A 72,089-nucleotide genomic window follows, 5' to 3' on the forward strand; every position below is an offset into this window, starting at 1 on the left:
ATGTTTCCAATTTCTTATTTCCCATTGCAAAGCTGATTGAGTCAGCAGCAGCTTGCCACTTGCATTCCAGGTGGCGTGATATGTCTCCTTGTGCACTAACTCATATAGGTCATTAATATGCTAAATAAGTTGTAGCCAATTGGCTCCCATGGTGACAGCTCCAAAAGCTTCATGAATAATCAATGGAGCACCTGGAGGCATGAAATTTTCATACAAAGAGTTTCTAGAGTTTTGCATTAAGCTCTGAGCAGGGACAGACAAGTGATAGACATGACTGGCACTTTGAGGAGTTTCAAAAATAAGAAGTGTTATTTTAAAAGAAAATAGAAATCGTATTAAAATAAGAACGAATCTGAAACTCCATCTCCTGGAGCATTTCTGAGAAAGGTGTCTGAATTGATTCCCTTGCCATCTTTAGGACAGAAGCATGTTTCAGAGTCGGTGAGGGGCGAGTGGGAATACTTCAGCTACTCTATATTGTCTGCAGTAAACATCACAGAACGGTAAGGATTCACTGATAAAATTAAATGGTTCCATCTTTAGAAAATTAATAAATGGTTACTGTTTTACCTACTTTCTCTGCAAAAATTGATAACCCTATAGATTTTAGGAGTAAAAATCACGTGACCTGAATGACACTGGCAAGCATTATAAGCAAGATGTCAGCTCACCCTCTTAAAAGCAGGTGTCTTTCTGATATTGTTCCCTTTTTAAGTACGAATGTATTATCTCATAGGCCCTTTCAGACAACTTCATTACTGAAACAAGCAGACCACAGGCAGGAGACGCTTCACTATTTGATAGAGCAGACCAGGAAGTTAGTTAAGCTTCCCCTAGAGACTGCGCAGATGACAGGTGTGGTCCTGCCTCATGCTTTCCCCAAATAAGCCTGTGCCTCACATGTTCCTAGCGCTGGGGCAGAAGAAACTGGAGATGTGCTGGCGAGTCAGTATGTCTATAATGATAGTTGTAAGAAGTAAGGCAGCTCCAGTATTTCCTCTTCCACATGGGGCTGTTGGGTACCAGAGGTTCTCTTGCAAAAGCCTCGTGCTGGAGGAGCTGTGGGACCCTGCCTCTTCAGAGCTTTGCCCTACTCTCCAGTTCTTTGTTGTGAGCATTGACTTCTCATGTAGATGCACTGGGAGGAGCAAAGTGCCAGTACTTCATCTCTGCTCGACATAATTTTCACACAACTGCTGAGAAGACAGCAATGGCCCCAGCCGCTGCTTCTGGCATTACTACAGGCAGTTTTCCAATCCCTTCCTACAGAGCCTACAAATTAAATGTACTTCAGTCTCAGCTATGTTTAGGATGTTTCAGATGGGATCCTTGGGAAAATATTGGTGCTCTTTGACATCCATTCTGATATAATGTCAGTCTGGGTCATCAGTAAAAGGGTTGGAGAGTTCAGGCTGCACAAACACCATGAACATCATCATGAAGACCTCATGTACCAAGAGATTTGCTGGTGAGGAGAATGTACAGATGTTGGAGCTAATCAAAACTGGCACAGCTAGTGTTGGCTGCATAACAGAAATCTCCTTTTTTCTGCCTTGAACATTTCTATAAGCAGGAAAAAGAGTATATATTACCAACATGGTTCCACATAAGCAGAAGGCAGCCCTTACTTTGGGATTACTAGAGTCTATCCTCACCAGAACATCACAAAACTTGCTAAAATCTTTCTTTGCTGTTTGTTTTATTTGTTTTAGCTGTGACATACTGTGAGGGTATAATACTAGAGAGGCAACCTATAGGGTTACTAGAAGGTAACATGTAACTGGAAGGTGACATGTAAAAACATGTAATGAGTTTCAACAGTTGTTTCCACCCACCACCCACTGCCTGCTCAGGCCCCCCCCCCCCCCCGTAAGGTTTAACTGAATGGTCTACAGAGCTCTTGTGCATTTCTGTGCCCACACAGCAGCACTCTGCAACAATTGTGCTGTCTGACATGGGAATGCAGTGACCGGCAAGGGTTGACCTAAGTCAAGCATTAAAAAGGGATGCACAAAAGAAAGTGCAAGGTCCTTTACAAGGTATTAGCAGGTTTTTAATATTTTCTAAAGTAACAGAACTACATATTCTCATTTTTCACTATTAACTTGATAATGAATAACTTACATTATTCTTGCTTTGTACACTGTTGTTCTCTCAAATATGTTGCATTATATGCTCTGGCATACCAAAAAAATATCCCCCCTAAAAAGTGGACACACACTCACATGCACACATACCACTCTACCATACAATTTTCTTTTGAGATCAACATCAGTTAAAAACATTGAAAGTTTCTTGGCAAGTATCTTGGCTTAGACACAAATACCCTGAAGTCTTCTAGCACTTTCATTCACAAAGGAACAAAGCAAGGGGTTTTCCCTTCAGGAGAAACTTAAAACATCCACCATCAGTAATGGCATTGGCCTCTGAGGGAAATGTATCTCTTGTTGGAGGGGAAGTAATTGCTATCAAAGAGCCATAAAGGAAGGAATACTCTTTATAGACTACAATAATTAAAAAAAAATACTTTGACTTCCTTACTCTTGGATGGATGCTCTCTACCAAGACATGTTAGAAAGGTGGCCCTCAACAGCTCGGCTCCATAGGCTGTGAGAGTCCACTCAAGTCCTCCAGAGACAGTGATTACCAAGGCAGAGCCCTCCTGCCAGCTGCTAGACTCTGTTCTGAAGACAGTGAAAGAGTCTGGTGAAAAGTACTAATTTAAATGGTGTCCACACTATCTTATTGCAAAATTTCTCCACACGGCATTGTATGGTACTGTAGATGTACCTTGTGCCTACATCTTAGGTGAAGAGAGCTTGAGGCAGGTGTGGACTGGGCAGGATCACATCACCTTCCACCTGCCTTCACAAAAGGTGTGATTAATATTATGCATCCTCAATGATGAGGTCTCATGAGAGCTAAGGAATATGGCTGATAAGTCACAGGGTCTCTACAACTGTTTTGACTTTGGCCACGATGGAGTTAATTCTCTTCATAGTAGCTTGTATGGCGCGATGTTTTGCATTTGTGACAAAAACAGTGTTGATAACAGAGGGATGCTTTAGATATTGCTGAGCAGTGCTTGCACAGCATCAAGGACTTTTCTGTTTTTCAGGTTGCCCCAGCAGTGAGTAGGCTGGGGGGCACAAGGAGCTGGGAGGTGACACAGCCAGGACAGCTGACCCCAACTGACCCAAGGGATATCCCATACCATATGACATCACACTCAGCATATAAAGTTGGGGGAAGATGCAGGAAGTGAGGGGGACATTCGGAATTACGGCATTTATCTTCCTAAGTCACGGTTATGTGTAACGCAGCCATGCTCTCCTGGAGATGGCTGAACACCTGCCTGCTGATGGGAAGTAGTTAATGAATTCCTTATTTTGCTTTGTTTGCGTGAGTGGCTTTTTGTTTACCTATTAAATCACCTTTTCACACTTCTGCCCTTCTGATTCTCTCCCTTATTCTTCTAGGGGGCAGTCAGTGAGCAGCTGTGTCCACAACATCACCATGTCTCAGGAACGTTGTAGGTGACATTGGAAACCTCATGAGTCTAACGATGGTAGAATTTTTTTTTCCTCCTGGACTGAAGTCCTCAGTTTTCCAGAGATCAGTATAGAGGAGATAATACTTAGAAAGATTTCTTCTCTCACATCTTCCTGCAGGTTTGTCTATGTGGGATTTTCTTTTCTCCAGTTTGCTTGCAGAGTTCTATGCCCCAGATTCATTAAGCTTTGCAGCTCTGTTACCACAACACACATTTTGAATCACACATTGATTGTCTGTTTAAGAAATTAAATGCCACACTAAATATAAATATCTTTCTATTTGAAAATAAAGTGCACAACTTAAAGCAGGGATAATCAATACTTGCAATGACTGATGGAAAATCAGGGAAGTGGTGAAATTCATGTATGGCTTGTTATGGCTTCTGTACACATTAAGGCTTACAAATACGTTACATGGAATAACATCTATAAAGTGTGCTTGCTTCTGTTTAAACTTAAAATCTACACTGTGTGAAAGAATCTTACATGAGATAATTACTAACTGGGATAAAAGCATGACTGACATTTTGAACATGCATTTTTCTAAATTCTGTTAAGAGTCATTTGTAGTATCTAAGCAGCTATAAAACAGATTGGTGGCATCTCTTTTGACATTTTCTGCGTGCAAGTCCTCTGTGCTATACAAACATTGCAACTACTTGTGGTGTTTTAATGCCTTCCTGGATCACAGCTGAAAACTTGTCCTCATCAAAAAGGACAGAAATGCCATTGAATTTTGTTACACCAGAATTTGTTATATATTTGTAAAACCTCCTCTGATCAAATGTTCAGTATAACTCTGAAGATAACTGTGGTGGTAATTAATCTGTCAATTTGACTGGTATTTTTAAAATATATCTGAGTAGAAGAATTATCTTCCACACAAGAACAGCAGAGAATATTAAGTCAGGATCTCCTGTGCTCTGCCAGGTTTGAGTCTTGGAATCGCCTTGGATTACAGAAGGTGCAATTACTGCCTTGTGTACTGGAGCTGGGACTTGGCTGGGTCTGCACTGTGACTCTGCAGCAGGATGAGGGCCAGCCATTCCCACCCAGGAGCCAGGAGGCACTCCAGCAAGTTCACTAGCCTAAATGAGCAGAAGATCAAGGCAGCACAACAGTGTAGAAGTAAACAATATGGATCAACAGTTGTGAAGACTGATGTACCGCCAATGACTTTGTCACTAGGTCTGTGACTCATTTTCCCTGCTATAAATCCCTTTATAAATTGCTTTATCCATTTTAAAGCCCAGAGAGTTTTGGATAAAAAATGTAGAAGAGGTAAAATATTAATCTTTATAGTTTATGTGATGCAGGAATGCTTTTTATCTTGATGGCAAATATGCTGTGTCCACTGGCTTTCACTGTCCCCATTGTTCCTCTTGGATCACTATTTAGACAGAGGCATGTAAGAAAAGAAAGTGTTACAAACCTGTAACTGCTTTGTCTAAATTACATTTTAACTGAATTGAAAGAGAATCTGTCATGAAATAAAACATATCTGGCTGTCACAGGGGGCTTGGCCTGCACAGTCATCATGTTTCATCATGAGGCTACCAAACACCACAGCTAACACATAAGGTTGGAAGAGTTTTTCCCCTTTACATTGAAGACAAGCTTCCCAAGGTGCAAATCAGGGCTTCTGGGGTCTCCCTGTGGCCAAAGGCTTCAGAGATTGCTGTCCACTTCCAGTAAAAGAAATACCCTAGATCCATAGATCTTTTCAGTAATTACTTGGCTGACTTTGTAGGTTCACCTAAGTAAGAAAACCCGCAGGCATATTTTATATTATGAAGGGTAAGACATTACAAAACTGGTGAAACCACATAGTCTCTATTCTCAAGCAGCCTCAAGCCATCAAGCACATCTTAGTTTACCAGGTAGTGTCTAGCTTTGACACGTTTCATTTTGATTAGAACCTCTCCTGACTTGGAGCAGGTTTCTACTTTCAGCTAGCACAATCATTGCTGGGGGTTTAATGTCTGCCAAGTACTGCTTTTGTGAGGTTAGCAAAAAAAAATATTGCATTTTGCATTCATTTGCACATTGTAAAGCATGTTTTCATAGCCATTTCACAGACCCAATCCCATGAACAACTGTGGAATTTCATAGAGCTAACAACTGTGAACCTCATGGCTGTGGAAGGATATGGGGAACAGAGGTGGGATGGGTATTGGTTACTTTGAGGTGGTCACTGTCGGATGTACAAATGCAATGTGCATGTCGACATCTGAGATATGTTTCTTAGGTTCCCTTTAAATTAATGGAAGAAAAATAAATATTTTAAGGAATCAGTTCATTTGATCCACTGTAGGTATACACTTAAGGATGTCAGTCATTAAACAAGGAATTAATTCCTTTCTATTGCCTCAAAAGTGGCTAAGGGTGAATAGATAAGATGTAGAAGTCTAACCTGTAAACATCTACACATGGGGAGATGAATCCTGCATGAAAACTGCAGAGTCCATCACATCTTGTTAATCAAATTCACAGAAAGATCACTGTGAGATGCGGATATTTAGATGATATAAGTACACTATTTACAAGGTGGTTTCAAAACATCATCTTTCTTAATTGCTTAGGTAATCATAGTAATGCTATGTTTTATTGTGATCTTTTCAAACATCACTGTAAATTATTGTGAAGCAATATTTAAGCTCCTCATAGCTATAGCAATTAAGTCAAGTAGAATTCTAAATTATAGAGCTACATTTACAAAAATTGACAAGAATATTCTAGAGCTTTGTCTACAGTACAGGTTATTCCTGGATGTCATCTTATTCAATGACATAAATACTGTTTTGCCACCGTCATGTAAAAAATCTTAGATATGCTTATCTAAGACTAAGTATTGTGTCAGTTGTTTGTTTATCATCATTGACTGTTACAGTAAATGCTATTTAAAGTCTACTAATTCTGGAAAGTATTTAATCTCCTAAGTTTCAAAGGGTAAATAATGTTCAATAAGAGGCATTAGACATCCCTACCCTGTTAGCAACTTCTCTCAGAATCTCTTACTTGATTATTTATTATTTTTTTAATTACATTCGTATCTGAAACGGGAGGAAATGGACTAGATCAGTGGAAGGACACTGTACAATATTGAACTGCTTCGTTTCAGTCTGACAGTTTGCCTGTAGAACTTCAGCACATCCTAGGCTTCAGAAATCAAAGCAATTGCAGCCTGCCATCTGATTTGAGCAAACTACAATCTACATTTGTAATGGTCTTCCATCACTATTCATCTTCAAGACACATGGTAGGTCAGGAAGACAATATTTTTCAATACTGTGTTTTCCAAATTTGGTCCTCTCCCTTATCAGTAATTGTTGCTACCTCTAAGCAGTAGACACAGGTCTGTTGTGCACAAGTTGCTTTTTTTGCACATGGAAATGGAGACCACCACAAACCCCTGTGCAGAAGGCCAGTTTGCTGTCAGCTGCCTGCAGACAGATGGCCCCTCCATTCCCTCACCTTGTTATGAGGAAGAACCGTGTGTCAGCTCTAAATAGACTGGTGCAGTGCATGGCCACAGCTGGAGGAGCCACTGGAAGCAGTTGAGGTTCCAGGAGATGCCCCCCATGCCGGGGCTGGGGGTCTGCTGCACTGGTGTCCAGCCTGGGAGAGCAGCTGTGGGGGCTGTTTCTCAGCCCCACTGCCCGCTCCCCGGCCGCCTGCACATGAATACCTGGTCCTTCAACCTGGGCTTAGCTGCCTTGGATGCATTTCATTACATTTTGTGTGTCAAACAGTGATTTGTTACCTGTAAGAATAACTGGGGCCATTTTGTCAACATTTCCAAAACCTCATATACATTTTTGTCAGATTCTATAGAATCTTCTGTCAGTACGTTATCAATATGTTACCGAGATTACTGTCTCATCCTTCAGTGCAAAATTGTTGCACATTATCATATTGTTGCATGTTCTCCTGACCCAGCTGTGAATTCAGGCCTTCCTCATTTTCTCTCAGGGTTTCCAAAAATGCAGTTATTGCTACCCTATATGATCTGAGTATGCCATGATAACTTGCCTTGTACAATAAAGGATGTTATTAGTCTTGTTTTACAGAGTGAGGAAGCAAGTCATGGAGATTGGAGCACAAGGTTTATAGGAATTTTGGCCTCCAGGGATGGTGAGTTATTTTCCCAGCAGGTTTAGTGTGACATAGAAGAATTCCAGATGTTCAAAGCACAGCTCCTGTTGACTTTAGTTCCAGGTCTGAGAGCACACTAGCCCACAAATCAGGGACCCAGGAGGAATACACAGTTGTGATCACTATGACTTACGGGGTAAAGACTTACAAACATGATGTTTCTCCCATCAAGCTGTCTCAGAGGAGGAGGAAGCTGGGGTGGTGGATCCTTGTCCAGACCAGGACAACCACTACAGCAACAGGTCAGCCAAAAGAAATGGTCAACATGATCTGAACCAGTGATGATACCAGTACCAAAATAAACGCAGCACAGTACCATCAACTGCCACCTTATGCTCAGCTTTCTGGTCAAGGGCTCATTAAGACCACTTGGGAACCAGAGATAGGAAGGGTTTTTTTACCACACCAAACACCTGCTCCCCAGATGATTTGCTTTCCCTGGGGTCTTGCATGTGGCCTTGGCAGACGTGACCCCATCCCTTAGAGGACCCAGCAAGGCAAAATTATTGCGAGGTCTCTGAAACCTTCTTCTTTCTTTGTTCTGTCACGCAACGCCTGCTCTCACCGCAGGCCCTCTCCCCCCTGCTCGTCCCCCAGGACTCTGATCTCAGCATGTATGGCCTCACCTCCTGGGCCTGGCTGGGAAGGGGGAGGATGCTGCCAGGCAGGGGAGGCGGGTCACTGCCTGCTTGCAGCCCTCTGCATCTTTCCTGGCCAGAGAGGAGAGGCCAGTCAGGAAGTGTTGCCCTTGCCATGCCAAAGACGAGCAAGCTGGAGACCACAGTGAAACAGGTCTCGACTCCCACATGGTGAACCAGTTCCACTGAGCGCTGCAAAATGGTTTGAGTTAGAAAAAATAGATAATGTAAAGCTTTTTTTCATCAGCATTTTCCTATCCAGCAATACTTGTATTTCTGTTAGAAGGGGAATATATTCCACCTTTTAATAAAGAAGGCTTATAGCCAGCCTTTTCTCAGCAAGAGCTGTGGGGTGGTACATGTGCATAGCCCCACACTTGTGCAGGGGGAGCCCACGGTAGCACAGAAACATGTTTTGGTCACCATTAAAGCAGCCTGGTTAAGCATGCTGAATGAAGGTATCATTTTCAGAAATATTTGGCTCCAGATCTTAACTGACCTGAAAGTTTTACAGGCTTTTAGGATTTGCAGATATTTGATTTGCCTCTCACAGTGACAGTAAAGGTCACTTTTGTTTTACAAAGATGGCCTCTTTGTCAAATTTTTGAATCATGGTAGTGTAAAAGATGCTCATCAGAGATTTTCAGCATGGAGAACACGATGCATTTCCCCCCAGCCTTGCTCTCAGAAATGACTAAAGTCTGCTGTGATATTCACTCCTCCCTTACCTTGCCCCTTTCCAATAGAACAACCTACTGGAGTTTACCATTCTCTGTGCTTGATGTGAACTCTCAAACAACCCTAAAATAGACATCATTATCCACAGCCATTATATCCAAGGCAGCTTACTCTAGTGATGATTAAGTACCCATTCTCCTTACACCCACAGATACACACCTGCCACTAGTGACTCTTACAAACCGTGCGACATGTTCCTGTGGGCAGCACCATAATTATTTGCCTCAGTTTCCCCTCGTATTGCCTTAGAAAACTTGCCAATATAATCAGTTATGGCTGAGTTGGAAGTCTGCTGATTTGGAAGGAAAGAGCTTGTTAAAGGTTCTTTTAAGAGATCAGGCGCGCTGCACGTGCAGAGTTAGAATTAATGGCATCTGTGCTGAGGTGTGCAGTAGCCGTGATAGCTGTGACAGATGTAACACGGCTGCAGATTACACAGTGTTGCAGTCACCCCACATCACGTGCCTGGGGTGTGTGTCATCCTCAGCAAGCGTTATCTGTAGGGAGAAAAAGAGCTGGTGGTAAGCCTGCCCCAGCAGTCGCGTTGGGCAGGTAGAATTGAGAACCACACCTACGGTAATACAGTTTTCTAGCAAAGTCTAGTTTACATTACAAGGAAGTAAAAACCTCCAACATTTCTTTAATATTTAGCAGTTGCCTTGAACTCCTCTGAGCACAGTGACTTCAGTGATTTTCTGGACTGACAAAGTATATTTAGTCTGGAGCTCATTACAGAGCTGGGCTGTGTCAGAAACAAAGAAGTGGCTTTATGTAAAGACTTGAAAGAAGAGAGGGCAGAGGGTTTGTAAGCCAGCTCAAGAAAGGCATTCAATGCAAAAGGGCCACAGAAGAAGAAGCTGTGGAGACAGTTGCAAGAGAATTTAGCACATAAAAATACGTGCAACGCTACACAGAGCATGTGTATGTAATATTCATAAGACTGTCTTTCAGACGCACTCTTTCTCTAGATTTTGAAGCTGTCTGAAACCTGCAGACTTTCAAACCACTTAAATATAATAAAGCCTGCACTGATTATATCATGATTGCTGACATTTGGTGTCTGTCAGTCTGAAATAACTTTTCCTCCTCGCTATAATTTCCCCTAAAAAGCAAAGCAGAGTCAGTGATTTTCCACAAAGCTTTCTCCAAACAACTCCTGCCTGAATGCCTTGGTGGCTTCTTTCTGAGGTCAAACACTATTGTCCAAAAGCTTTTATTTTCTCCCCACTTTTACTGCATTTGTTTGTCTGGTACTTCTGTGTCTGATGCTTTTGACTGACAAACTGGAGTGCTACCTATGTATAAAAGAATGTTATTAAAAAATCTTAAAAAGATCCTATTAATATTTTATTAGCATTTCTTTTCTTCCTGAGACTGAATGACAGCTTACCCAAGATAGCTGATTTTAATTATTTTTTCAACCTGTATTCCTCTTGTCACTGTCTCTTCCAGCATCAATCCAGTCTGGATGTTTTTCTTTATTATTACCATAAGGCCTCAGCAGCCTATAATTACTCTAAAGAATTTCTTATCTTTTATTTCTGAAGCTTAGATTTTCCCTTTTTTTCATTTTCTTTTTTCTTTTTAAAATATATTTGGGTAAGATCTGTAATTAACCTTGCAGCTGTTGATAGTCTGCTCGATTCTGTAACTATTACACTCCACGTAGCTTCTTTCTGTCCCCACCCCCTCTTTTCCTGCTCAACTGTTCGTGAAGGGCTGGTTACAGTAATGATATTCCTGTCTTCAAAGCCATGAACAAAATGTATACAACAAATTCCTTTGGGGATTGCTTTGCAGAATCCATTTTTAATGCTAAGATGATTAAAAGTCCCACTCTTAATAGCACACAGTGCACATTTCCAGACATTTCCAACTGGCAGCTTCCTAGGATTTGCTGAGGATGGGCAGTGCAGGGGAGATGGCTGTGTGATGGTGTCTGTGTGGCAGCTCTGCTTCCCTAGAAGGGAAGCAGCAGGAGCTGTACACCAGCTTTTGTCTGGGATGAGACCATGCCTGAGCTGACAGAAATCAGATGTAAATAATTGCACAGATTACATGACCACACTGCTTTCCCTGGAAATGAGTCTGTGTCATCCGCTTGAGAGATGGAATTACAGAAACAGGAGAGAAACTGTTCCAGATCTATGATGAAAAATATATAATAAGGCTACTCTCAAGGTACATTTCCTTGTCATTAGATATAAAAGGCTTCTTTCAGAATACTGTATTAGTTTCCCAGAATTATGAGTAGAGCTAAATGCAGATGCAATGTTTCTACGATAATGGCCTTTTCTTATATTTTTACAGAGGTACACCTGCCTCGGGGCAGACTTGTTGACATCACTGTGCTTGTAACATCTCTAAGAGATTTCTTTTTGAAAAGAAGAAAACTACACCCAAACAGAACACGTGAGAAATGTATTTAATGAAGGTATCATCTCAGCATTTTAAGGTTTCAATTTAGCCTTTTGCATGGATGATCAAGAGAAAGTCAGTCCTCCAGTGATGGAGAAACCAGGTAGAGGTTGTTATAGATGTATTTATATCAACAGTACTCTCCTTGAAGGCTTCTACAATGACCTCCACCAGAACATGCAGAGGCCACGTATTTTATGAGTGAAAGATCATTCAGGCCTTTCAAAACCTCAGGTGTGAACTCCTGAGAAGAGATTATGGATTATCAAAGTGGTACATGTCATGATTATAAGCTATCCCCCACAGCACAAGGACAGAACTGAAACTCCTCCACTTGTGTAATTTCTCTTTGTGTAACATACAAAATAAATCAGTATACAGTTATTTGTCTGCAGATTGCTTTCTAACCTTTGGAGCTCATGATAAAAAAAGAGACTTAATATAAAAAACATTCTTACAGGCAGTTGGCGTGGTACTTGCATACTAACCTAATTCATTGTTTCACTAGTTTGGTGTCAATATCTCACCTTCTAAGAATCTGTGGTTAAGGAAAAACAAAGCTGGGAGATACTAGAGCCAGGGGCAAGAGTCCCCTTAATTAACTTTAGCTGTTTAACTGCAGCCAGAGCTGGTGGCCTGGGTTCACCATTCTGCCGGTGGAGAGAAAACAGCCTTTTCAAGGAGCAATTCATCCCATCCTAAGATACATGTCTAAAACAGATAAATGAATTTGCTTCTAAAAATACCTGTCTTTCTCCAAGGATTATTATGTGCATCTTGAATAAGAAGCACAGATTAAACACTTAACTTTTCAGCAGGCAATTTTACATTCGGTGAGCCTTTCCCATGCAACTAAGTGAGAAACAGTGTTGAAATTTAGCTGGCCTGTCTGTACCCAAGTACTCATATCACTGACATGTATATATTTCTGAGAGAAGTCCTGTGAAAAGTGTCCCAAACAGAAAAAGCAAAATAAAAACTACTAAATGTTGAAAAAAAAATAATTTCAAAATTGTTTTAAAAAGCAAACTGAGCAAAATCCAAGAGCTCTGTTTTAAACACAACAGCTCTCTGAGCAGCATTTGCTGTACTCAGCAGTTCATTTCAATACACACGGTCTTTGGGACTATAAAAGAAAAGACTAATATGAAAAATCCCATCATATGTTACGTCTCAACATGTTTCAGGCAGCAAATTCAGTAGTCTGGTACTTCTTCCTTACTGTATCCTAGGAAACAGGCATCGGTTGGAAGTCTAACTGTATTCAGGTTCACGGTAACCCACAGTGGAGATAAAAATTTCCTCTTATTATGGTACAGACATAAGTCTACACTACACTTCATTGCATTTTGCTGCTCTGCTAACAAATCTAGGTGCTGTCTCTTCCTCCCCTTTCGTTCTTTTCCACAAATTTTGTCAAATGCCAGGACATGCTGTGGCAGTCAAAACATCTGAATTCTCTCCTTTAGACTGGACCCATATTGAATGTGAAACCGTGATGTTCGGTCATTGTGTTTTCTGGTATCAGGCAACTCTTCAGAAGTGTGTAGCAATCATGTGTAGTGGACACACAGTGTCCTTAAAACTAAAGGACATTGTTCATGTCAACTAACAAGAACTAACGTCTTAAAGAAAAATGCAACAAGATGAGGAATTCTAAATGGCAACTGGAATGCAATTCTGCCTTGCCAAATTCCTTCCATACTATCCTGGTTATTAGTGCAGGTACCTCTGGCTCTCCTCTCCCTTGCTCCTCCCAATTTGTTATCTGCCCATAAAAGCATTTTTTTCCAATTCAGGCAGGATTCTTTTCTTTATCTGTGCTGAAACACCTTTCCTCTGCAGATCCAAGCTGGTTTTGAGAACAGGTGACATCAAAATTGTCAAAGCTAATGGTTTTGGCATTGTCAAAAAAATCAGATACAGTCAATGAAATTATCAGGTAGCAGGTTGAAAACAAACCAAAGGAAGTACTTTTTCACACAGTATAATCAAATTGTGGAACTCATTGCCAGAGGATGTGGTGAAAGCCCAATGAATAAACTTTTTAAGAAGGAACTAGGCAAATTTATGGAGGACAAGTTCCTTGGTGGCTACTGAATGCAAGGGTGAGATTTGACCTTTCCTTGAGCATGACCGATGACAGCCAACAGAAGCTTCCTGGAGTGGATGGGTTCTTGTTCTGGACTGAGGTGGTCGGTCTTATTTTTCCAGAAAGACCCTAGTGGGTTTAAAGTAGGTGCAGAAAACACCTCATATGTACAATATGTATCAGTTTTATTCCAATCCACCAGCTCCCTCTTATTGTAATTTTACAGTCTATTTATTGAAGTCTTTACATACAAGCTGTAGCCTAAACTGATTGGAAAGATTATTTGTTAGGTATGTCAGTAAAGATATAAACAAGACTTTGAAATTTTGTGCTTAAAAGAAAGACATACCTCTTCTATTACTATGATTGCAGAAGTTATATTAATAAAAATTGCAAGGAAAAATCATAGATTGCACTTAGTGCTAAGTTTCAAAGAATCAGAGATGGGAAAGACTAATGGCATTTTTGGCCACAAAGCATGCACAGTGTAGGATTGCTCCTTGATGTACATTTTCCCTTGTTTCAACCATTTCTTCTGGTGAACTACTTTGCATGCAAAAAATGAAATGTGAAAGAAAAAAAGTGCTTGAATCTATTATTACATTTACATTAAAACATTACTTGGTAATGGCTTTAGAAATATTACTTTTATCTTACCTGTTTGGCAGAAGAATTCTTTGGGAAAGCTGAGAAGTGGATGGAGACTGACAGCTCTGTCTGCTGAACCATGAACTTCATTTTCCTGAGTTTCAGAGCCATAAGGAAACAGTCTGATGTCTGAAAGATCATCTTTGTCAGATTTTTCCATCACCTGAACCACAATGAGATTAAAGTGTATATTAATTACTGTCTGATCAGAATATGTCTATTTTCCTAACTAGTATTCTTCACGGCTTTTGTGAATATATGTCATTACACTGTTTCATGGTTCCTAACTATTCCATTTTTCTTTTAAAATGTAGTTCTAGAAAAAGAACTTAGCTTCCAAAGCAGTTCCCGTATTAATATTAACTATTTATTATCATTATTGTTACTACTACTACTGTTTTGGACCACAAAAGGCCAGGGTTCCAGTCTGTGGGATGTTGAATACATCTCAGCAAAGACAAAGGCACAATCTCTTTCCCAAGGATGTTGCAAACTGTTGTGAAATGCAAAACTTTGGGACACGTGTCCCATAAATAGAAGGTGAGTTTTCAAGGTGATGGAGGAGAGCAGCAAAAATACAGTCCTGTCATTAGATACATTAATTTCATATGCAACTTGAAGGTTCAAATAATTCTAGGGTTTTGGTTTTCTGTGGGTTTTGTTTGTTTGTTTTAATAAACAGGTACATGTTTCTTGTCCCTAGGTGTTCTTCTGTGATGCATTTGGGGGTCTGGGGTAGATACTGCAGATGAACTGTGTTCTGCAGGAATGTGAATGGAGCAGTGGACTTCTGGATTAGATCTGTGGTTAGATCTTTTCTTTAAAATAAAGCTACATTTGTGCAGTTTTGCTCATCCATCTGGACAGCTTGAAAATAACTGCTTCTGCTTCTAAGTTTCTTGTTATAATTCTAAGTGCTTCAGAATTGCAGCTCTATTTTAAGCCTTTTAAAAATGAATTTGGTGTTCATTAAAGCCTTCCTCCTCATAGCCTCCTTAGTGAAATGATACTGTCTGGTTGCTTTTGCTAAGTCAGGGATCATGACAGAACTCTTGTTCTGCCTTCTGGAATTTCAGCCTTCTTACCTAACAGTAAGCAAAGAAATAAGAGATCAGATGTCACAATGTTTCTTTCCTAATCAGTGTTTTTGCTGATGCAGGGAGATAGACTCTGGTTTTGCACACTTAGATTGAGATCCAGCATGACCTATGATAAAAAAATTATTCTGGTTTTACCTGGGTTTAAACAGAACCAGAATTTGTAAAGGTAGATGTTATTTTACTTTGTGGTTTTTTTTTTTTCCAGAAGCTGCCATGGGTTCCAATCACATGCCTACTACTGTTTTATTATTTCTCAGTCACCTGACTTTAGGATTTCAAGTTTATCATCCCATTTCTGCAAAATAATAATTTCCTGTGTCTTTCACCAGTCACAGACCAGCTCTGCTAAACTGTTGTCATGGTTTAACCCCAGCCAGAAGTTTTGCCCCATGCAGCTGCACACTGCCCCCTTGGTGGCATGGGGGAGACAATCAGAAGGGTGAAAATCAGAAAACTCATGGGTTGAGATAAAGACAGTTTAATAGGTAAAGCAGAAGCTGTGCATGTAAGCAAAGCAAAACAAGGAATTCGCCCACCACTTCCCATCAGCAGGCAGGTGTTTAACAGTCCCCTGGAAAGCAGGGCTGCAACATGGGTAATGGTTACTTGGGGAAACAAATGCCATCACTTCAAATGTCCTTTCCTTCCTGCATCTTCCCCCAGCTTTATATTGCTGAGTGTGATGTCATATGGTATGGGATATCCCTTGGGTCAGTTGGGGTCAGCTGTCCCAGCTGTGTCCTCTCCTAACTCCTTGTGCACCGCAGCCTGCTGGCTGGTGGGGTGAGGTGAGGAGCAGCAAAGTCCTTGGCTCTGTGTAAGTGCTGCTCAGCAGTAACGAATGCATCCCTGGGTTATCAACACTTTTTTCAGCACAAATCCAAAACATAGTCCCATACTAGCCATTATGAAGAAAATTAACTCTATCCCAGCCAAAACTGGTACAAGCGCTCTCCATGCCAGTGAGAAATTTCTTGCCACCAGAACCATACACATCAGAAAATAAAGGGGAATTTGACCAAAGACTTTATTTCAATGCATCACAGCAGAAGTACTTCATCTACTTCATGCTTTTCTTTTCTCAGCAGCAGTCACTTTCAGCCTTTTTCAGCAGATTCTTTTTTTTTAAGCATGAATCCCTGAGAAACAAATGTTAGCTTTCTGATAATCTCTTTTTCTAAGTTACCTTTCACATCTCAAGAAATCACACCCAGACCACTAGTAGCCCACACACACACAGAAAACTTACTTTGCTGTAAGAAACATAAAGATGCTTCAACAGCAGTGTGTTGCTATTCGAGAATTTCAGTGTCTTTACCTGAAGTCATCTTCTAGTCTCTATTTCACACATGCTTAGTATTTTAGTGGAGCCTTGTCTTGGCTTCGTGCATGCCTCCACATGTACTAGTTCTTATTTGAAAGTGAGAGCTGGTGGGTGACACGGCATGGGCAGAGGTTGCATGCTTACTGTGCTGGACTGAAAAGCACAAGGGGACAAAGTCAAAGCAGGATGGACTTGAAGTATAAACACCCAAGTACTCTAACGTGCTTTCAGTTTAAGCATTTCAGCTGGACTCCTTAGTATGTCCACAGCCCATCTCCAGCCTCATTTAGTCTTTCTTACACTTTCTCAATAGAGATACCATGGTGATGGTGGGATTTTTTTAATGTGGATCTTTGCACACTAAGAGATGGACTGGAGTACTATTTATTTTCACCTGAAGGCCTTGCATCTACATTCTCAGTGTTTTGGGGACTCCAGTTAATTCCTATTTTTTTTATTTTCTTTTTTTTTTTTTTTTTTCCCAAAAAGCCATTAAAAGATAAAAAAAACCCAAAACTGGGAGAGGAAAAAATCCACCACCTAAAGGTCTTTAAGCACGTGTTATACACGATAGTAACAGCTGCAGTCCCCAGGATGTAACACCACTGCAATCCCCAGGATATAACTCAGATACTGAATTTTAGATTGCAGAAGAATGGTGCTTGAAAATTCTTGAAAAAAATTATGTTTGGGTCCACTGGAAGGGGAAAGTAGAACAAAGAGGAGGTATGCTGGTGGCCCAGTGCAGAACCCACAATTACAGATTGGTAAAGAAAAGTAAAGTTAGTACACCAACGATAAATGCATTTGTCTAATATGCACACTTTGTCTGCTATTATCTTAAGTCTTCAAGGTTTATTTGGTTTCAGTGCTATTAGGAACTGAAGCACATAGTGAAGGCCATTGCTTTTATATTGACATGCTGCTAACAAACAACACATGCTAACATTAGAACAACATCAGGAACAAAAATAATATCAGTGAGGTAACTGATGGATATTGAGAGAACAAGACCTTTCTTCTCTTCCTTTACAATAAGAAATGCCAAGAGAAGTTGCAAGGCAACTTTTAATTCTTTTTCCTTCTTTAATTACAGTGATGATTGCTTTCTAGAAAGAATTAATTGTAAAACATGCCTGCTTCAAGAAATAAAAGCATAGACCTTGTTCCAGTTTCTACTATGAATGAAAGCTTCCACTCTGTTAATATTAAAAAAAAAAAAGTTATGGAGTAAATTTAACAGCTTTGTTTACAATATGATATCTGCTTCTTATCTTTGCTAAACACACTAGTTTTATGGGATAAACAGTTCTCAGAAAAGATAAGAAACTATCAACCCCTTATTCCCAGCATTGCCCACTGCACTCAATCTTCTCATCACGATTGCATAGGAAGAACATACACAACAGGAGAGCCCCAACAGGGAGCAACGCCCAGGCCCACACTGCTGAGCAAAGGCCAGCTCCTCATGTTGCCTACCTCCTGGGACAACTCTGAGGATGACCGTGGAGACTGATTCACGGTCCCAAAGGAAAAGTTCAGGCGCAGTCTTCACAGAGCACTTTGAGCAACACCCACTTACCCCATGAGTGTACCCTGCTATTCTGTGCCTGATCTGATGGCAGCTTGATCATCTGCTCAGCCCAAGGTGGTCTGAATGCCCCCTTCAAAAGGTCCAAGTTACCTATCAAAGGACAGGCAGACTTTCTGGAAATCTTTCTTCAGCCTTCCTGCACAGGAGATGCAAACACACCTGGTGGGGTTTGTATCAGCCTGACTCTGAACTCTTGCAAAGGGGATGAGCTCGTAGCAGAAGGCTCTTGTTTGAGCAGTGCAGAGAAGCAGCCAGCAGTAAAGCACTGACTCATCTGTCCTGTTTTAGATGTCTAGTTTAAGATGAAGTGAATCACGCCTATACTCTGAAAGTACTGTAAGGAAGTTAATATCAACATTGCAGATTTTTTATCATTAGTCAGATGAATCCTACACAAGAAGCTGGGCTTCAGAAGGAACCCAGAATTGGTATCTTCACCAAATTCCATAGATTTACCATAGAAGTAGAAACACAGACTGAGAGAGGTTTAACTGTGTAATGTCTCTGTGCATGGTTCATTACTGTCCAGTCAGCGATGCTAGTCATTACACAACAAGTGAAAACAGGATCCAGAATGTTCCCAGGCAAGAAAACAAGGGACTGATGTTCAACTGCACTGGTGAAAGTAATAAAACAAGATTGTATGTGACAGAAAATCAGAATCTCAGAGTCAAGCACTAGATTTAGTGCATACCAGGTCCCACTGACTGTAAGAATATGCTGTGTTTGAAAAAAGTCTTAACATGTCATTATGCATAGTTCTCCCTTGCTGCTAACTTCAGTTACATGGAACAATCAGAAGTATGAAAGGGGATAAAAGGAAAGAACACTCATTCAAGTTTTCCAATGTCAAAAAAAAAAAAAAGAAAAAGAAAAAAAAAAAAGAAAAAAAGAGGTATATGAGAAGGTAAGTCAGTTTTCCTGTAAAACGAGAGTACCAGAGAAGAAAGAAACACCCATAGACAACCACAATCAGTCCTGAAGCAGTGTTGAACAAGTTCTGTCTTATTTCACACAAAAATAGGCTGTCAACACTCACATCACCAGTTCCTACATTTTAACTGAAGGACAGCTGAGGACAGAGGAATTACGATAACTCAATAGCCATAGAGAGTTATTTTGGATGATGTTGGCCTGTCCCTTCTTTAGAGATAGTTGGGCTGCACGAAAGACCAGAGAAAATAAGCAAGATCCTAATGGGCAAAGCCCCTAGGTATTCAGAGAAATTGCTAAATGCATATATTTATTTGCCTAGAGAAATTCCCCAGCAAGTATTTCTATAAGTTGAGATTCCTCTACTGGTGGAGATTTTCAGCACAGAATAAACCTATGGTCTTTCTGATGAGCAAGGCTGCTCAGAGATGTTTTCAGAAAAGCTTCGGCTTCCTAAATGGTTCTAATATAATTTAGTTCTAATACAATATAATGTTACCAGTTTTAGTAAAGAGTCATTTTAGTCATTTACCTTTTTTTTTTTCTCCAAGTTTGGAAGTTGCTCCTGACTGGGGACATGGCTGCACACAAAACCTCTTGGGCACAAGATTACAGGCACTACCACCACAGAGAGGCCATAGCCACCGCAACAATAAAGCCACCTACCTGATCCTAATTTCTTCCTGAGTAGTGAAATGAAATAAATTATACCAGTATAAGCGCATACATACAAAGCAAGAAAATCTCAGCTCCTGGGTGACAGATGTGGGCAACTCTATAGGTACCCACACCGACTCTGAAAACATTCAGAAAAGATTTGGTCGATACCTGGAGGTCTATTACAGAGTAAATACGCAGTTCTCTTAAAAACACAGTTGGGTTGTTGATTTGGGGTTGTTGGTTGGGGTTTTTTTTTCCTTTTTCTCTTCTCACTAGTCTCCTTTGCCCTCTGCTCCAGAGAATGGTGGTGAATGTTCTGACTTATGCTGCCCTCTTGGCCCACATAAAGCAAATTCTATGGAAAGTAAAATACCTGACACATACTTCAGATCTCAACTAAGTGAAGCAACACAGACAGTCATAATAAACCAAATTACACTCTAAATCCTCAGAACTGTCTGATATCTGAAGCTGTGTAGGCTCCTTTTGTACTTGCCAGCTGTACAAATGGATACATTTTAAATCTAAATGGTCAGCAAGTGTAAGCAAAAATAATAATTAAATAACAAATAATTACATATCAAATTTGCTATTATTCTTCCATACTACTTTAACCTCCAGTAATTATTACCCTTCGTATTTATTTTGCTTTCACTGGTAGTTGAGCCTGAGCTTGGGCTATGCTAACACATAGTAAATTCTAACATAAATCGTGGTTGGGAAAACGCTCAGGCAAGCTTAAGCTTTTCTTTCAGGGAAGCTTTACAAGATTGGGCTTGCTGGCGGTTATAATGTTCATCTCTTCTTCCATTACATTTCCACTTTTTTTCTTTTTTCCCTTTCTTTTTTTTTTTTTTTTTTTTTTTGTCTCCCAGAGAATAGCTAAGTTGCAATTTTAATGCCTTTAGTGAGCTTCTGGAAATCAGTATCAGAACATTATTTACATCTTGAAGCCAAGCTGTGTCTGGAGAATTTCAATCTCATCATTTTATGAGATTCTACAAAACAAATGCTGAGAAGTCTTCTGTGGCATTTTTCTTTAAAACAGAGCAGGGAGGAAAGGGGAGGGGAAAACTAAGAAAACAAGAGTGAAACTTTGCACGGCAAATTCATGTGTCACTTTTCAGTATTAATAATTTACCAGTGCATTTGTATTAACGTGGCATCATTGCTGTAGATTTTATTTAGAATAGCTTTATAGACAAGCTATGCTCTGATACTGAATTTTATTTCACAGAATCCTTGCTTAATCTAGACTTAATGAAAAAGAAATATTATTAAATGGATAGTAAGATGTACAAGAGATTCTCCAGAGCTGTAAAGGGTGTTTCAAGCCTCATACACAGTACAAAGGAGAAGAAAAATTTGTACACACTTAGAGCAAGCATGCAAACCATTAATCTGAACTAGAAGAAATGCTGCAATGACCTCAAAAAATGAATTTCAGAGGGGAAACTTGCAATATCATGATGATGGATGTAAATGAGATATGGCAAAACCTACCATTAAATTGCTGATTTAACATAAAGTGATAGTTCTAACATGAACAAGTTAGTAGTAGACAGAGCAGATCCTGAGAGCACAGACTGTGCCACAGTCATCCCATCATCCTTCGTATTATTTGTGTGAAGAGAATGGCTAACAGATCAGGTTCGAGAATGTCCAGGTGCTTTGTGCTATATTTTATCAAAGTCGTACAGCCTGCTAATGAAAGCAAGGTAAAGTTGCAAACCACATTCTCTTCCTAAGTAATCTTTCCAGTCCCATTAAAGTCAATGGAACTGTGTGGAACCATGAAAAGCAAAATTTTTCCTTATATATCTTTCCAGGAGCAGCACATACGAAGTTCCAGCAGACATTAAAACTGTACGTCTTTTACAGACAGGGCCTGGTTGGGTTGATTCAAAAGAAATCTTGCTACTTCAATTTTTTTCTGTTAAGCTGTTTGATTTTGAGCTTGTCTGACTACTGATATATTAAAACTGGCAGCAATACCTTAGAATGGGTTCTCTCTTATTGAAGACCAATAAAAACTAATCACTGTAATTGTGTGTGGGTAAAGATCAGAACAATAGGAATCTTAACATCTCTTAACAACAATAGTGGTTGATATTTCACATCTTCAGTCAAAGCATTGCACAAACATTAACTAGTTAACCATCTCAGTGATACTACAGCTTGGTAAGTACTATACATTTATTTTTCAAATGTATTTGTCTTTCTATAGCTGAGAAAAGCAAAATACTAACAAACCATATATTGTGCCCAGCATTGCATCACCCGAGTGTTTCCATTATTTCTGGATGAAAGGTCTTGGTATCACTCCCCCCTATGTCATACCAATGGTTTTCAGGCTGGATTTGCTGCACGTTCATCTCAAACAGGGAAGAGAGGAGTTCATGCAGCTACACCCTTGGTCTTCTCTACCTTCCCATGTAGGTGCTTCAGACAGTTGTAAGGTGGATTTGTGACATGAATAAATGACAAATAAATACCTAATTCAGTAACCCATGCACAAAGTTACAAAGTTTTGCTGTTGATCCAAAGGAAGAAACTCTGCTGGGAGGCCGGGTATGGACAACAGTACAACTTCTTTTTGCACCTCTAGATGCTGATACATCTGAAGGTGAGATCCTGACCCTGGCTGCCATTTTCAAGCACTGTCAGTTGCTACTCAGCCCACAACAACATGGCCATCATCATCCAGGCAAATTCTTCTGGAGGTTGTACTCTACAAGACACATGGATTGAAAAAGCTCATCGACACTGTATGCCAGAACACCATCTGTGCAGAGAGGATGCATGACACTATCCCATTTTAAACGAAGTAGAAGCAGAAGGGAATGGACCAGCACTTGGTGTTGGTAGTCCGTGGTCTTCTTTCCTATTAGCTATTTCTGCACCTTAAGTAGGAAGCTACAGAAGGAGCCAACAACCTTTCTTATGATGGGTATGGGTCCTTCCTTCCCCAGTCCCTACTTTCCCAAAAGAGTTTTCTTCAACCACTGCTACCCCCAAAGAAGATGCTATTTCTTGATTATATAGATCAGCTTACCAGTAATGCAGCTTCTACCAGAGCAGTTAGAGGCATAGGTATCTCTTCTTTTTTTCCTTTTTTGTGTCAACAAGACAGCTCTTCAGCACACAGGTGAGCAAGAGAAGGCCTTTCTTTAGACTACAGCCAGGTTGATCACATATCTATGTCTACATCAGATTGGCCTCTTGTTTAAATTATTCTACATATACGTGTATGTTTGTTTTGGGTTTTTTTTTTTAATATATATATGTTTGATGATAGATTGGTCATTCTAAGTGTTGTGCCTATCAGAGGTTGAGATCCTTGCATATTTTTCTCTGTCACAGGCACAGTGTGGAGGACACAGACTGTCTCAGTGTCTCATATCTAGTTAACAAAGATATGGGAGGAGAGCAATTGCTGAAAGGTACTGGCTGCCTGCATAGGGTATTTAACTGTCTGGTTTTATAGAGGCTTTTCATTTTGCATGCCTGACCCTGTTGTAACCCCACAGATATTATGTATGAGAAAGACTGGGATCACAAGAGTAAGGGATGCTTTAAAGAGATATCATGGTTTATTGCATAGGTGTGTGAGGGAAGAGAGATGTGAATTCATGTATTTATTTTTTAATAGCTGTGAGGATTGGGAGAACTAATTTACACTTTATCTGTGTGGTATTTTGTAATAGGGAGATGTGATAGGAGGACTCGGGAGAAACATAATTCATATTTCTGTATTTTTTATAGAGGAGGAGTTGGAGGGTAAAGAGGTCTATCAATATTTTAGACTTTGTGAGGAAGATTTCAGAAGGGCTTGTTTATATCTTATATGTTGTATTTGTCTACATTGTGTTTATCAGCTGATTTGATAGCCATGAGGGCTGGAGTAATGTGCTTCTGGTTATGCTTTGCTAGACCTGTATTAAAATCATCCTTTAGCACTGAAAAGCACTAAAGAAAGCTTTTCAGCATGTGTAGTATAAAGTGCCCTAATACAGGACAAGCCAGCATGGAACACATAGGACACTCTACCACCACACTTGGTGGTAGGACACAAATGTGGAAAATGTTGTGAGCTGGGAAGGCTTATGTGCAAAGAGATGCAAAAGGGTTGTGCTACAAGCATCAAAGATTTGTTTCCTTAATACACCACATGAACAAAGCTAGTCCTTTCCGCAAGGTAATGTCATTGAACAGTACAGACATGAGACAGTCTGGTTGCTGTGAGGACCAGGGATTCCTTCCTGGTGTGATAGTGAAAGTATACCCTAAATGCCTTCTAGGTATACATGTTATGGATGTATGCAATGCCTTTTGTAGGTCTGCATCTCAGTGACTCATTCAGTGTCACACAGAGATCCTTGAGAAAACATCAACTGGTCTACACACAAGAAGTGAGGAGCACTATTCTGCCCTCTTTCTCCCCCATTTCACATGTGTAACCATAACTCAAAGAGTGGGGAAAGTCAGTGGAGGCAGAAACCCTCATTTGGCTTTAAGTCCAGATTTCATCTCTTTTCTGTAAATTTGTTACTGTATGTGTCTCAGTAATATGAGCTGAGAGGAGCTGTAGAAATCCATGAGGGGAAGCTCTTCCAAAAATGTTTTATTGCTTCAACCTTCGAAACAGCTGGTTTCTTTCTGAGGAAAAGCTGACAGCTACACCAGACTCTGTTGAATTATGTATTGTACATTTGGGGAGAAAGCTGCAATATGCAATACAGTGAGCAAAGCTCTCCATATGCATTCATTTGAAGATAAGACACAAATCCAAGTCCAAGATGTGATAAACCCAGTGGTTTGTGTTCCAATCAGTTATAGCTGTGCTCAAAAATAATACTGTGTAAGTGCACGTTAGGAGCAATGAAGCACAAAATTACACATGCACATATAACTGAAGACACTGAGCCTTGTTGTTGGAAAAGGATTCTCCTCTTTTGTAAAAGAGCACTGAAGAGTAGTGCTGTTTGCAGGGTTATTTTGCCATCTTAATTATGACCCTTACAGAGAAGGAGAGCAGGTGTAAGAAAGATTTCACTCAGGTGCAAGAGTGAGGTACAACAGTGTTGTATGACAACATTGAACCATAAACGCTTTGGTTATGAGAAATCTTCCTGATTATGAGGATTACTAATCCTGAAGTTGGAGAAGAAGTGAAGGTTAGGCCTTTGCATTAGCGGTCATCCTCCCGAATAACAATGCCAGCTGCTTTCCCAGTAAGATATTATTTTACAGGTTATAAATTCACTGATGACATTCAACATCAAACCCCCAAGAAATGGCAAAAAAGAAGAAATGTCCTTGTCAACATGACCTATATAGGGTCACTTCACCTGGATGATGGACATAAACACTCAGAAAATTGCAAAGCTGAAGATAATGAATTCACCATCGTTGCTGGGATAGTAGACCACCTCTACGAGCCTCAGGATCCTTCCATTTACACAAACAGATTCACAGCGCGTACTCCCATACTTACCATGTATACAGCATGATTCCCTGCCATGAAACATCTGGCTGTGAACTTCCTGACTCTAATTAACATTGTTTCCCCAAATTATTTTCTCTCACCTAGGGCATTTCTGAAATAATTTGCTGCTGCTCAGTAGTAAACATACGTACTTAATACTTATAAGGATGCCTGGTAAATTCAGCCTCTGGATATTCCCTTGAAAGGTGTAGTTCAGGTTAAGCGTCTGCTCTGTAGGTGGTTAATTAGCAATAAACAAGTTGTCTTCTGCATTCTAACAGCAATAACATGTTAACGCCTTTCCAGGAAACAAAAAAGACGGCCTCCTTAATAAAAATTACTCGATATTGAGAATTTATTATTATTAATCCCCTCAGATGTTTGTAATACTGATGACTCAGAAAGGCTGTAGGCTCTGCCCTGAGGAACAGACCACAAGCCAGGGTTTTCTTACTGACAAAGGCTCTATGTGTTCACCGAATTAAGAACACAGCTGACTCTCCTAAAACAGACAAAAAGAGAGTGAATGATTGACACCAAGATGGGGAAAAGGGTATAAAACATGGTGCAATGTGAACAAAAACACTCAAATGAGAGGAAGAAAGATGACAAGGAAAGAAAGAGGTGAGATACTAAGCATCAGAGAGGAGACAAACTATGAGAGGAATGGTCTAAGGGGATTCTGTTCTCTATCAAAGATCAGCTACTGATCCATAAGTGTTATAGAGTCATAGAATCATTTAGGTTGGAAAAGACCTTTAAGATCACTGAGTCCAACCATTAACCTAACATTGCCAAGTCCACCACTAAACCATGTCCCTAAGTGCCACATCTACAAGTCTTTTAAATACCTCCAGGGACTCCAGGGACTCAACCACAACCCTGGGCAGCTTGTCCCAGTGCTTGATAACCCTTTCGGTAAACAAAATTTTCCTAATATCCAATCTAAAATGGCACTAGAGATGACTCCACTCTCTAGTTTCACACTTTCTTTGACATTGCATTTAGAAGTGGATAGCTACTAGTTCAGAGGAGTTTGGACACAAGGGTAAGAAAGATTTGGAAGGCTGGCAGCTTTAGATGACATGTTTAAATTCTGCAGAAAGATAAGAGTCACCAGCAGGAAGGCAATTCCTGGCTGTAATCGCTTCTACTGCCATTCAGCTGTTACCTGGATAGGCTATCAGATGTGAAGATAAAAGTCACAAAATTTAACAAATGAACAGGAGTATCAAAATAAGAGATACATACATCCATATTTTTTCCAAGTTTTGCCTTACAGAGAGAAAAAGTTGGAAGGGCTTATCCTAGGAGCTGTGGGACAGCTTGAGCAGGATGTATGGGATTACATAACAGAAATCCCACCTTGAAGCACTAGCACATGGATAACAAGTAATCCTCGCTGGCGTAATGACATTTCAGTTTGGAGAAGACAATAGAGGTAAAATTCCACTAGATGGAATAGTTGAAGCAGATATTAACAGGCCATATATGGAAACATACATTTTGGCCAACACATCCTATTATCTGCTTTACTGGGAACACAAGCAGAAACAGCCAAAATACACAATCTTGCTCATGCTTGGGAGCAAGCTGAAGCACTACTTTTATGAGGTCTTCCTGTGTAGGACCTGAGTAAAAGAGAATATTTTTTCCTAGGACCCTCCAGATTTAGGACTGAGTAACAAAAAGAGAATTTTAGTTATTTAATAATATAGTAGCATTGGTATTAGTAACGATGGTTTTATAGGTATTATAGATATATTTAGTGACTGCGATTAAAAAAAAAATATCCAATTTTTGCTTCAGATCGAATAACCCTGTTTCATTTAGGGATTATTCAAAGTACTAATAAACAAAGATAACAAAAAAAAATATATTCTGCCTTGCTGTGACTTTGCTGCATGAGATTACTTTTGTAATGGTGAAATCCATAGCTAATTAGGTCCAACCACCTCTCCAGCCATAGTGGAGTGATAGACTAGAAACCTCCTCCATGAGAAAGCGTATCTGTGACAATACTCAGGACATCAAGTAGACTTGGCAGAATAAAAGCCTTGTTAAACAGGGAACTCATGACTATGCTTCAGCGCAAAAGTACAGCAAAGATGGACTGAAAAGGAGGAATTTAGAAATATTACATGGTTTTGTGGAAATGGTGTCAGGACAGTCAAAGCTCCACTGGAGTTAAGACTTAAAAGGGACACTGAGGGCAACAAAAAGAGCTTCTATCGCTATATTAGTAATAAAAGGGTGAAAAAGGGAAATGTGGGACTGTTGCTGAATGGGCCATATGAAAATGGACACAAAACTGAGTTTCTTTGGGATGACAGGAATAGGCCCCAAGTTAGGATGAGAGGAAACAGCCTCAGGTTGCACCAGGGGAGGTTTAGATTGGATGTTAGGAAAAATTTGTTTACTGAAAGGGTTATCAAGCACTGGAACAAGCTGCCCAGGGAAGTGGTTGAGTCACTATCCCTGGAGGTGTTTAAAAGGCATGTAGATGTGGTGCTTAGGCACATGGTTTAGTGGTGGGTTTGGCAGTGCTAGGGTAATGGTTGGACTCAATGATCTTAAAGGTCTTTTGAAACGGTTTGGCAGTGCTACGGTAATGGTTGGACTCAATGATCTTAAAGGTCTTTTGCAACCTAAATGACTCTTTGATTCTATGATTCTATTTTTGAAGCTCTTCAGTTTCAAAATGCAAACACTGTTTTCAATATTTGTGAAAAGCTGAAATATAATCTTACCCAAATGAGAGCTCTTTCTTTTGAAAGCATTTATACAGAACATTCCAATGTTTTCAAAACTTTACTCTGGTCTTTTTTTCTTAAAAGTGTTTACAAAATCAGAGAGACAATACGAAGGTCTGGTTCTTAGCTGTTGATGGGCAGCTGCTGATTGCTCTGAAACTACTTTTTTTCTTAATTTATTACATTTGAAAACGTTTTATCCTGCTCTAGGGCAAAGTCCAGATGCATGAGAGCTGTGGTGGGGGCTTGACTATCAGGGAATAGCTTTAGCTGTCGAAAAAAGATAATATGATCAGCACAGGACCGTCAGGGAAAAGACAGAGAACTCCTTTCACCAGGTCTCACTTTCCTCTGAAAGCCTACTGCTTTTCATCTTTTGTTGCTGGCATTTTTGACACACCACCATTCTGGAAATTGGAAACCCAGGCTACCATGGTCAGGCAATATGCCTCGCTCCTTTGTGCACCTGGTCAATAGTCTCTTGTATCGCTGAACTCAGGGCACAGATGGTTTACGTAGCTGAAAGACCTACCACACTCTTACTGCAATACAATCCATCACCAGGATTTGGGTCCTTAGGCAGAAGATATTATTTTTAATTTAACTGGATGATTAAAATACTCTAATGAATTTCAAAGCTCCATTAAAATTTGCTTAGAGAATATAAAAAAATCTGCATCTTTGTTATAATAAAAAAACTTTAGAAATACTAATGCGTTATGTGTTCCATAACATTTATAGAAGGAGGTTTCGTTACATCACAGCAGTTTTTCTCAGTCTGCATTTCCTGGATATCATTAGAATTTTACAGTCAATAAAAAGATGTCATGAGATTTACTGCAAAGCATTAAGCCACATTTATTCTGCTGTTCTTAGAAGTTGAACTGGTGGTGAGGCACTTTTAATAACACTCTAATCTTGAACCCAACTCCCAGTTTCATCACTGAAATTCATATGAGTGTATTACGTGCATAAATGTCTTCCTGACCCAATTACTCCTAATGGGATAAACATAGCAAAAATCAATGTCACCATCTTTTAAGTGATGCATTCAGAATGCCTGACCTGTACTACATTCATTCATTTTCAAAACTTTGGCCTACTTCTGTAATATTTGCCTTTGTGAATGACGGCAATGCTTTATCAGTGAGTAAGCAACATTCTCCTGCAATGTATGAATAAGTGTTAAGGAGCCAGGACAATTACAGTACAAGCAAGGATGTTGTATCAACTTCAGGAACTGGTCTGAAGCTGTTCACCTGATCATTGTCAAAGATGGAGATTGCCTAGAGGAAGGAGAATTGCCTTGAAGCAAGCTGAAAAATGAGTTCTGAGGGCTTGTTTTAGATGTTTCTTCCCATCCCACCCATGTGTCAGAGGTTATCTTACACTGTTGAGGAGTATCAGCACTAGCCACACTGATTCCCAAGCTAATATCTGAACTTACGTTGCCTGGGCAAGTCGGTCTGGACTAAGATACAGAATACAAACAGGACTTGCTAAATGTGCACTCAAATCCTCCTATGCTACCATTGTGACAGGGATGGCAACTTCTGGCAAGCCAGTCAAACCATCAGATGGAGATACAAACCGCTGCAGAGAAATTCACAGGAGCCCATCTATCAGACCCCTAAACTGTTTCTCTCCATGTAGGAAACAGCTGGTTGACAGCTGAAAAAGGACACTTCCAACTTCCCCAGCTACAAAGAGCAGCAGCATTGTAAGCCCAGCTCCTGTCCCACCTGCCGGCGGCAGTCCCCTTCACGCCTGCTGCCCTGCAGGTGCACAGCCAGCCAGAGCTCTAACCAGGGGACGGGTTAGCAGGCACAGCCTTTCTCTGCAATTGACTTGCAATCGCTTTTGATATGTATAGCTTTACAGTTAACTTCGGGGATACTGTTCTTCCCATGAAAAAAACAAACCACTTTCTGAATGAGCAAATTTTCATAATTTGTTATTATGTAATTATTTCATTTTAAAATATTTTATCATGAATTCATTAAAAAATCATTTTTCATTTCAGGTTATCAATATTGGGGTTTCCTTAGAGAAGCAGAACTTGATTTTATTTACATTTGATCAGCGTATAATTTATTTCACTTAATTTGCTTCAGATACTGCAGGGAATCCTGCAGGACAGAAGTTCACGGCTTCAAGCCTTTTCTCGGTTTTGCTTCCTTTTTCACTCTCTCTTTCCCTCCCAGTTCTGATACTCAGCAGTCAGATCTCATTAAAACCTTCAGAACGTTCACACAGTTAAAGATACACAGATGTTGATACCAATGTCTCTGTAGTCTGGATTCAAATTTATTCTTATGGGAAGCATTCTTTAAGTATTGCAGTTTTTGCAGAAACTTTCCATGACTTGCTATTCATCTCAGGTAATTATCATAATCTTCTACTTTTCTACCAGGTGTTTCGTCTTTTTCAAATAATAAGCTGGAATCAATACAACATGCGCTGATGTTTTCTAGGCAATTCACATAATTTGTGACCCTAATTGTGACCTACTTTTGTCATATGCAGCCAACATTTGGTAACAGTTAAGAGTGTATTTATAAATAGAAGGGATCACATCCCTTGTTACAGGATATTTTCCTAACCATAAAGTGTGTGTAAATCTAGATCTGAGCACCCATCATCTCTCATCCAGAAGCTGAGCTGCTGGACCAGGAATGGAAAATTCATGGGTGCAGAAAAAAGGACAAACAAAAGACAGACCAGTTCCACTGATCAGTCACAAGATTGCTGAGCTGGAAGGAGACCTGAATCTCCAAATCCTACTCGTTGAAGTGTTTCCATTTGTTGGTTGTTGATTATGTATTAATAATCCACTGCCCAGGGAGCAAGAGAGTCTCTGCTCACATCTTCAATTAAAGTCTTAAAAGCCATTTGAGTGCCTAGCAAAACATGTAGACCACCACTGTACAAAGAAACTGTGCCAGCTGTGACACATCACATCAGCTCCCTGTGTGACACTGCCCACCAAGAAACTTTTGAAAGTGCAGAGAAAAGAACCTGGAGAAGAAGCTAACTTTTGTATGGAAGCACCATCTAAAACTGGAATAAGCTATGTGAACACTGGTTAAACAGGAATAATACCTTGATAAGTGCAGAGAAGATTTGGAGAATGAAAGATATAATTAATTTAGCCTTATTAAGAAAAGGTTGTTCACCTCTAAGCAATACTTGTATGGAAAAAGAGATATTTGATAGTATTTTCTGCCATTTTCAAATTCAAGATCAACAGTTTTTCAGAAAGAGGTGTCATCCATTCTTCAGCATCTTTTATTCATGAAATCAAACAAGGACCTTTGTGGTCCTTTCAGACTTTATAGTCAGCGGATTTCTGATCAGAATCAGTTGCGTGTACACTGGAAATATTGAGAAGCTAGCTTTATTCCTCATTGTAGCTGTGAAATCCATGTGTGAAATGGGCAAAAAAAATATGTGATTTTTTTCAGAAACAGACAACTTAGCTTTTTCAGATGAGGTTGCTCTCTGCATTAACTGCTAGTCAAAGCAAATTTTCCTCTTGTATAGGTCTAAGCCTGAGATCTCTTTGCTTTCTCTGTCGTAAGCGTTATAAAATAATTATTGACATCGCTTTATCAATTGACTCTTAATTTCAGTACCATTGCAGAATCGTCAGATTCTGTCCAAGGATAAGATGCTACAAAAGTGTAAAATACTGCTTCTAAGAAAAGCAAAAGAATGCACTCCAGAATCTGTTACTTTTAAATTCCAGATGTGCCACTGTGTGCTTCTTTAAAAAAAATATTGATTAATTAATAACAAACTTTGCTGCAAACCTCTGAGTACAAAAGACAACCAAAATAAAACCTCATGTAAAAATAGTCAGCAAAGTCTCTAAGACGAACACGGTCTTCAAGAACCTCATAGATCTTTAGACAAAATGGAAATAAGCAAAATCAACAAACTAAAAAAGAGGTGATACAGAAAGTGGACATGGGAGCAGCATGGGATTTCATACATTGGCACAAGCATGGTATACATGGTAGCCGTCTTTTGCAACAGTGGCAAGGAAACCATGAAGTAGACTGTAGCATTTGTTTTCCCCTATAAAGGGAGTAGGATTAACATAAATACACATCCTCCTAAATATTAATTAAGCAGTTGTTGCTTATTGGTGACACTGGCATATAGCATATAATATGCAATTGTCAGTGCCTGAGCAGTATAATTAAGACCACATCTCAGCCATTGCTCCTTCAGCGCTTCCTTTGCTTTTCCTTTTCCACTGCTGAAGTGAAGAATGTATTTTACCAGCAGTTATACATTTGTGAGCAGATATATTTTACCTGGCAGTTAGTTCTGACAGTTTGATTAATTAGTCTTCAGTTGCTCTAAAGAACAACAACTACCACAACACAAACCCACTGTTGTTTTTTTCTAAAATGGGAAATTAATTTAAAAAGCATTCTTCCATTTTTGCTTAGAGAAATCTGCAAATTCAGGTTTAGAGTCTATTTTTTCCCTATCCCTTTCAATACAAAGTGATTGAAAATGAAAGGAAAATGTAACAGTAGAGTTCCTGATACCCAGTTTATTGGAGTTAATCAACAAAGCATCAGTAAAGATCCGTGCTGCCTAACTGGACTTACACTGCAATTTCAGGTGCTAACAAAGTGCCAGGGCTAAAGCAGATGAAGCTCTGTGTCTGAACAACAGATATCCCCAAAAGAAAAATCTGTTAGCACAATCTAGACATGACAGCCCTTGGTGTGTGGTTCAGAAGCACTTGCCTCTGTTGGCTATATAGGATGTACTTACCTGCAAAGGGTACATTCTCAAGGATACATATGTACCTGTTTATGAGATATGTTTGGGACAATTCTCTGCCACTGAGGCTGACTGCCAGAGCACAGCATGTGCCCATGCTGCAGTCAGCTCTCTCATCCTCCAGAATGGGGTAGCTTCCTCGAAAACACTGATGGCAAAGGTTTCTCTCACCTGGCACTACTGTCATGCAAACTCTTCCTGGGAGCTGTTTGGAAAAGTGCTACCTATTGGAGGAAAACGTTTCTAGAATTATTCCAGCAATTAAATTGTAAATAATTAAGTCCTAGTGCTTAGCTCCAGTCCCAGACTTTTTAACTTACTAGCACAGATGTAGCCTACATCTTCAAAAACCAGGAGCAAGTTAGGCAAACCAGATCCTACACAGAGGTCTACCCCAGGCACAGACCTAGCCACATCTCTGAAACGGATACTCTCTTTTTGGCAGCTGAGGGAAGACAAGAACAAGACATGTAGGCTGCAACCTGAAAAATGAGGGGAGTGCTTTCTTTTAATAATTCTTATATGTGATATTTTGAACACTGAGAAATGGCTGCTTGGACAAAACTTGATTAGATCAGGTCATTGCAAAAGTAAGAGTAATAAATCTGGAATGTTCTTTAAAACTAAGTGGACATTTAATGCATTGCAAAAAAATTCCAAGAAGAATTAGGTTTAGCAGGTTTCAAACAAGAATTTGAGTATCCAGTTATACTGGTTAACACTTTAATAGAACATTGGGAGCAATATAAAACCTGATTTTTCAAGTTGTAAAAATATCCTTAAATTTTAAGGATTAGCATGCGATCTTCCTGGCAAGGAGACGGGGACAGATTATCCCCCATGTGCCTGCAGTGGAATTTCCTACATGTTTTTCTGAAGCATCTGGTGCTGGCTGCCATCTGAAGTAGGCAAGACTGAATAAGCCAAGGTATTCTGCCCCTCTGTCTTCCCCAAATGGCACTCTCTGTGCTTCCAAATTGAGATGGAGTTGATTGGTTTTTGCTGATTATTTTCTCCACACCATTCAGCACATACACTGAGATTTATGATTTCTGGGGCTCCTTTTGGCCATCATTTTCCCCGGTTTTATTAAAGTGCTAGCTCAGGGACCATTGCAATACGGGTTGCAATCAATAAATCTTCAGCCGTTTGCACTTACTTTACCAGAAAAGTTATATTTCTGTATTTCAGTCCCCTGACTCCTGGAGTGTTTGCTTATTTTTCCATTATTCTCCCTCACTTCCTCAACCAACTGATGTGAGTTTCTGCCAAAGTACAAGCGGTCATAGGGAGTTAACAGCAATCTCCCTTGGAGAAGCACCACTTGCATAGCTTCTTCTGGTTTAAGGAAACACATGCTGAGGTAGTTTGCAGCAGAAACCAGCTCTTTTCTTCATAGAGTCCCACGATCTCTCAGCAATTTGCTGACAGATATGAGAATCTGCAGCTCCAGCTGATAAATATTCAAAAGGTTTGTTGCATTCCCAGATTACCACCATAATTTCATGTTTATAGTGCAAGGAATCCATGATGTGACTAAGTTTTTTACCCTAGTATTTTCAATAGCTGCTTTAGGCTTCCTATACCTGCACATTCTCACCTTACGTGCATAGACTAGAACACATAGACCAGCAGAGGATTAAAGACAGAAGTGTTGCAGGAGCTGTCACTTTGGACATTTAATTACTTTGAAGTACAGAGAAAGTGGAAGAAAGGTCTCTGAGTTGAAAAAAGAAAACCTGGAGGCTTAACAGCAGTACTGGAAATCCCACCTTCTGACACATTCACCCAGTCACCTCCACAGCCTGTGTATTGAACCAACTCCAGCAGTCAGTAACAGCTTCTTTTCAAAGGATGATATCTAATTAAGCACTTTGAAACATGCTTGGATTCTGGGGGGATTTGAGTAGGGAGCTAAATTCCAGTTTGTACCTCCTTGTACTTTCATAGCAGTAATGTGACAGTTTTGTTTGGTGTTTCTACTTATTGGATTATTCTAATACATCTGCATGCATGCTCATCCTTTTTAAGTAGGTGAAACAGAAAAAAAAAAAAAAGAAGGAAAGAAAGAAGATAAACCCAACCAATCCTATTTTTTAGATAAGATTTCAGATTCATGGTGAAGACACAAGGCTTCTGCAATGGATTCATGTTCCACATGTTACATACCCTATTTGGGGGGGTTACTCTTGGGTGCTGCAGTCTCAGCTTTTCAAGATGCCTTGTATTCCTGAATGCCAAATGCAATTGGTAGTGTTTGCCAGTTTTCCAGATTTACAACAAAAGAAAGGGGCAGCAGCCTGCTGACCTGTTATCTGATGGAGAAATTAAAAAAACTGGTGTCAGAAGACGTACAGCTACTAGGTTAAGAACCTAGGGAACATATTGAATAAAAGAGTTACTTGAATACTTGAGGGTTTTACAAATCAGAGCTGATTCACAAAGGACCATCTTAAAATTAATCTTCTGGTTTACAAGGCATTTGTGACCAATGAAGGTATGCGCCCTGCTCACTGTAAAATGCAGCTGAATAAGCTGCAAGTAGATGCACCTAGCAGGACTGAGACCTACATATATCACAAAGTGTTTCACCAGCAAAAAATCAGGTTAATAATTAAGTAATAACTAATTTTCCAGCAGGTCTGTAGGACTTTGTCTCGAGTCCAAGTTACATTTTGTTGGTTTTTTATTACTGACATGTCTAAAGAGACGATACGTGTAAATAGTAAGTAAAAGGCTATGAAAATGGAACAGAATTCGTAAATGCTACAGGTAGGATCGATCTCAACCATGTTAGGTACTTAAAAGTTAGGTTGTCCAGCTCTGAGTGAAATTCCAAAGGTAGGGGATATGTTACCCTCTGCTGACACATACTTCTTTCTGTCCATGATAAAAGGAAGCACTGTGTGACCAAGTTAGACAATTAACTTGTAGGCAGCTTAAATTAGGTGAGGAAAATCCCACTTTACATGACCAGGCTTGTAAGGTAAAATTAGCACCTATTGGACTGCGGGGAACTGTTGCAAAAACAAAATGAAAGAAAACGGTTTCACATAGAAGTGCTCAAAAAAAAATCCACTCCAGAAAAGCACCATTCCCAGTGGATTGCTAGCCTCATTGCTAAATCTGGGGGCTAGAGGCAGTCAGGGTAATAAAACAGTGACTTTGTCTTGGCAAAGAAAGTATGAACATGATAAAAAGAAGGTGACCCTTAGAAGCCTCATCCTTAGATGCTAGAAGTGAGAACAGATTAATGAGTTGAAAGAACAGCATACACAAGCTGAGATTTCAAGGGTCTTTAAAACCTCAGCACTACCAGCATCTCACTGGAATATAGTAAGATATCTGACAAGTTCGATTTTTATTATTTTAACACTTTTTTATTTTTTCAAAATGTTTCTGTTCCAAATATGTTGCTTTAAGGACATTGTTTCACCTCTGGCTATAATTGCTATTGCTCCCAGTGTGAGGAGACATCTAGATGATGGATATGCCAGAGGTGCTAGGGTAATTGCTGTCAGTGTACATGGGATTTCAAACTCCAGGTCTGGCCTGAAAACGGGAGAACCATATGCAGCTGAGGCATTCAGAATAAGTTACAAACTGAATTAAACCAAAATGAAGATCAAGTGATAAAACTCCCCAGTCTCAACTGGAACCTCAGTAGTTCAAGCATGCAAAGTGATTACAGTCCAGTTCTGAGCTGTAAGGAGGTTTTTGCCTACATAATGTTGATGTTAGACACTGTAAAATCTTCAGTATGTTAGAAAGTAAGCACGAGCACTGCCTGCCACAGAACAGGATTTGGGGTGTCTTAAGGGTGCATCAGAAAACAGCTCTTTTGAGACCTCATCAGACTGTCAAAGTGCTTATTGATAGCAAATATTTTTAAGGGCATTTCCAGTTGCATTTTCACTTCTGCATGAGACCTTTCCCCATCACTCTATCCATCCTATATAACTTCTCTCCTCTCACCCACTGCTGTGAAGCCCATGTGAAGCATATAGAATCATTGCTTTCCCCCTCTGTTCTTTTGATATACTTTCCAAGGCTTTCACTTTAATGATAGCTCCAAACCGTTTCCTGTATTTTCGTTAATCTTTCAGTACAGATCTACTCTCGGCAGACGGCTCCTCTTATTTGCATGCCAGCACAATGTTAAGCCCTTTCAGCCTGTTTTGAGTGATTGACAATTTTAGTTCCTTTTAGCAGTCTGGAACAACTGATTTACCACTGTGGGTGTAACTGCTTTCTTTCTGACACTGCTAATTTACCAAATGAATTGTGTTCTTGCACATTTACTGAGATTAACAGAAATTGGAAGTTAAAATTACGTAAATCAGTTGCAAACTTATTCTGAATATTTGACTTAAACTGCTTTTTATCTTTGCAAAAGTAGGCTCCATGTGCTGCCATTAACCAAAGTATAATTGATACAGATGGCTATTGCATTTTTATTATTAAGTAAATAAAAAAAAATCCACATCTGATATATAGCTAATGTTCATGGTAAAATCGATAGCATAGCAATATCTTCCTGCATGTGTCTTCTACCATTGCTTTTCTCATTCTTCTTCATTCTATACAACTACAAATGAAACTAAATTAAAAAGAAAGTACTTGCAGTTAGCCCAGGATTAATTTCAAATTCAGGATTTAACTGAATTTACATTGAAGAAAAACAGGCGAATTGCCGAGGTAGTTAATGACTTTCATATGCTTTATTCTAGATTGTTTTGGGTTTTTGTCAGGAGCAAGGAAGGTATGACAAAGAATGCAGTGATATTTTGAAATGTGTAAACAAATGTTACATTATGTACCTTCTTTGTTTGCAGACCTGCTCTCTGTGGCCTTGCTATGCCAAATCTGAGCTCTGTGTTCCTAAGGAAGTACGAGACGGCTTCTTTGCTTTGCAGTATGGCTGGTCTGAAATTATACAAATCTAGTTGGGGTAGGGCTGAAAGCTTTCCTGGAAATTCCCACCCATCAAAACAAAAACTATTTTCATAATGAATTGAGTTTCAAGGGTTTCCAGCCTTACAGGAAAAGCATTATAGGGTTTTCTTGTTTTTTTCACATTTATTAAAATCCCTCTCATTGGATAAAGAACTTCTATTTTATAATTTAAAATTGACTTGCATGTACTTACATTCAGTTATAGAAAAAAAACACACTCATTTTGACATAGGATGAAATTAGTTACATAAGTAATTTCTCTTTCCAAGTGTTATATGTTGAAGTTACTCAATCTAAATTTCCATCAGTATGATTTTAATTTTCTTGCTAATGTATTGTGGAAATATTTCCTTTTTTGTTTGTTTGTTTGTTTAAAATCCTAATTTAGGTTGAAATTTTATTTTAATTTCATGTATTAAATACAATACATACTTCAATACAGATCTCACTTGCAGGGTACCCTGAAGGGAACAAGAACATTCACAATAAGAAATCTCAGACAATGTTAACAGAGGGAGTTAATATATAACTGCTTGCAAGGAGAGAACAATAAAATAACTTATTTTGCATTTGTTAATAGAGGAAAATATTTAATAGTGAAGAAAATGGAACAAACTGACCACCTAACTTCCATATGCAAGTCATGCCTTATTGAAGGACCAGGTGAACATTTTAAAGTGAGATTTAAAGAAATTTTTAGCTTAAGAACAAGGTGTGGTAAACCTACAAAATTGCTGAGGAACAATATATTGCCATGCTCCTGCTCACATTGCTGTACTTAGTGTCTGTTGACACAAGCAAGTGGGGAACCAGGTCAAACATGTTCGCCACTCTCAGGAAGCAACTCTGGCCAACATCTACCAAGCACAGTATTTGCAAGGATGATGCCATCCTGTGGAGCACACACCTAATGGAATGCACCAAGCAGTGGTAAGTGTGTTGAAGTCTTGTCCCTGGTGCCTGATGAGGTCCAGGAAGAGAAATGATGCCAGGCACACATATGGCAGCAGTCCTTTAAGAAGCCAGAAGAAAAGTGCCCTGCACCAGGCTCGCTAGAAAATACAGCTCAGTCAAAAAGTAGCTGTACAGCACAAGAGAGGAGGAGGGGGTTGCAGGAACCGTATAAGCATCCCGCACCAGGAGTTAGCATTGCCATGTGTTCGCTGTTACTGTCAGCCGGTTCACTAGATAACACTGAAAATTTGGTTTACTCCAGGCTGCAATCGCCCTTCCGAGTGGGACGTGGATCCATCTCCTCTAAGGAGTTGCTTTTGCTTCTCCTAATCTCTGTGGTACCAAAGAAGGTCTCCCCCAGTGCTTGCTGGGCTGGCAGCCCACTGCTAAGTGAGCAACATTTCCAGGGTAATGGATACGGGCAGTTGCATCTCAGTGTAGGGTCAGTTAAAAGGCACACAGCAGAATGTTTTGAAATGGACATCTGGCATGCAGTAAATGCATTTAGGAAGCAATAAACAGCTCATTTTGAATGACTTCTGCAATTGGTTTCAACACAAGCAGTTGGTGGAAAAACAAGCTTTTAGAAAGGTCATTTAGTGCCATATATAACCCATCTCTTCCAGTTAAACTGCTTAGCAGTGTACAAAGCAAATCCCAGCCCATTTCTGGTCTGATAATTAATAGAGTCTTCTACTCTAGCTGGAGCAGTACAAAGAAAGTGAATGTTTTCCTTGTTATCCAGACTTAATAATTCACCATTTGAATTGTCAGGGTGTCTTTGAAAGAAGCTGATTGTTGAAATCCAAGTGCAGTAGATGTGAAATATTGTATATTGTGTCTTCAAGATGAGCATGGAGTTCACATGCTTTTAGTCAGTAATAGATTACTGATGGCCCTTGGAAACAGCAAAAAGATTTTTCGATCGTAAGATGTAATACTGCAATTTTCTTGCTGATATTCTGTTCAAAGAGTATAAATAAAATATGAATACTAAAATATTTAAATTTCTAACCCTTAAAAAAGGGAAAATATTTTCTTCCTTTTATCTATCATTGGATATGGTAGACAAGCAACATGAATATTACAAATGTAAGTTTCCAGTGATAAATAAAATTATCAGATTTCTAAACTGGCCAGACAAATTGACACTGACAAATATATTGCAATTACCCTGAGAGAGGCTATGAGTTAGTTCCTAAAATAAAAAAATATAGTTGAGTTAGTAAGCTGTGAATACTAGAGAAATTGAATCCACATGCTCCATATTCAAAACTGATGATCTTTACTCCTGAAAATCAATGTGTTTAGTTTGATTTAGCTATATCATCTGTACTTCTGTAAATGAATGCAAGTAAATCACGTTTCAAGTTGTGCACAAAAATTGCAATGCCCCAGAACAGGTTAATCTGAGTTTTTGTGCCTGTAAAAATGTCATGAAGAGAGCTCAGCGGAATGTTTCAGATTAGCATCATATTAACTGAAATTACGATGGTGTCAGCAACTGTTCATGAACTTAGTCCATGGTGAGCAGGAAAAAAAAGAAGGGAAGAGAATTTTGGAAAATTTTCATTTAAGATTTCATGTTAGGATATTCTAAATGAAAACTTTGGTTTGGAAGTTCACTTTAAAAAATCAAACCAGAACATTAGCTCCTAATGTTGCTTTTGATCATCACTTGAAGAAAAATGGTTTATGCTATTTTAACCAGAAGTCCCACCCACAATATATGGCTCTTTACTAAGAACAAAGGTGTCTCCTTTTCTAAGTATTATTGTCTTAATTATCTGTGAAGAATCAAAAGACACGCAAATTACATTTCATGGTACAGGGGAGAAAATGTAAAGTGAGTGTGGAGTCCCACACGGGCCTGACTCAGAAACAAACTCGGAAATTTGTAATGATGAGCAGGAATCTGAAGAAAGGAGAAGACTAATCCTGTCTGTGCCCTTCCCGTATCTCCTAAATTACAAGATCTTTCTGCTGAAAGAACCTGCAAAAAGGTAGTTAACACTGACCTTAAATGGTCATAATTAGTCTGTAAGTTAACAAGCTATTGAAGCCAGCAATTCCAGCTGCATTTCTTCAAAAACTGCAATTCAAAGGCAACTGTCTCTGGACCTTGGCACAGCCTAACATGAGGTATGACTGCACTTATAGCTTGTGCAGACACAGCCAATCTGCATCTCACTAATTTACTGCAAATAACATCAGAGGGCTCAGCACAGGCCAGTCCCTCAGACACTCACCAAAGACCTGAGGTGGGCACTTCCAGCAATGGTTGAGCAATGTCACGGCCACCCTCCATGGCCTCCTAAGCCAGCCAAGTCAGCTCAGGATCGCTAAACGGAGCCACCACCCTTGGTCCAGAAATCTGCAAGTCTCGCATTGCTGGGAGATTGGGAAATACTCTGGGCAAACATTTTTCTGTGCCAGCTGGGGCTTCACAGTCTTTTTGGCCACAGCTGGTGGTGGAGGACTGTGCTGGCTGGAGCTGCCGTCCAACCTACTGAGAAATTCCTGAGTAAGTTCTCTTGCAGATATATCTCTAAGACTGTCCAGCTTTGGACAGAAATACGAAATATCAGAGCATTTCATTTTCAGATGAAACCCACCAAGGGCTTCAGTGGGCCAACAACATTTACACCAGCACGGCTCAAACCATGAAAAGCAAGCCTACACACAAACCCCACAGCCTCGCTAGTGCATACAAGCCGGTGAGCCTCCTTTTTCCTTGCTTAGTTCTTAACACCACAGCTTTTTCCTTTAGTATTCACAGCCTGCCATGCAGACTGATGAGACATACAGCTGAGATGGAGGGTTCACACTGAACCCTTTACAAGGGATTAGTGCTGTTTGAGGGCTGGAGACTGCCAGCAAGGGGAAGGTCACCTGTCTTGTTGGAAAAGTTAAGCATTTCATTGAACACGGAGATTTGACAGTGGCGCATGACACGCCAGTGACTTTATCGCACCTAGCTGAAAGTTTATATGCATTAAATCATCCTGCACTTTTCCCACTTAAAGGAGGATCAGGTTGGGCTGAACACCTTTCAGACTGAAACCACTCTAAGCAGAATGGATATTTGTGACAGTAGCTGGAGATTGTTCTGTCTTGGTAAATCAAAATTTGAAGCATCAGGAGTGCAATAATTAAATAAGGGCACACCGCTGGATCACATCTGGTCATTGCAGCACTGCCCTGGTTTCAGCCTGGACAGAGTTAATTTTCTTCTCAGTAGCTGGTACAGTGCTGTGTTTTGGATTTAGTGTGCAAATAATTTTGATAGCACACTGATGTGTTTAGCTGTTCATAAGTAATGCTTACACTAAGTCAAGGACTTTTCAGTTTCTCAGGCCCTGCCAGCGAGGGGGCTGAAGGGGCACAAGAAGCCGGGAGGGAGCAGAGCCAGGACAGCTGACCCGAACTGGCCAAAGGGATATTCCATACCATAGAGCATCAGGCTCAGTATATAAAATGGGGGGGGGGAGTGAGCCAGGAAGGGCCGGTGGCTGCCCAGGGACTGGAAGGGCACCAGTCAGCAGGTGGTGAGCAACTGTATTGTGCATCACTTATTTTTTCCCCTTTTGGGTTTTATTCCTTTCTCCCTCTATCTCCTTCTCATTACAATTGTCATTGCCATTATTATTTTATTATTAATTATATTCTTATTATTAATTAATATTTTATTATTAATATTTTTATTTTATTTTTTTATTTTATTTCTATTATTAAACTGTTCTTACCTCAACCCACAGATTTTGCCTTTTTCCCAAATCTCCTCCCCATCCCTCTGTGGGGCGAGGGAAGTGAGCGAGCAGCTGTGTGGTATTTAGTTGCCAGCTGGGGTTAAACCATGACAAGCAGCTTTGAAAATTTATGGGATATTTAAATCATTGTGATGCACAATTTGAGTTGCTGATTAAGATTTCTGGTTAAATATAAAATAAATTATTTAAACATTGTATGCTTATATGAAATTGAGCAATATTAGAAACGTAATTGTAATAGAAGTGTAGAAGAATACAGTTATAACACAGTAATGTCTATTTTTCTAGGACAATTTTGCTTCTTGCAAATTTTGTTGGAAGCAGAGTCACCTTATTGAGAGATTTATTATAAATCAATGTAAAGAATGTGTTGGATTAGAAGTGAAGGGAAGGGAGATGGTAAAGTAAATAATTACGTTTGATTTCCTGTACTCTTAACAGACTGTGCGGAACCAGGGAAATTTTGAGGGGAAGGTGGGAGCTGGCTGACTTTTGTCCTTGTCTAGAAAAGGGACTACATATGTACAGACAGGTTGTATTCCATCTCCAGATATAAATGTCAACCTCAGGTATTAATAGATTACATCATCTGAAGAAATTAACAGCATGTCTTCTCATCTGTAAAAAAGCATTGTAATGATTCTGTGCCAACATTTTCTTGGCACAACCACAATGACTTCAGAGATCATTTTGGTTGGAGAACTGCCTGTTTCCGATTGCACAGACACTTGCGGAAATGGATGCAGGTAAGCTAGGGATGGAATAGATCTGCTAAGTACTGCAGATGAAGGAAATTGCAATGGAGTCCTCACACAGCAGGTCCTCACACTAATTATGAAGTGGGAAGAATGACTAAGGAGGGATGACCTTCGGAAAAAGCAGCTCTGTTTCTTCTGCTCCCTGAATTAATCTACAATTATGTCAACTCATCTGTATCTTAGCAATAAATAAATAAATATTTCCTTCTATGCTTGAAAAATCAAAACCCTAGCAGTTCAGTTCTAGTAGGGGCACTACCATTGCCTAACCATATGTTAGCACCCAGACAGCTAAGAAACCACTTCTTATTCAAAAAAAGCCAAGCTTTTAAAATCCACTTTGATAATATGTTGGGGGTTTTTTTGAGGGGGAGGGGAGATTTTCCTCCAGAACTGGCATAATTCCTCACCTTTAAGAATGGAGTCAAGGAGGCATCTAGCTATTATCAGAGCTACAAGCTGCCTGAGCTCACCACCTGCACGTGACAAGGAATAAATGTTGTCTTCAGGCTGTGATGAGCACCTGGCTCCTCAGCTACCTCTCCTGAAGTGCTGAGCTAAAAGATGGAGACAAAAAGGAGGGACAGTATGAAACTGTAGATCTGAACTGTCTTCAGAAAGGAAATTAAGGTACCTGGCTGTATCCATAGATCTCCCCCTTGTAAAGCCCCACTTTTTTATAAACATTCTAAGCAAAGAGTGAACTTAGAACAAATGTTCTGTGTGGGAGATGGGCATGCAGGGGCACAGACTTCAGCAAAAAACAAAGCACAGAGAGAGAGGGCTTTGTCCTCAGTCCAATCCTCACAAAGCTGTCTTCCCTCAAAAAACAGCACTCTGCACAGAACTGATCCCTTATTTCACTCTGACCCCTTGGTCAGATGTCATGGTGGTCAACGTACCGAAAACAAGTGCTCCGTGTGTGAGAAACAGAGAATACATCGGCTGTGAGAAAGGACATTATCAGTAATACTGTAATGCCAGGCAATAAACTGGTGGTACTCACTGGTGTTTTAAATATTTAAATCCTACATCATATTGATGTACCAAGGTGTTAGGTACAGTAGCCTGTGGAGGGACACTCAGGCACTCCTGGGATTCACAGACAAGGCATGGGACGCCTCTGCCCTGCTGTGGGCATCCTTGTTATAGGATATCAGTGTCTCAAGGCAGGCATCTGAATCTCACTTCACTATCAAACAGTAAAAATGAACATCTTTAGCATTTAATAAAAATAATGATGCCTAACATTGATCAGACAAATTACTATAAAAGGAGACAAGACATACCAACTCATACATTTTCTGTACTGCAGACTCCTTGACTCAGACAGAGTGAATCACACCATGAGTGTCTGCGTGCCTGGGTTTCCCAAAAGTGTCAGATCCAGTAGATCTTCTCAGAATATAATTAACTCATGTGGAGAGCACTCATCTGGCCAAAAGAACAGCAGCTGTGATCACTCTCAATAAAAAATAAAATAAGACAAAGGTTGCAGCAGCCTAATTTTGGATAAGGATCTAGTAGATCATTCACCCAGGAAGAAAGTGGATGATGTGTGTACCCCAGATAATAAAGGAGCCTGATGCTGCACAGCTCTTTGACCACTCGTGTTTTTGACTCCTTGTCCTCAAGAGTAATTTGTGGTGCTGTGAGCCCAAGGACTCCAACTCTCGACTGTCGTCAGGAACTGTGAGCAACAAGACCACCTTCAGCCTGGCTTCTGGAGAGAATGGGGCTTAGTGTGATGGTGCAGTTTAGCAGCGTTCCTGTTCCCCACATCGCCACAACCTTTGAACCCAACAGTCAGTCCCAACTGGGCAGTGTGTTGCCACTGTCAGTAGCTGCTATCATGTGAGCTTTGGCATTTTAATGAAATAAGACATTGCTTCAAATATTGCTCCTGATGTAAATCCAATCCCAAACAATTTTTTTTTTTTTTTTAAATCAGAGATTCATATTTCTCTTATTTGAAAGAATCATTTTTTTTGCTTTTTAACTGGTGCAACAGCTCACAGAGGGATTGCTCTGTTCCTCCTTCGGTCTTCAGGAAGGGCACAGAAACAGTTGGGCTTCAGTTCCTCTGCTGAGAGTTACTGGAGGAAAGATAAGGGAAAGGAGAAGAGAAGCAGACAGCATAGTAATTAACATTAACTGCAGGCACATATGATTAATGTTATTTATATAATAGCATTTAACCAACAGCAGCACCCTCATAACAATAGGTGGTTTGAGGGAATGTTGTGGCAAATGTGAGGAGCTGCTGTTGGTGGATAATAATGTGCTTCTGCAAAAAGGCTCTTTTCATGATTCATGAATTAGAGTTGCAAAAATAACAGTAAGGGGGAAAAAATAGTACCTTGGTACAAATACCAGACTGCTGCTGAACCTAGCCAGAATAAGAACCTAGCACCTTTATGAATATTATAAGGACACTGACTTATCACCAGGGTGTTTTCTCTATAGCACAGTCTTCAAATTGTTAATAGGGCTGAATGAAACTCTCTGCAAGTCTTGTTTCTTTGTCTGTATCCTATTCTGGTTTCTAGACCTTATAACACCAAAATACTCTTTTAAATATTTAAGCCTACAGATATTTTTGTGAGAATTATCCTTCAGTACCACCTCTTCCAGTAATGCAAGCAAAGGAAAGAAAATTGTCCCAAACTTTCTTCCACAGGCCAGAGAAACAGACAGCTTTTATTCTAAGTGCTTGCACTGCTGTTCATCTGCAGCCTGCAGGAAATCAGGTCTGTGAGGGTCACATCCTTATGTCATTTTTCTGTAGCCATCTAATGGTTTGTTCAAGTCACTTTTCCATGCTGGTCCTGGGGAACATTAGAAATATTCTGTTATACAAGCTATGGCTTCAGCTCTACAAAGACATGTGCGATATGCTAAATTTAACCCCCTCCAAGTCTTGCTGACTTCAATGAGATTATACATTTGAGCAGAATAGTTCACCAGTGATGTGGTTTAACATAGCAGGCAGCTAAACATGCCATTCATTCACACACACACCCATGGGATGGGGGAGAGAACTGGAAAAAAGGTAAAACTAATAGGTTGAGATAAAGGCAGTTTAATAGGGCAGAAAATGAAGGGAAAATAATAATAATGACAAAACAAGATACAAAAAAAGTGATGCGCAATGCAATTGCTCACCACCTGCTGATGATGCCCAGCCAGTCCCTGAGAAACAGGGAACCACCCCGGGCCAACTGCCCCCAGTTTTATTGTTCAGCATGATGTCATATGGTATGGAACATCCCTTTGGTCAGCTGGGGTCAGCTGTCCTGGCTGTGCCCCCTCCCGGTTTCTTGTGCACCCCCAGCCTACTCACTGGCAAAGCAGTATGAGAAGCTGAAAAGTCCTAGACTTAAGTGTAAACACTGCTCAGCAACAACATATCAGTGTGTCATCAACATTATTCTCACCCTAAATCCAAAACACAGCATTGTACCAGCTGCTAGGAGGAAAACTAATATTATCCCAGCCAAAACCAGGACAACCAGCTATAAAAATAAGCATGGGTGAGCTATGCATTCAGGATCCCTAATTTTAACTGTTGTGAGCTACTATTATCTATGTAGTTGCTAAACATACACAATTTGCTTAGCACTAGCCATCACTAGCCACATTACAAGAACGTGAGGGTTAAGTCTAGATGCCATTAAGTCAAAGACAAAACTATCTTAGGGTCCAGTGGGGGTCATTATTTCAGCCTAGCAATCTGTAAGATGGATCTGAAAATAAGACACCCCAGAAACTCTTAACTGTACTTGAGCAAATAACGAAAAGGTTATTTAAAGTATTTGCTAAATACCAGAAAAAGTTGCGAATGAATATAACATTGTTTTTCTTCTTGGAGATTACATGCTTCATTTCAACACTTTAAGAGCCTTGTGATGTTCTGATATGACAGAAATCCAAGTCATGCAGGGTTCTTTGGTGCACTTCTGGACTTAGGTACGTACCCAGATGCAAAAGCAGCACAAAAATAGCCAAACAAGATGTTTATATGGTATCTGGAACAGGAATAGGAGAGTGAAAATAAGATAATAATACCTTCACAGAAGCAAACAGTATGTTTTCATCTGTTCTGCTATGTACAATATTGGCCATTCTGCAGGAAGAGAGAAATTCCTGCTGATATTGCTGGCAACAGCAGATGTGCTTTGGGGCATATGTTGCCTTCACCATCTGATGAAGAAACAGCAAATTCCAGAGGTTAGAAGCAATAACATTGTTGGAAGCAACACAGACCTGGAACAACCTGAACTCCTCTGGCTCAGGTTCCACCCTCTCTTCTGACCCACAGATATATGGTTCGTCCCTACATTACAGAACAGTATCCAAAAATACAGAGGTACATATTTCCAAATCACCTCATGGCAATACTGAAAATTAATTCTGCAAAATACTGTGATCCACAACTATATAATCCCAATGGTTGATTGCAGAGGAGGAGCAGGAACATGTGGTTTGGACAGCAGCTGGGGATACGCTTGACCCTTTCAACACAGCATGGTTACAGGCTGGCTTGAACATATCATGAAACTGTATTCTTCAATTATAGTGTGTCTAGAGAACAAATGTCACTGTTGAATCCAGGGCTTTTTGCAGACCATCAAGCTAAGAATTTGAGCTTCCAGGCTCCCTTTGTGCCTGCTTTCTGTGAGTCTCCCTGGAAAAGCATGAGGGAGAGGTCAGGGATGGAATGGATGTTTTTTGAAACATCTGCCTGCTTGCCACTGGACACTGATGTCCTTTATTCATTGGGAATTCACTCCACAGTCACAATAATGCCTGTTCAATTTTCAACCGTATAGGGTGACAGCATTTTAGATAAAACTTGGTTCTACGTGATATTTCTACTAGAAGATCTTCTGATGATGATTTCAGAGATTTTAGAGAAGGTTATTTACATTTAGATGTTTTAGAAAGGGAATTTGTGGTTTTATTATTTTGAAACTATAATCTTTTTCTGGTGTAAATTAAAATGGCTTAATTATTTTCTGTGTAGAGTTCAGCATTATGTGCTGTTATATTATCCACAGGTGTGTACAGTCGTTGAAGTCTTTCTTTCCAAGCAATAAGCTTATGCGATGACATGAGCATCTTGTACTAAATTAAAATTTATCTCACAAGAGAAGTAACCCCCTGCTAAGAGGTTTTTTTTTTTTTTTGTCTTGGCAAATTGGGTGTTGTGACTGTTTCTAAAAACAGATGCAGCATTATCTGAAAGCTCAACTAAATGCCAGAGAATATTGGTTTTATTTAGAGGATTACTAGCTTTCTGGCAGTAAGTGTGTTGATCTCTGGATTTTTTGAACACGTTAATTGCATATGACAGGTTATCTTTTCTGTATTTATTGAGTAGTCTAGCAGTCTAATGTTGATGGAACACTAGTGGTATCTACTCAATTCTTGATGAAATTAACTCTAAAACTATGCTCCAAACTCCTAGTTTGAAGTTCAGATGTATTATAAGAACAGCATAGTTTTGGTTACATGACTGTCCAAAAAGAGCTGACTTACGTGGGTCATGGAAAGAGTTACGTGATGGAGTGAGGGCTGCTCTCAATCCATTCATCACCCAGTCTGTATTGGTATTGGGGATTGTCCCAGCCCAAGCTCAGGAACTTGCACTTGGCCGTGTTGAACTTCATCAGATTTCCATGAGCCCACTCGTCCTGTCAAGGTCCCTCTGGATGACATCCCTTCCTTCTAACATACTAACTGCACCACTCAGCTTGGTGTCATCTGCAAACTTGCTGAGGGTGTACTCAATCCAACTATCTATGTAGTTGATGAAGATGTTAAATAGTGTTGGTCCCACTATGGACCTTTGAGAGAAACTATTCATTACTGGTTTTCACTTGCACATCAAGCCATTGACTGTAACTTTTTGGATGTGGAAATTCAGTCAGTTCTTTATTCACCTAACAATCCATCCATCAAAGTGGTAAGAATGTTGCGGGGAACTATATCAAAGGCCTTTCAGAAGTTTATGTAGATAACGTCAGTAGAAGTATATGTAGGTGACATCCTTTGTCCACTAACACAGTAACTCCATTACAGAAAACTACTAGATTAGCCAGTTCTACAGGCCAGGGTGGGTCTATGAATTCTGACATTTCTTTAGTGAGGATATCACAATTATACGTGATAGGTGATAGACTGTCCTAATTCTACTTCTTTATAAAATTTGAGAAGCAGGTGAAGAGTTCGTGTGGTGAGAATGTGAAAGAAGATTGCAGGGGACTCATACAAAAGGGCTTTGCTGACAGCATGAATGAAAAGACAAACGGAATGTTTACTGTTTTGATTTACCTTTCCTCCATGTTTTAAAGATTGCCAAAAAGAAAAAAAATAGAGTGTTATAGTTTTCAAGACTATCACATAAGCACAAGGAGACTCTTAACTCTGTGTGTGAATTCAATTCTGGCACTGGGTAACTCCCGTACATTTGGAATTTTTGCCACTATGACCTTGTATTGCAACTTTTTGTACTTAAATTCTTAATTCTGGATGGAATGTTAAGAATTCAGTTACTGCGCTCTACAGAGCACGAGTTAACTAAGAGTTGTTGGTTTAAAACTTGAAACTCAAAACCTGGAATAATTATGACAGGAGGGATAAAGGCACACCTTTGACACCAAGACAACAGCTTTTCAGTTTTCCAGTTCCTGCTCAAAAGCCAAGCAACATGCAGGCTTTTCAGTTTAGAGTCATATGAATAACTTAATATAAAAACATAGGGTATTTTTCTTTGATGTCACTGGAAGAAACAGCTTCCCTGTTTCAACTGATTTTTTTTTTTTTTTTTTCATTGGGAAATCAGATTGTGGCGAATATTTGGCAGGGAAATTTTTCATTGCAAACAGGTAAAGTCACAAAATTTCAAGCAACTTAAGCTTTTCAATCAACAACATATTGGACTGATTTTAGGCATCACAACTTATCTTATAATACATAAGCAGATGACCTTTCAATTAATTAAAAAACAGCTAAGCTTCAAAACCAACAAAGATTTTTTAAATAATAAATTGTGCAGGTAGACTGGGTAACACATGGCCACAGGGAATTGTTAGTGTCAAATTAAGTAAGATTTAGAAAAAACCTTCCTTTTCTGATTCTAGTAACTAGGCTGCTCAACACTGAAAATTAATTATAATGTCCTTTTGTTTTAAGTCAGGGATAGAAAGATTCAGAACTTGAGCCTTTCAGGATGGGTTCTAATACATATCATATTTTATATCTGCCTTTCTGTATAATAATTGCTACTGATTATGGTCAGAAACAGATTATAGGATAAAATCGACGTGACATCTCACCCCTTGCAATAACTGTCCTGTAGAATAATTCTGTGGTGTAAAGTGTTGCTTAAGATAAATAAAGGCAGCAGAATACAAATGTACTCAGTTTCTGTCCTTGAACTTCCATGAAAGTTTCTGGTAAGGAACCAGAATTGTTAGCTTCACTTAGATGCACTTGACTGTTGCACTAGGAGCAACTGCACTCATCTACCTTATCCATGGAGAGCTTTAGTTATTACTTCTTATTATATTTATTTTGAAAGTTTAGTAATCCTATAAATATGAAGAGCTGGTACATAATATTCATCTTATATATAAAAAAACATTTCCACATGATACATATTTTGTGAAATTCCTTGCAGGATGTGTCTAACACTGGTGCCATCCTTACAACAGCTGATGGAAGGTAGCTCACTGCAGTAATGCTTTGTCTGCAGAAATTGTGATCGAATTAGAAATGGATTTTTAGAAGTTGATGAAAGCCTGTGAAAAAAACATCTGTTTCCTGTCTTGAATCAAGAGGAGAAATGTCATATGGGATTTTTCCCCATAGGTTCAAAAGTGTACAAACATAGCAGCACTGAAGATACAGTTACTGTATTTTGCTATTTTATTTGTTAAGTGGGAAAAAAATATTCTTGAAATTGATGTCTTAAAACTTTTGCTGATCTCATGCAAGATAAGGCTACACTGGAGCAGGTACACCCCTAAGGGACTGCAGTCTGTGGATAAATCCATGCTGAAGCAAGTGCACGAGGGAGAATTCATGTCGATGTTAAACCCTATGGCCTGGTCCAAAGGGCCTAGGGGCGGAGACTGTAATGCATACACCTGTAAGTTTTTGTAACACATTATTTGAGTTGCATTTTATAAGAAGTACTACAGCAGAAACCACCCAAACTGATGGAGGATGAGCCTTACAAGAAACCGTTCATGTTACCTGGCCTGAGCTGGCTTTGGTGCCCAATAGCTCTACACAACAAACCACCCCTCCTGCCCTGACTGACCGCCTAGAAGTTGGAGCCCAAAGTCATGGACTAAATAAACTCAATGGACCTTTTGTGGACACTTAAAGACATTTTACAGAAGTGCTCCATAGACTATAGGAATGACATCTGTGTATCATAAGTGTGGGGAAAGTACCACAAAGGCTGGGAATGAGGACAGTAGTTAATGAGTATCTGTTGGATAGTGCAGGACCATGACATAAATGATAAGGAACAAGACATGGAGAATGTGTTGGGTTTTCCTGGGATAGAGTCAATTTTCTTCACAGTAGCTGGTATGGGGCTAAGATTTGGATTTCTGCTGAAAACAGTGTTGATAACACAGGGGTGATTTAGTTATTGCTGAACAGCGCTTACACAGCCTGAAGGTCTTTTCTGCTCTTCACATTGCCTCAACAGCAAGTAGGCTGGGGGTGCACAAGGAGCTGGGAGAGGACACAGTTGGGACAGCTGACCCCAACTGACCCAGGAGATATCCCACACCATATGATGTTGTGCTCAGCAATAAAAACTGGGGGAAGAAGGAGGAGGTGGAAGGGTATTTGGCATTATGGCATTTGACTTCCCAAGTCACCATTATGGTGATGGAGCTCTGCTTTCTTGACGATGGCTGAACACCTGCCTGCTGATGGGAAGTAGTGAATTAATTCCTTAACCTGCTTTGCTTGCATGTGCAGATTTTGCTTTATCTATTAAACTGTCTTTATCTCAACCCACAAATTTTCATACTCGTGAAAGTGAGCAAGTGGCTGGGTAATGCTTAGCAGCCAGGGTTAAACCACGACAGTACACCAGAACATTAATTCCCAATCTTCCCGGCTTTGTGAATGGCACTGTCTCCAAGTTGTGCAGCTGTTGTGGTAAAAAATGTGTGAAATTTCATCTTCAAGCCTTACTCTATGAATTGCTTTAAAAATAATGGACTGAAGCTTTAACTTTACATCATGAAATGAATGAGGATTATTAGAGATACTTAAGCATAAGCCAGTTGCATGACTTAGAGCCTGTGCTTGTGATCCATGATTCCTCTTCAGGCACAAGTAGTCGCAGGTGATCCAGCCCTGAGGTAAGAAATAATTTGTAGGTATTTCTCAAGGGAAGGTGCAAACCTTGTTTAGGAGGATGGAGAAACACTTCAGCATTGAGCTGCCTCACACAAAAGTATTCAGATCACGTCAAAAAATCAAAATACATTGAAGAATGTTGATTTGGAGTAATAGTTTCTTTTTTTATTTATTTTTGTGTTTTACCTACAGAAGTTCAAAGAACAACGCAGAGATTAATTTATTTTTGAAGAGAAACATAACTATTACAGCATTGGAGAATTCCAGTAAAACATTCTTTATCATCTCCGCCCAAAATAATATTCCTTCCCTGAGGAGATTTACTCCCTCTCACACTCACACATAGTCATACCCAATATGATTTCTACCCATTGTGGCCTCTGTAATATTAATAACAACCATAATTACATTATGCCTTCTGACCCCAGTTTAACATAACACATTTGAGTTCACATACTAAGTAAAATGTTTAATCACAAGCATGCTGAGGGAAGAGCAGGTGTTCTCAATATCTCACCTCGAAATGCTTGCCCTATGGCTGGTTTCCTCTTACACACCCATTTATTATAAAGCTGATGGAACTCGCTGCTCCTGCCTCTCTGAGCTTCTTAAGTAGCACCTCCGGCATCAGCTTTATTAAAAAATAAAATCATACGTGAAAGAAATAGGGCAGGTGGATGGTCATAAGGACTTGGTGCTATTTAGATTACACAGCTCCTTAGGTATGTCCTTACATTTAACGATAAGTATTTGGTACTTGCAAGTGTATAATCACCTTAGCTCATGTCATTACTTGGTTTAACAGCTAATGCTTAAATCATGGTTCTTGATGGATTGACAAGAGAATGCTTTTGCTTTCCATTGAAATGCAAAGGATAGGGATCCAGGCTTCCTTTTTTTTCTAAGGGTTGTTAAGATTGCTTCGTTCCTGAACCTGCAAGGGCTAGTCAAGGGATTTCATGTAATAATGTGAGAAATGCATTTGATACAAAACTTGTGTCATTCTGTGCAGAAAGGTAAAGCACAGGTCACTTTCTTTTTAGCAGAGAAGAACTATTCAGGGTAAAGTAAATCTGGATTCTCATTGTGCATCTCTGAGGTTCAAAATAATGAAAATGAAGCCCTTGAAATGTTTTCAAAACCCAATGGAGGCAGATGCTTGTTATGCACAACTGACATATTGATGAGAATTCTTAGAAATTGCTACCACTTGTATGTTTGCAATGCATTTGGAACTTCCCCAGTGCTGACCTATGTTTTAAGGCCAGAAACAACTGCTATCCCTGCTACCTCTGACCTCCAACACAACACAGACTGGAGAATATTGCTTGTTAATACCTGAATAAAGCCTGTAACTCCTGGTTGAGATAGAGCAGCTGTCCTTTAGAAAGCCATTTGAAGACCTTAAGTGATGAGGAATGCATGAAATGCTTAGAAAATTAACCACTGTAAGAAGTTATTTTTATATAAAAAGGTAATTCAAGCTACTAAATTGTATGTTGTCGGTTGAGATGAAGAGCCTTCTTTACTCAAAAACAATCTTTCAAAGGCAGTATTGTGCTCTATAAACAAGTCACCTCTTAGCCCTCCCTCAGATACACTAAAGAAATCAAACTTCTTTATCCTCTGCTGAAAACATGTTTTTCCTGAACATGATTCGTTCATATAACTCTTGTCACCCTTTTCAAATATCCTTTAGCACAGACACCAGAACAGACAGTAATGCTCTCATTAATGCCAAGGAGAGCCATACAACTACTGCTTTATAATTTTCCTTGTTTCCACTTCCAAAGTTCCTACGGGTTCTTTTCACACTTAATATTGTTGGAAATGGGCGCTCAATAGGTTGACTACTGTGACCCTCTATCATCTTCAGCATTACCAGTTGCTAAAATAGAATCTCTTCCTATAAGTGTGACCCATTTCCTTGTAGCTGAATATATAAAAATGTGAATTGCTAAACACTTATATCTATTATTTATATTGAATCTCAGATCACTCTGTAGAACTGGCCTTCTCTGCACATTATTTACTGTTCCCCAGATTTTTCTTCAGCTGCTAATTGTCTGTTTTGTTCAATTTAGCATCAATGTCCCATTAGTTACTCCTCAGACTATTCCATGACCCATCTGTTCTCACCAAAAGAAAGTTATATTCATCTTAGTCCTTTTTCTTTCTTAAGTTCATCCATTACTTCTATTAATATTCCTTTGTGCAGTCTGAAGCCTTTCTTCTTTCACTCCGGGAAGCCAGTCTCCAGTGCTAAGCCTGGCAAAGGCAGTGATTGCAATAGGTGAAAATCTGTTTTGTTTATTTTTAACCTGCTTTTTTCCCCTCTGCATCTGTTTTTAACTGATTTGGGAATGACCTGCAGGCAGTCAGCAAGCACCTCCTCTCCCTATCCATCATAACTTGGCCCTTCTTTTATTCTGTCTCATCAAGTTCACTAAAGCATTTTTCAAAGGATCTGTTCTTTTAATTCCAGTATTTTCCACATGGCAGTGCAGTAACAAGGCTGGCACAAGACACACTGCATGGAATGAAATTTGCCCTAAACTCAACTAAGCCATTTTCACAGCCCAAAGCTTAGCCAAAAAAAAATTATAAATTCCCTCTGCTATTCCTTTGTCCACTCAGTTTACTGCAGTCCCTGTATCAGGAAAAGGCTTTTCCCCCACAAGGGAAAATGACGTAGGCTAAGAGAGATGTTGCTTTGTACAGCACAACAGGAGTACTCGGAGACGTTCCATTTCTGTCTGTAGGATAACACTCTGTTCTAACCAAGCAACATCTTCTCTTACTAGAAGTTAGCCACAAATGGATCTTTAAACATCACACGTGGGCTACTGAGAAATATTTGACCATGTGTCAACACTCACATCTTGCTCATACGCCAGTGCTCACATACTTGTCTGAGCTGATGTGCTGATGCTGCACCCAAGATAGATGCATCCTTGCCTCTCCTCCTCAGCTGTGCACACAGCGTATCCTCCACAAAAAAAAAAAGTTGGAGGATCTTTTCAAGCTTACTCCAGGAACTGAGAAATGCACCTGAGAGAATCATGACCTGCACACAGATCCATTTTCTGCCTGATTTTGAGCAAAGACTTTGATTCCAAATTATGGCAGATATTTGGAGGAGTCACTTTCTGCACAGCTTTTTAAAATACCTTTTTTATTTTAAAGGTTTTTTAGAATACCTTTATTTAAACAATATTTGAAGGGGCTGATGCTTGCATCCTCATTCCCAGGAGAAAGCCTATATCCTTGGTTGTAGCAGGGAATCTCCCTGATCTTCTGATGGGACTGCCCTTCCAAGTAGCAAAACATCCACAGCATGTGGAAGGGGCCAGAAGTGAGCAGCAGAAAAGGCTAAAGATCAAGACTCAGAGTCTGAACTGGAGGAAGTAATCCAAATATCTGGTCTCTGCTGCAGGGGATGCTGATCTATGTTATCTGATGGCTTTTCTGTGCAAATTGCAAAAACAAGGATGCAAAGCAGTAATTTTGGAAATACTGATCTGTACTCTGTAGCAGCTGTAGATGTCTGCCCTCAAAACAAAGTTTTGAACCAGAGGGGATACAAATGCCTGCCTAAAGCCCCTACTGGAAGTATTCAAGCACTGGAAGGAAGAGGAATTTTACTGTTCTGTGCTAAATATTCCTTTTCGTTTAGCAGTAAAGTGACCTTCGTTCAGTGTGCAGAATTTCTATTGCTGTTCTTTGTTGGCTTATCTTTTAAGTAACTCAGAGCTCTGGATGCTGTTCTAGGGCCTCAGGATGCTTAGAAGGTAAGTATTATAGCACCGACATGGTGAGGGGTGGCCAAAACCTGTGCTGACTCTAACCTCAGCTAAAGCAGGAGAAAAGCAGGTCAAGAATGGGTAGTGAATTTGCCTTGGACTGATGAAAATGATGGTTATGAAGGGGAAGTCCCTCCAGCTGGGATGCATTAGGGCAGGATGATGTAAGGATGAGAATGAAACAGATTTTTCCCAAAGAAGGAGTTGAGACACAGAGGGGAGGGGGGGGGAAGATTTCTTATAGTGAGAAATCCTTAAAAGTCACAAAGGCATAGTAAGGCCCTAGGTAAGAGTATTTCTCATGATCTTTTCTTCTGAGTCGCAAAATGATTCCTGACAAAAAAAGTATTTTTTCCTCAGTCTGAGGTGGTCCAGGGGTCAAAGCTTCTCCTGTCTCTGTAGTCCTTAAATGGTTCTTGCTGCTTTCTCTTTCTTCACTCTTTTTGTTTATCCCTAACGAAGCCATCTGGCCCAACTTTCACAAGGCTGCTCAATACCTCGCTGGGCAGGGCCTCAGACTCCCTTATTCATGTCAAGAGTTTTTTAGTCAGACACCACTTACAGGGTGTTTTTTTACTTCTAAAAACTACTAGAGCTTAGAAACAATAACTGTGGGTTGTTTTTTTAAAAATTTCTTTTTGCTATTGTAATAAAAATAACAGACCACGATAATAAAACCACTCTTCTACACTAATTAAATTAAAGCAAAACAGTAATGCTCTGATTCGAACATGGAGGAAAAGGGAATTTAAAGCTAGGGTTCGAAATGCCTGAGTCCAGACAAGCTGACCGAGACTGAGTTAATCCTTTGTGCTGGGGAACCAGAACCTTTTTCAAAAAGTCTCCAACTTTGAACAAGAAGCATATCTGAATTTCCTGGATTTTTACGTTCTCAAAATGGTGCCTTGTATTTTAACCTTAAGCCAACAATGGATTTAGTGGGCCTTAGGGTGCATCAGGTTTCTCTGGCATAACAGTTTCCCACCAGACCTCCTCCTTCCCGAAGGTCCTGTCACCGGTCACTACTGACTGCATTTGTAGTGGTAAATAAAACCTCCTGGGGCTGCCCAGCTGGCTTCAGGGACAAATGGTATAGAAAGGCTCATGTCTACACAGCTTAACTCTCTTAACCCTTCCTCAGACTACCCATGGAGAGTGTTTTCTGGCCTGAGCTGGCTCCCAGGTTATCCCCATGATAGCAATAACTGGCTGAGACCAAAACTGTGCCAAAAATTTCACAGAATGAATGGTTGCATTCATACCGTGCTCAGGCCCATGTGCTGTCCTTGTTTAGGTCATTATTAGTTTAACTGTAACCATTGTGGCCACTTCCGATTCCCCATAGACTGCTCATTGGATTTAAGTAAGGCTGGGTTTATATACTCAGTGCTGGATGTGAATTTAAAGATAGACTGCAGGATTTTACTCAGGTAACATCACATCCACAAAACCCACAAACAAACAAAGAAGGAAACCCAAACCTTTACTTTAATATGTAATTAAAGGGTTTTTTTCTGAACTTTTTATCCTTTTGTTTTAAAATTTAGATACTGGAAATCAGTTGAAAACAATTCAACCATTCTAAAAAAATCCAGTAATAAAAATAAGAAATTACAAGTGTTATATATGGAATGTGTAGTTTTGAAAAGAGAGGGAAAAATTAATATCTATTATATGAAGCATATTAACAAGTAAACAAACAAGCAAACCTAAAAATGCATATTTAGTCACTGATTAGCCTTTGACCACCCCAAACTGACTCACTGTAAGTTCTGTTGGTTAAAAAAAATGTTCAAATTATCACACAGAAATATAGCAATGATATAAGAACTAGTTTCTGTCTCACCAAAAATTATTTTTAGAGGAGTGATTGTTATCAGATGCTGAAAATGCTTTTTAGTTCTCATCCCCAGAGTTGGCTTCAGCAGTGATATGACAACTGCTGAACTGGGAGGTGGACAACCCCAGGTGGACAGAAGTCAGCTTTATCATGAAAGAGGAGGCTCGATATGCCTAAAATAGCTATGACTCTGTTTTTATAAATATCTAGGTTTTTTTCCCCTCAGCCTGCAAACAAAACCTTGCAGCACAGAGTCCCGTATGTATTTATTTCTTCTGTTTAAAAAAATATTGCTTTTTTTTTTTCTCCTTTTTACTTATATTATTGTCTTGTCATTACAGCTCCATCCCTGCTATTTTCAAAAAGAAGAAAAAAAATGGTAACTACCTTGCTGGATATGGATGATATGACTTAAACTCCTAAAAGGCTTTGAGAAAGTTGATTTACCATATTGTGGTGCCAGTACTTAATTGGTAGATCACAGTATAAGAAGCAGAAAAGGTGCTGGTACCACTGCTTCCCCCTGCTGTGCAAGGCGTGGTGGCTGTGAGCGTGGGTGAGGGGTCTTGTTCTAGAGGGCAATAGCTTGCTCAGCATTTATTATAGGGGTGCCAATTTTTCATGAAAGATATCTTAGACTTTAATTTTAAAGACTTTTCCATAGTCAGATGTGCCTGCTCCAGAGAAACAGGTGATTTGCTTTCTTCTGCAGTGCTTTTTCAGTTCAGCAATAGCAAGCATGCATCAAAACTGTAACCTGCACATTGCCAGCACAACAGCCCAGTGGTCAGGCCAGGTGCTCAGTGGTCAGGGGGGATCTGGCCCTTGTCTGCGGTCCCTAACCTGAAGGGGAGGTGATGGAGAGAGCGCAGGAGACTTTCCTATCCTGAGACACATCATACCTTAGGTATTTGGGATCAGAGTGAAGGCTGAAAGTGCTCCTCAAACACATGTCCCTCACTTCCCAGGCATTGCTTTAATTATCATTAGGCTACCTGGCTTTGCAAGCCTGCTTTGGGAATCCTTTGCGACCACCTTTGCAGAGATGGTGCCAGAGCACATCTGCTACTCTTGATACTAGATAACCCTTCTCAGTTTATGAAGCACAGGCCTGAAGTGATATGGTTATGGCATATTTCTGTTGTGCTGTGCCCTTGAAATAAAGACACAACATCCAGTAGAATACAGCAGATGAAATCAGCAAGTAATAGCCATTAAATAAATGCTGCTTTGAAGAATAAAAATGCTGCAGAATGCTAGCAAGAACTTTGACTGTCACGTGAAAATGCAGCGTTAACTATATGGTTATTAAAAGTCAGGCCATATTTTCCATCCGTTTTTATTTGTGAGGTCTCCTTGAAATGACTTATAAAACTTGGGAACCTAGGCAGCTTTTCTCTAGGGAATATAAAACTATAGCAGCTGATACTGGTAAAATAGGTTATACAGAGCCTTAGAAATGACTGCTTGATTTGTCCAGTATTTATTGCCTGAGTAATGTACAGAAACAGTAAAACAGAAAAGCACAACTTTCCATCTGTGCTGCATTATGCCATACATAAGAACTATTTTTCATTTGAAATGGTGGTAGCCCCGTAGGCTTTCTTGCTTTGATATCCTATGCTACCACACATGATATGATAGAGTATAAACAGACTGACTATAAATCTGAATCTTTACAGTTTTGAAAGGTGAAACATTCCAGCACTCACTTCCCAACAAACAGGCCTCCTAAAGTGTAGTTTGTGTCAGGTGTTTGGATTTTTTTTAAAGTGGAGACCAAAGGTTGTTGCATCAGAATCCTGAAGCCAGCTAGCAAAGTAGAAAAAAAGGCCAAAACCAAGCAAACAAAAAAGCATACACATCTGGTACACAAGATGCCCAGCCCAAAAGCTCATCAGAACATAAGGAAAGGGTTTGCTGTTTTACACATACAACTTTCAAGCATTAATTTCCCTTTATTCCATAAAGCTCTGCTCATAAGTTTGCACGGCTTACACGTCAGTAAAGTGTGAGCCTGAATGACACTGTTCCTTTATCTCTACCCATTTGTAACCAGGGAGAGACAGCAGGTTAAAACAGATGGGCTGGTAGCCTTAAAAAGGGATCAAAGTTGTTGTCTGGCAGGAGGGGTCAGTTTATATTTTTTGCTATTCTGTGCCTTTATGTTTTTTTAAGAATATAAGTTAGAACTTCTATAACTAACTTTCTGGAACATAGTGGATTTTGTGAATTAAATGCCTTTCATTATTTCAATATTTTTTTTTATTTTTCTGACGTGAACCTGATATACGTTGATATGAGTATGAAACTGTATGCACTTTCTAGTGCTTAGCAGCACTTCAGAGCCCAACAAAATCCTGACCACAATGAGGAGTGTGGGAGGATGGGTGCCAGGTATTCTGAACAAAAGCTTTCTATACATATAGATAGGTATCCACCACTGGTGGCAATAAAATCTGTGTATGGAGCTTAAATTATTGTGGGGAGGGCTGTGTGGGGAAGAATGAAAAAACAAAGCTATGTGATAGCATTTCAGCAGAAATAAATACAACAGCAATACATCATTCTGGTTAGAAGAGGGCTAGGGGTGGTGAAATCCAGATGGTTTGCCCACAATATTCTGTCATTGCCTTGAGATGTTTTAAATCCTCATACTGGAGGAAAAAAAGGAAGAGCAGGTGAAGAGGCTCCCAGGTCCAGGGGGACCAGGGCAGCGGAGACAAGCGGGGTTCCTGGTCTCAGCCGTAGCAGGGAGCCACGAGCCTGCAGCTGAGATGTAGCACCGCGTGATTTCCAGCTCTCTCTGCGGGAGCCCCACGTGCTGGTAGGAACCAGGTCTACTAATCTGCAACCATCAAGCTGCCTGCATGTATGCAACAGCCCAAATGAGCACACACAGGCACAAGGTTACAAATACAAACCACATTATTACATTATGGAGAAAACAGGTGCTCAGGAGGAAAAATCTGAAGAGAATCCACCAGCAATGCTTAGAGAAACTACGCTATTCTTGAAGATGTACAGGTCCTGGAAATGTTGAAAATTTAGGCAGCGCAGGGGAAAAGGTGTTCCTGTGTCTCCTGGCATTCTTCAAAAAAAAACCCCAAACCTGGAAAAAAATGTGTGCAGTTTAGTTCTTTGTTCGTCACAACTAAATTTATTTCCTTCCTTAAGAACAGCATTGTTTATAATCTTCATTACAAAGGAAGCACTGTTGGGTGTGTTTAAGAACCAAAATACAAATTCTTCTTCTTGGAACAACAGGAATATCTGTATTAGAAATGAAGTTGTCTTAAACTCTAGAGCATTTATACATATGTATACTTATAAAGTACTACTACTTGAAAAAGGAAAAAAAGTTCAAAGAATTCTTCAGTATTTTTGACTTGTAAACATAAAAGAAGATTCTAACTTTGAGATGAGAAAGACTTTGAACTTTGTAATGCAGTTACTAAAGGAAAACATTCCCAGAGGAAAAATAGGAAAACAAAAATTACATCCCCCTGTATATAGTCATTATAATGTAGTCCAAGGGGATGACAGATACATATAATGTACACTGCAGATTTAGTGGAATTAGAGTTCCTTAATATGAAAGACTTCAAATGGAGTTATTTCAAATCTTATATAAATTAAAAAGACGTTTTGAATGACTGAAGTGCAATAGCTATGCCATTTTAGATTTCTCTTTTAAAAAAAACAACTTCCAGTGCTCATGTAATGAAAAAAGGATGATTTTGGGGTTGTTTGGGTGTTTGGTTTTTTTTTGCTAAGTTGCCTGATTTGCTGTCAGGCCTTGAGTCAGAGGCAAAGTGGTCTATTCCCTCCCTCCCCAAGTCTCCCTCAGGTACAATTCTTGAAACTGGCTGTATCACACCAGATTTTTGTCTTGACTTGGAACTAACCACCTGTTCTCTAAAACACTGAGCCAGCTCCACTTTTGCAATCATTTTCTTACTGAAAAGACAGAGTAAAGCATCAACTAAATGCAGGTGCGCACACAACCCAATAACCTTCTTGTGTTGCCCAGCAGTGCCGCACTGTTTCCTCTGATCCAGAGTGTACAGCAGAGCCCTCTGCACACCTCTGCATGGGGACAGGCTTCACCCTTCAAAGCAATGTCTGTAGCTTCTACATAAAAATAAAAAAAATACCTTTCTGAGTCAGATAGGGTATGTCAAGTTTTTTCATGACCTGTGGTGTCAAAGGCAGATGCCTGTCTTTGCTCCATTGCTTGCAGATGACTTAGTGACAGGAGGAGGGAAATTCCCAGACTTGAAGCATGTTATTGTGTTGTTTGCCTCATCTGCTGAAATTGTGCATGATTAGTTGGATTTCTTCCAGTGCATGTGTCTGCGCTGACCGCTTGGGTGCTCCAGAAATGGCCAGGACCTCTCCTGTCTCAGCAAGGCTGTGGGTACAGCTGGAGCCTGTCCGCAGGAGCAGGCAGGACCAGCCTGGCCAGAGGGGCTGTGCCAGCTGGGACCCTGCCAGACGTGGTGAGACAGACCATCCTTGGCAAACATCCTTGGGATGTATGTAGAGGGCACAGGCCTCAGCGCTTGCCAATCCCTCCAGCACCACTCTTCAGAGGTGTCTAGACACAGCACTGCTCAACCTTACTAGCAGCTACCATGGAATAGAGGAGGAAAATGATTGAGAACTCTTAATGATCAGGAGAATCACACTCCTTCCTATGGTCATGCATCACTGACACCAAACTTCATAACTCGGATGAACGTAATTCAGGCAGACATTGCCATTATCCGAGGAAACACACTAAAACACTACAGAGCCAAGCAGCTTCATAACTATATGTTATGGTTAATCTTTTCCCTAGAAATCCTGGACATGCCTTTTTGTCTTCGTTATTTGAAACTTGCTGTAGCTGTTACACATGACACAACTCTGGAATGACCCTCCTACTTTACTCATCAGTTTTCGGTTCCACATCCTTGTCAGAAACAATTTTTCCCCTCAAATTTCTCTTACCCTGAAGTTTCTTAGCTGGGATATGACGATGGCATTGCGAGTCTGCCAGTCTGTGAGGACAGGCGCTAGTTGCTCAGCCTTGTTCTGATCATCTCATAGTATATTTTCTTATGAACTGTCCCCAGCTTGACAGATATTTTTAAAAGCAATGTTCTCTTAAAACACAGAAAGTGTTTGTGATACATGAACAAGGCTAACTGAGAGTCGGTAATCCTTTTCTTTAGAACTGCAAAGTAAGCTTTCACATCAGTTCTAAACCGGTAATTTCTTCACTACCTAGCATATGCTTGGCTCAGGATATTACTGAAAATAATAGAAAAAATATAAACTATAATGTGAAATAGGAGAAACAGATGAACTTCTAATTTTGATTCTAAACTGATAATTCAAAATGCAAGTTATTCAGAGAATGATAACTCCAATTAAGAAACAATTAAGAACCAATTAGTAATCAATGCAGTACCATCAGCACAAAAAAGGGGTGCCATAATAATAGCTTACATATTTTGCATTCATGAAGTATACATATGCTGTACCCATTAAAGCCAACTTAAGTTACTTAACATTCAATTGTGCATTTTGTGGAGTGAGTCAATAGAGTGACTCACTAGCCCACTATAGTGCCATATGGGAAACTTTCCCTCTCCTGAGCAGATGGAGACTAAGCATGTCACAGACAAAATGTGTTTTGTCTCTGGAGAAGGGATGTTGGCTGCTTTGTTCTTAGATTTTCAACATGCCAAGCCTTCTGCTTGCATCGGGAGTCCTACATTTTGGGGTCTTACGGGTATTTCAGCATGTATCTGAAATGCTGAGCTGCAGAAGACAGACAAAACCAGGCTATCCAGAAGCCTGCAAGTAAAATATGAGTATTGCTGTGCAATCCAAGATTTAACTGGTGGAAAAAAGCAGAAGAAATCATCACCTTTTCCATCCTTTTAACACATAATCCTCTCTGAAGGAAGCAAGTGCTTTCCATTTCCCTGTGGAAGATTTAGATGGAGGGTGATTTAGATGGTGTTATACTTTTGCAGGTGACAGGCCACAGAAACCCCATTTTCTATTCCCTCTGGCTGCATCTACCTAGATCTACATTTTATTTTCTTTATTCCCTTCTTCCCCCTCCACCACCCCACCACCCCCAATCCCTTTTGTACTCATTTTTCCTGCTGTACTTTTCCTCATTTTCTGTGGGTAAAGGATGACCACATTCCTATAAATTATTCTGAAAACAGCAAAAGGAAAATACTAAAAGATATTACTATTTTCCTTCCTTTCTTAAAGAAATACAGTCAGGACCACATACCTCCACCCTAACTTTTGTAAGTTAACAGGGGCAACAGGGACAGGAGTCTAGGCATCATTGGCTCTGCCAGTTCTCAATGGGCAAAATGGCCATTCAACCTATGCAAAATGTAAACCACCTTCTGAAAGTATCTGTCTACCACTACATGCTGATCATATTGGAACTTAAGGTAACCCTTAATTTAAATGCATCCAGGGCTGGATGAGTCTGACATTGTTTGCAAGAAATCTGGGCCTATGCATGGCCAAGTACAATATATTTTATACAGCTCTTTCTTTACTAATTCTCCATAGCTTTACAAATTGTACACTCCTAGGTTCAAGAGCATGAATTTTATGTTTCTGCAGTGTCTACCACAGTAAGATGCAGTCTAACTAGTGTCTTGAGTATAACGACTCTATGGCCTTTGCCAGATTCAACCCCAGATAGACCTCGGTTTTTCTAACCCTGCCCTTGCACACTCAGATAGTGTCTCTGTATTCCTTCTGGGTCCTATTCCTCCCAGGGAAGCAATATACCTGCTTCCACCTTCTGTTCATTTCCTTTTTATGTTTAATTTTAGTGACAAGCTCTTTGCTCATCCACGCAGGTCTCCTGCCATTTTTGCTTGAACACTCATCAGGATGGATGAATCTTGAGCTTGGGGAAAGTGATCCTTGAAATTCAACCAGCTCTTCTGGACCCCTCTTCCACCTTGTTTCACTGTTTTCAAGGTCTCTTCTGCCAACACCACCCTGCACCCTCTTACCAATCCACTCCACAACCTGTTCAATTGATTGTGGGTCACCATCACCTCCCCTCCCTCCCTCTTCATTCCTAGTTTAAAGCTCTCCTCCCCAGGTTGGTCAGCCTGTTGACAAAGAGTCTTTGCCACTTGGCACTTGCTCCACTTTGTCAGGTGGATGCCATCTTTAACTCAGTCCTCAGAAAGGGTCTCAGGGTTGTAAAAGCCAAACCCCTGTTGTCAACACTGGCTGTGCAACTGTTTGTTGACCCACAAGATCCATTGATTTTTCATCAAACCCTTCCCCCTCACTGGACGAATCAAGGAGACGCCACCTGGGCCTCCATGCCCTTGGCCTTCGCCTCAAGTGCGATGTAGTGATGCTTGCCACACTCTAGGTTTCCCCTGCCAGTATCACTGGTGCCCACATGGAAGAGCAGCAGGGGGAAATAGTCTGAGGACCAGACAGACCTTGGCAATCTCTCCACAGCATCCTGGATCCAAATGCCTGGCAAGCAGCAAACATCCCTAGACAACAGGTCAGACCAGCAGATGATGGCCTCCATCCCCTGCAGCAAGGAGGCTCCCACAGCTAATGCTCCTGCTTCCTGCTACTGCTGCTGCAAGGCTTAGGCTCAGCCAGCTCAGGTGCTTCATTGGACACAGCTCCCACCTCTTCATGAACCTCCTCTGTAGTTGCAGACTCGCAGATGAGGCAAGAGTTATCCTCCTAGTGCAAGAAGTCACAGGATTCCAGCCTTTACCATCATGGAAGTCTTTGGTAAACACAGGCATGGCCAGGCTCTTGAAGAAGATTAGTTAGTGTCTTTCTCACAATCTCTGTTGCTGCACTGCCTGCTGACCTCCTCCCATAGCTGCTTTACTTGATTACACAGACCCTTCCCCAGTGCGCACCTCCCACAGGCAAGGAGCCCATATCCCCCCACCCCAGAAAGAGGACCTGGTCAACCCTGCAGCCCCAGGCCACAGGGCTGCATCCTCCCTCAGGAGCTCGATTTGAGTTGAGCTCTTTGGCACACCAGGGAGAGCTGCTCCATTGAGTGGTGGGGGACCATGCTCTGTCGCACTTCATCACCATCACCACACATGTACACTGTGTACAGCAGAGCCTCTGACACCCTCCTGTGCATACTTCTGCATAAATGGTTATGTAGGAGTCTCCTTAGCACCTACTGGAAGGGTGCTTGGCCCTCCAAAATCAGGAGTCAGCTGGAAAAAGAAAACTGAAAGCACCTTTGGATCAAGAACAGCTGACAGAGCTGTTAGAGGCTTGCTAACCACCCCAGTCCCTGTAGCCACACATTTCCAGTGGCAGCACTCACCCCAAAGGTTCCTCAAAGAGTCCATCAGAGAAATTCTTAGAAGACCTAGGAGCAGAGACCAGAAACTGCTTGCACAAACTGCTGCATCCACTGGTTACCTCTTTTAGCTGTGGCTCCTGAGGCGGGGTGTTCAGTGCCGTTCATTATGAGCTAAATTCAGCCATCAGGTTTGTGGGGGTTTTTGGGTTTTTTTGTGGTGTTTCTTTGTTTGTTTGTTTTGGTTTTTTTTTTAATTACACTGACTTACAACAGATTAAGTTTCTGAAAAGGGACCTTCTTCAGAAGCAACAGCCATCAGAGTTGACAGCTGGGCTTGTATTGAACCTCCCAGATTTTAATAAGTCTCCATGTAGTTTTTCAGCTTTAAATATGCTATTGCAATTCCTGGGTTAGAAGTTGCTACCTAATGGTCAGATACTGCGGGATCAAAGAACTACAGCTGGTATAAGCTGCTTTACCCCCACCAAAACAAGAGGAATCACAGCAATTCACAATCGTTCTGCATCTGGAGAGTGTGGTTTCTCCATTGTACGTGTGAGTGACAGCTTCAGTGATGAGACGGGACCAGACTGAGCCTTCAGAATTCACTTAAATCACTGTCACCCATACATTTGTAACAGGAGAAAATGTCAACTGTGGCAAATCAAAATACGTTTTCAGAAGCTGTCTCTTAGCACAAAGTACTATTAATGACATTACACAGAACAAATATTTATTTTATTCAAAATCTGATAATGAAGGATCAAGATTTTAAATATTATAGTTGCTGGAGGAGGGGCGGCTTTGCAGATAGTACATTTGTTGGTGCTGTATAGGCAATATAGGTCAACTGAAGTCAACCAATTTGTAAATTTTTATAGCTAGCCTTTTCAGTTGTAATTTTAATGAAGTATTGAATGCACAGAAGTATAACACATTGAGGTGCATAAGTTAGTGTTAACACATTTTAAATATTCACATGTACATTATAAAAAAACTGTTAGAAAATGATATGCTAAAAGGTTATAAAAGCAACAGAAACTGAGAGTTTCTTGACTATAAAAGTTTTCCATCCATCACTTCCATAAAACACTAAAATAAGAACTTCCTTTAGTTATCAAGCCACAAGTTTATACTCAAATGAGAAGGGGAATATTCACCAGCCAAGAGAAAATACCTGTTGAAGGAGTATATTAGGGATGGAAATAAGATGACTGTGAAGCCTCTCAAATTAAAAGCCATAATCTCATTGGCCATTGAAATACTTGGAAGAATGAAAAAGGGATATGCCAGAAATCCATAATGTGATTTATAAAATGTGGGTCTCAACATCTTCCTGCCTACTTGTTTTTTTATTCTTTTTTTAATTGTGAGATGTTATTTCATCAGCTTGGAGGAAAGAAGTGTGGCCACAACCCGCTTATAATATGGACAATTATGGAGTTCTTCCCTGAGGTAACACAGATTATTCCCCTCACTCTCTTCTTGCAGGAATTCAAAACCTAGTTCAACTCAAAATTAAAGCACAAATGTGACAGACATCAAGCTAATTTGTGATCTATAGATTTTGAATATTGCTCTTTTCTCCTCTGAAATTCTTTTTTTAATACTTATTTAATTGACTCCAGTTCACTGTTTTACGCTTTGTTTACTGATGTTTATATCTTTATTTTTATTGAATTTATTATTTTTATTATTTTTTAAATTTTACTTATGACTGATACAATGAGATGCAAACACTGTAGGCTCCAGAAAATTTTAATATATCACCTGGTTTGTCTGAAGTGGAGCCTAAATTTCAGGAACCATCAAAAGCAAAGGAAACCCACATGAGATTAAACCTGTGGTAGATTTTGGAGGAAGAAATTGTCATCTGGGACCTGCCTGCTTGCAGTTGCCATAAGAGATAGCAAGCCTGTTTCGGAGAGAATACACAATTATTTGCTTTCCCTAAAATCTTGTCTCCCAAAAACTTTATCCACATGTGGCTGAGGTCAAACATCACTTGGGAATGTAAGAAGATTGCTCGATCAGTCCATTCACCACAGGTTTCTAACTACAGCTGGATTTGTTGGAAAAGGGAAGCTGGCTTTGTGTCCCTGCTCTCTTGCAGCCAAGCACTGCTGTCTGGGAGCAGAGATGGGGCCAGAGCCCAGATGCTTTATTTATTTAGAATGCATCTTCATCATTACATCTTCAGGGAAAGTTTGTTAGCTTTGGCAGAGTTCTCACTTCCCTGCACTTTTATCTTGTGATACAAGTTGACGACAAAGTCACAAATGATTCACAGAGGTTGGAGTTTTCGTAATACTTGGTGAAAGTGTCAGGACTTCCAGAGAAATTATCCAATTAATACCGCAAATACTCCTTAAATGCAAATGTGAACGACTGGTTTAAAAGTATCATTTAAAATTCTAGCATCTACTCACTAAGCTGGATTCTCATCAACTTTTTTAATTGTCCAGGAACAGCAAGGTCCTGCCTGTCCAGCCTGGCTGTGACCTCAACTCCTGGCTTTCCTGCCCCTGCAGACCAGACTCCCAGGCACTGGCGCAGCACCCCACGAAGCTGGTGGCAAGATGTACCCATGGCTTCTCGCTTAGGCTGGCCAGCAAAAGAGTAGTCATCTCAGGTCATCTATCCAGAAGTGACTTGCCTAAGGCTGAACTTACCAAATAGAAATAGGGACCACTAGGGAAAAAATCACCCCTTTTTCTGAACCAGGTGACAGGAGGAAAGACACTATGGAGGTGTCTCCCTCTCTCCATGGGAAGAAAGGCTGGCAGCCCAGATTTAAATGACTATTTTTCCTGTGTGAGAGGTTAAGTGAGATGAATCCCACCTCCAGTACTTGTATTAGGAGCCACAGCTATTTCTTTCCCACCAGCTGCAGTGGAGGCAAGATGTGGCAGGCCTGCATAGCCTGGATCACTCATCTCAGTCTTAGATTTAAATGCTGTATTAGTAGAAATGCCTAAATTAGGCATTTAGAGTAGTTGGTTTAAATATGGTCCCCAATCATAATTTCATATACTTTTACAGTGCCTGGAAACACTTGGGCTTCTTTCCAGACTGAAACATCCAAATAGTATTGCATTATAAAGATATCCTGAATGATATATAGCTCTGTATCACAAAGTAATGCATAGCATTTTTATCTATGTTTACTTTTTCCCTGAGTTTCGTCTGAATGTCCCCAGCGATGTTGCTGATATTAACCACAACAGTGACCAAAATATGATTGCCCCACTGTAGAAAAAAATAATAAAAAAAGAAGCTGTTTTCATATCTGAATATTCCTTTCTCCCCCCCTCATTGTCATTGTTGAAAGATATTACTTCAGAAATTGGCCAGTTCAGTTCATTCCAAGTTTTAAGAGGCAGTAAGAAGGTTGCAGACCTACCAGTTAGCCTTATCTAGTTATTTAATCAAAGAATGTATACTAATTGTATCCTGAACACTGTATTGTCTGCTCTGCCAGGAAAAAGTAGTCTCCAACTCAGTACCTTGCTGGCTTACGGTTCATGTAACAATGGGGAAGGTTTTATGGAATTTAATGTAAGGCAGAGAATGTAAATTCACTTGGCTTTTTTTGGGAAAAGAAGTATCAGGGGCCAGGATAAAGGAAAAAAAAAAAAAAAAAAGACAACCTTAGAGGAAAAAGTTCCAGTTTATGGGCCTCATAAATATGGATAGATATAAATCCAAAAAAAGTTATATACGTATGTTTCATCTGTTTCTGTTATACTCTGGGGTTTTTAATCTTATGTTTAGTTTTTCTATTCACAGTAATGACACCCTTATTAATTGAATGGGAATCAATGCAGAGATGATCTGGAAAGTACATTGAAAATACAGGTATTTAGCTTTTGTGAAAAATACAGAATTACTATGCGTGATTCTGTGCACCTTTATTCATATGATACTAGGGAGGAATATACCTGCTTTTGAAACTATATCCTGCTGTCTGTTACATAAATCCTCATTTTATTTAAATGTAACGGAAAATGAACATTCACTTTGGACATTCTCTAGAGCTTCCTCAGCTTCTGGAAAGGTGGGTTCTGCTTTTGGAGAATGAAAGAACAGTGAAGCCCGGTGAGAGAGAAGAGGCTGAGTCTTACATCTCCATGTGTTTATGTGAATGCTTTGTAGAAGTGCAGCCAAACTGCATTTAATCCAGGTTTTATTCTTTTCTCTGTTAAGGTGAGTGTCTTTTACAGACAAACCATGATCCTTGAAGATAAACCCATTGAGTGGCAAGATCTAAAAATGTCTCTCATCTGCCATATTTTGTATAAATTAAACCTTGCAGAGACCCCAGCATGTCCACTTTTTTGCACACGGCTCATAATACAGTGGCACCATACATTCAAAACGCCTTTATCTGACCATCACCACTCCATTCCTGCTAATAATTTTCTCTTCATCTGCTCCCAGACAGCTCAAATAAATGATTCCAAGCCCCTTTTTGGTTCTTTGGAATGAAATATAGTTACATACTATAGAAACATACATCCAGCGCAGGCCAGGGAGAGATTTGCACAGTTTCCATTAGTGCAGGAACTCCTTGGAGTATAGTTTAAACTGACTCCAGGAAAATGTATTTGAAGATGCCATATAAGAGAAAGGAGGAATCCTCTGTTTAGAACAAGCTTTGAAGCAGAGCCTTTGTGGGTTGCATTCCCCTATTCTAGCACAGAAAGACCAAATATAAGCTTTCTCATAGACAATTTCTGGATGGAGGAAAAAGTTGTAAACATAAGGTCAGCAATGCATGGATACTCTCAAAGTATTTCAGTATGACATGGAATTTACAGCCACCGTGACGTCTGTAGTCACTGCAAAGCAAGACCTGTGAAGTCACACAACACAGCTAACAGGCTGAGAGACCTCTGAGAACATTTAGCAAGTGGGAAGCTGACAGCTTCTCAAGGTGAGGCCAAGAATAGGCAGTGTTGCTAGAAACCTGTGCTAATAAAACTGAACCACAGGTTTGCATAAAAGAAAATATTCAAAGGTATTGTTATTTTTAGACTTCTATTATTTTTAAAAAGAAATACTCTCTTAGAACCTTGTAAATAGAAAATTTACTTTCATGAAAAAGATTTAAGGAAGATTGTCCTGGCTTGTGTGCCACAAAAGACCTTACCTTACTTGGTATGCACGAGTGAAATCGGTATTAGTTAGGAAATGTTTGATGCTTTTTGCTATGAAAGCATTAAATTTAGATGCTGTGTAGGTTTTTGCATAGATATTCTGGCATTAACAGCCATAACCGTATCTTTAAGTGTAGTCATGTTTGTTCAACACTGTCAGTTAGAAATCCATGTTTCAAGTATTCATAATTTTGTTAAATTTTAATAAACC

Source organism: Falco cherrug, chromosome 6, assembly GCF_023634085.1.
Source record: "Falco cherrug isolate bFalChe1 chromosome 6, bFalChe1.pri, whole genome shotgun sequence".
NCBI lineage: Eukaryota > Metazoa > Chordata > Aves > Falconiformes > Falconidae > Falco > Falco cherrug.